The sequence below is a fragment of the Phaenicophaeus curvirostris genome, chromosome 7 (assembly GCF_032191515.1).
Source record: "Phaenicophaeus curvirostris isolate KB17595 chromosome 7, BPBGC_Pcur_1.0, whole genome shotgun sequence".
NCBI lineage: Eukaryota > Metazoa > Chordata > Aves > Cuculiformes > Cuculidae > Phaenicophaeus > Phaenicophaeus curvirostris.
This window is the reverse complement of record NC_091398.1, coordinates 16,139,752-16,211,380: the sequence shown is the minus strand read 5'-3', so window position 1 is coordinate 16,211,380 and position 71,629 is coordinate 16,139,752. Positions and strand designations below refer to the sequence as shown.

At 41.9% G+C, this 71,629-nt stretch overlaps 1 protein-coding gene across 1 annotated transcript; it reads left to right on the top strand.

The window, feature by feature from the left end:
* Window positions 1-24,999: 24,999 nt before the first annotated feature.
* ITPRID2 (ITPR interacting domain containing 2) lies at window positions 25,000-69,328 on the top strand. Its single transcript, XM_069861004.1, has 18 exons — window positions 25,000-25,206; window positions 25,289-25,337; window positions 31,148-31,197; window positions 32,044-32,100; window positions 35,196-35,232; window positions 36,528-36,626; window positions 37,147-37,355; window positions 38,288-38,982; window positions 42,589-42,661; window positions 49,028-49,119; window positions 53,726-54,955; window positions 57,401-57,481; window positions 57,863-57,990; window positions 59,014-59,164; window positions 60,286-60,351; window positions 61,043-61,456; window positions 67,593-67,711; window positions 68,091-69,328. Exons 4-17 carry the CDS (start codon window positions 32,046-32,048, stop codon window positions 67,695-67,697), a joined length of 3,435 nt encoding a protein of 1,144 aa, XP_069717105.1. The 5' UTR covers window positions 25,000-25,206; window positions 25,289-25,337; window positions 31,148-31,197; window positions 32,044-32,045; the 3' UTR covers window positions 67,698-67,711; window positions 68,091-69,328.
* The last annotated feature ends 2,301 nt before the right edge of the window (window positions 69,329-71,629 follow it).

Genomic DNA, 71,629 nt, shown 5'->3' with positions numbered 1-71,629 from the left:
TTGGTGATGGGTTTTTTCCTAGTGGAAATTCAGAGTTCCTGTGCCCAAGGTATGATATTTTTTTTTTCTTAATACCATTTACTTAATATTGTTTCCTAGGTAAGTAATGACCTTTGTGTGAATCATATCTACTTTGTCTCAAACTAATAGTGACCACTTTGTGCAGGAAGAGTTTAAAAATGTAATTAGCGCTTGTACAGACAAGCCATTAGGTAGACTGAGGACAGTAAATCCCTCTCATTGCTAGAAATCTGTGACAATTCCTTTTAGTTGGAGAACTGTTCACAAGCTCATTAGGGACATTTGCCAATTTTTGAACCTTCAAAGGGCAAAATTCCCACTGCCTTTTGGATTTAAACCTTAAATACGCAAGTGGAGAGAGCTGCTTGTGAATTATAAGGCAGGTGTCTGACAGCGAGTGTTAGCATTTCACAAGTCTGGGATGGGGGGAAAGGGGAAAGCACAAAAAGCAGAAATGGAGAATAATACTTGCTATCTTTTTTTTTTTTTTTAAAAAAAAAAAAGCACCACTGAAAATGGAACACAATGCTCTGGCCAGAATGAGCTTTGAACACAAGATTGTCAAGCAGTGTTCCTAAACCTGCCACAGCACATGACTTTTATTGAACACATAGCAAACAGGTATATTTTAATAGAACTTGTAACATGAAATTTGGCATTAATTGGAAAAAATTTCTAAGTGTTTTTTTATAACTCCACAGTAACCAATGCCATGGAAGGGAGATGAAATGAAACTATAGAATCAAGGATTTTAGAAAGGGTAAAAATAAAATGTACAGGCTATTAATTAGACTGGTTTCCAAATGAACAATCTAATTTCTTGTCTGTCTAATTTCATTATCGGCAATTTGAAAGGGCTCAAATATTTTTCCTCTAGTGTTTTAACAGCAGATGCAGACTAGACTAAGCACATTAATTGAGAGAGATTGTTTTTCCAGTTGCCAAGTAACAGACAGTTTTCTTGGAGAATGCAGTGTTGTGCTTAGAGCCTCAGTGTCCCCTTGTTCTCCTACAGGGTTTAGGAAGTCGATGTTCTGGTAACTAAGTTACCCCTGACAGCAATGGCATGAGCTCAGCTCCACTAATGGATGGAGAGTACCAGTAGGCAATAGCTGATGTTCAAACATGTTGAATATTAAGAGAAGCTTTTTTGTTCTGCCAATGACTTTATACCTTCAGGAAAGGGAAGTAGATTTTCATGATGGAAAGAGAAATGAAGATGCTTTTAAGTGAACATTGCTGCTAAAAAGGAGCTTAATACACTAATAACAAACCCACTCCAAGCTGGTTGCCAGCTACTGTGAACAATTATTTACTCATCTTGTGTGAGTTGCACTTTAAGTTTGCTCCATGATGCCAGTGATCCTGCTGTATTGTTCTTGTCCTATTATTGACATCAGAAAGTGGGCCAGGAAGTCCTGAATCTTTAACTCATATGACTAACGAGCCAAGAATTATGATTAGTGTTACAATTTAAGAATGTTTAATGGAATGGGAGATGGATATTTCATAAACTTTCTGATGTGGTGTTTTTTAATCATATTTTCTTTAGCTATAATTATTTCCCTTTATGACCGAAATTTTTGTTTCTTAAATTGTAGTCATCGTTTTTGTCAATCATTCATGCCTCCTTGTGTCCCCAGCTGCTTTTTTCCGTCCCAATCTTCCCACCTTCCCATTTGCAGTGTGCCAGCTTACTGCTTACAGTACTTCTGCTCTACAAGTCTATTCCATATTCTCTTTACCATGGACTTGGACAAACGGGAAAGTATCTTCTTGAGGTGCCTGTTTTTCAGCTTAATGTAGACACTCCCCAACAGTCTTGGTGTCAGCTGGTGTCAAGAGATGAGACACCTGCTTGTGTGTGCTAAGCAAGTAACATTTCCCTCTCTTCTCAGCCTAGACTTGCCTCATCTCCATGGAGGTGCCTGTTGCCTTGGGCTGGGGGTTGCCCTCAGGTTGACCTGCTCCTTCCCTCAGGTACAATGGGACAGGCCCTGCCAACCATGTTACCACTCTGGGGGTTGCAGATGGTCCCTGCAGAAGCTGGTGCTGGTGGCTGCATGCTTGGAGAACAGGAGAGGCTTGCCTCTGCCCGCAGGTTTGTGGTACTTCTCTGGTCTCTGTTCCTACCTGGATTTCAGCATCGATGGCAAGAGAAATTTCCATTGGAAGTATTTAGTTTGGAAAGGTGTTCAATCTGTTTTAGTTGACATAGTGGAAAACAAGCCAACCTCCACCTCTCTGTGTCCTTTCACGACTTTCAGAGAGGCTAGACTGTCTGAGTGGTACATGTGGGCTTTTTTGGTGATGTGTATACAGTCATCTGTAGCAATTATCCTTAGAACAAGAAGATATGACTTTCATCAAACTTTATCCTGAATGATCTGGAGAATCGGTACAACAGAACTCCTATTAGAGAACATCAGGCCAGATTCACAAAAGGATCTAGAGGGCTAGAGGACAAATTAAGGGAGAATGTATCCACCTACACTTGAGAGCAGCCTCTAAGAGCTCTTCCCAACCACTTGCACTCCTGGACATCCATTAGTATCCATGTTCTTGCTACATAGGCTGCTGGAGTTGCAGTCAGTATGGTCAGAAATGCTGCAATGTGGATAAGCATTTTTGCACCTTGTCCCCTCTTAAAGCAACCTGGGATTCCTCCTGCAGAGCCTGCCTGTGTGGCTGATATATGAAGTGTGATTTTAGCATGAGTAAGATGTGATGATTAAGCAGAGGTCAGTTAAATGCACAGGACTTGCAGCTCCACCATCATTGAAAAGTACAGTAGGTTGCAGGAGAGAGCAGCTGTTACAGAATAGCATGGAAGTCCTCACTGGGAGGGGAGAAACAAGCTTAGGGCCATTTGCAGCTAAAAGAAACTGGAGCTCACACTTTCCTCTGGACAGGAAACCTTAAACTCTGCAGCTCTTATGCTGAGTGGACCCCTTCACACTTCTGCATGAAGACCAGCTAGGGAGAACCAACAAGATATGCATGGGATCAGGAGAGCTTAGCACTGGGGTCTCACCATAAGAGACATTTCCTCCAGGGGGCACACGAAGATCTTGTTTCTGGCTGCTCCAGGAGAATCTGCTTCTACATTTTGTATGAAGGCTAGGAAAGTAGAGGTCCATCCCAGTGTTTGCACAAAGAAGGTCCGGAGTCCATTTCTTCTGTCCTGTGTTGCTGTCAGGGTATCAAGTCTAAGACTGTTATTTCCTGAGGAATGATGTAGACATTTTACTCCAAAGCACATTTTAGACTATAGATTAGATCTATAATTTGGTCTTTGGATGGTGCTAAAATCTGGAGAAGCTTTTCAGGCATTCTTTCATGTGAATGTTGTGAATGGCAATCACAGGCACTGAAGCCTTTCACTGCTCAAAGGATGTGCTTGCAAATTCCATTCCTGTAGCTGAGCATCACCTGTGCCATCAAATGAAAACACCATTCCTAAAAGCCTCAGCACAGGCTAACTGGGCCTGTTCTCGTAATACTCAAATAAGTGGTGAGATGAGTAAGGGCTGTGACACAATTGGCCATAGAGATGATGTTTTGCAAGAGATAATGTAGTTACTTGCTATACAGCAGAAAAAGATTCTTGGCATTTGGTGGAGGTAAACGTTGCAACTTGGCATTTCTCTGAGCAATGAATTTGTGCCTGCAAATGTCATTATGCCTCTTTTTATCAATACTTCACCATTTTGGGCTGTCTGTATCTTTTCTTTCAATTAGAAGATACTGGACAACTCAGCTGAACTTCCCTTCCCTTCTCTGTACCACCAGACCACAAATTCACCTTTCAAAAAGCAAATATTTCTCATATTCTGGGTAAACCAAAGGGTTAATTTCTCATGTTTTCTGTCCCTCAAACAGTCTGCTGGTAGTCAGAACAGGTAGAGAGAAATACAACCTTTGTATTAGTAATAGCACTTGCTAGTTTTCCATCTAACCTAACTTATTTTTAAGTAGCCCACTGCAGGTCTGGGTTCAGAGAATCCGTTCTTGAGAATCTGAAATTACTTGAATCTACAGTAGCTAAATGTAAGAAGTATAATATTCTCTGCTCTTTCATAACCCTGGGAAGAACTCCAAAGGTCTGGGTTGGAGAAAAGAGATGAGATGTCCATACATGGGGGTAAAAATAGCATGAGAGGCTGATTGGAAATAATATAATCAGTCTACAGCCATTAAAGGGAAACAGTAAGTCAAAGCAAATGCCTTTTGATACTTTGGTTATGAGACTTCTCAGTTGTGCTTGTTCTTTCTGTCACTTATTATGCTGAAGCTAAGGTTTATTCTCCGAGGCAAGGGAGCAACTTAATGCACTCCTGTCCCTCCTTGTCTTAGGGTCTCCCCACACGTGCCATGAGTACCCCAAATGTAGCTTGCTTAGCAAAGAACTGTTTATCACACCAAAGCATCTTGAAAACCGATCTTGTTTGTCAGCTACATAGTATGAAGTTGCACTTTGTCACAACAAAAACTTGCTGACATCTCTGGCTGGCTCTCGGCTCTGACAGTTTGTCACTGGCTCTCATGCATCACATCTGCAGTTGTTTCTCTGTAGCTAGAGCAAAGCCCTTCAGAGGAAGAGTTTTGCATTTTGATCTTCTGACAAAACTTTTTCATTACTGTCATCTCCTTGGCATTTCTCACTTCACCATGTATAAGACAAGTAAAATTGAATTTTCTTCTACTTTTGACATAGCCATAAACTGTGAGAGTACCAGACTATGAAACTAAAAAAGATATCCTGCTGTTTAATGCTTGGTTGTTTGGTTTTTTTAAAGCCATTGTGCTTCAATTACTACTTTTTGTGCAGTCACTCCTCCTCCAAGGTGCTCTATGCAGCCGTGGTATGTTTGTGGGAAGAATTTTCTGTGCAATCACAGCGAGTTGATTTTGGTCATAGTTCTGCAGTGGGATACAGCTGCAGAGTGCACCAGGCAAGGTAGCATGAAGGAAATTTTTCACCTGTTTCATAACAGTGCCTGATATTACAGGATCCTGATCCTTTTAAACTTTAAACAAACGACCTTGAGCTTCTTAAGAAAGAATTTTTGGCTTTGGGTTTTTATTTTTAAGTTAGTTATGTCTGAAGGGAACCACATGCTGCAATCCTGAGTCTAAATTAACAAGCTGTAAAAAAAGGTTGCACAATTGTCTGCAAATAGGCAGCTGTTAAAGCCAGGACACCAACAGAGAGCCAAATCTGATAGAAATAACACAGCAGAAACTATGTTTGTACTTACTCAAACTTCAAATGACAAGGGATTCCTCACCCCCTACCTCCTCCTTATTTCCGCCCCAGATTGAACTGATTCAGATGCTTTTTTGGAGGAGGTGGAGAGTCCTGAGAACAGCCTGGTTTATGAAGAGGTAAAAGCTCTCTGGAAAAAAAGCCAAGGTGGTGCCATTTTGTTCAAGATTTGTTTACAGTTGTCTCTTTGTGTACAAGTGTGTAAGTATGTGTGAACCTTTGAGGATTGTTGCTATTTTGCATCTTAGCTTTTCCTCAGATGGTGATTATTCAGAAAAAAAGTGTGGGAGACAGAGCCTGTCAATGATTTCACTGTATTCCACCATTCTAAGGGTAACAGCCTCACACAGGATGTGTTTGGTATACAACATGCCTTTCTTTAAGTCAATATCATCATGACATTGGATGACTATTCTGTGACATCTGTTTCGGCTGCGCTTTTCTGAAATGCCTGAAATTCTGAAAATTTCTCTGTTTTGTCCCTTTCGTGAACAAAAAGAGGCTGAAGAAACAATGAGCTCTCGTATTTGCTAGCACTATAATCGACCAAAAGGCACAGAAGCCACACTGTTCCCTGTGGCTCTTGACATATTTTCACTAGCTCAGAGCACAGTAGCAGGAGTTTGGGTCTACTGGCATCCGCCATGTACTTGTATTAACCAAAACTGCATATGTGACTACGTACCAGCACTTTCCATGCCTGTAATACCTCCTTGCTCATTTTACTGAAGTAATATGGAAGAATCAAAACCAGATGTCCTGAAGCCAGACTCCAGCCTGAAGAATCATTTCACTTGCCTTCTCCCTACTTTTGCACTCTAATCCATCTCTCTCAATATCTGAGGACACTGATCTTCAAGATTTCACACGCATTTCTGCAAACCCTGCCTTGTTTTGCTTGTGCACACTTCTCTTTGCAGAAATGTGAAATTGGTTTCTGGTATTTTAATCCTAGTGCTCTCATATAAATATGCACCATTATTTATAACATCTCTGGGGGAGGAAAAAAAATGTGTCTACAAGCACCAAATATTGTCTCTCTAGAACAAAATGTTCATCTGAAAAAAAGTGATGGAAACTTGATACTTGCTTCCATTTGTGCTGATTTTTTTTCTTCTTCCATGTGTGCAAAATATAACGGAGGTATCTATGTTGTCTTTTTAATGCTATTATTGTCGTCATCTTTTTAGGGATATCTGAGTTGGATAATAAAAGGACTGAATAGCACAGTGTTTCATGCGTTGTATCTTTCACACTCTGGTCTAAAGCACAGCCACAATCACAGCAGGAACTTTGTTGAGAAGAAATTAAAGTGGGAGTGTAACATAGCTGGAATTTCTCCTTCTAGTCTTCCATTGCTTTAAATCTTACTCCATCCAAATGCTTACTTCAAGCAACTACTGTAGATTTCACTAGAAGTTTTACTGGACACACTAACTGTACATTAATGGCTCTTGCATAGGTGATGTATTCATAGCTCTAGGGAATGGGAAAGCAAGGCAACTTTGATGCCAGTTTATGTAACACAAAATTTGTTTCTTGGAAGGCTCGAGGCCATTAAAAGTAGAAACTATATTGGAATATGTTCCATATGGCAGTTTCTCAGGTACTGTGATAGCTAACCCAAGTTAATAATTAAAATCCATTTCTATCACTCTTTCCTTCTGGATGCAAGAAAAGGCTGGAGTTTTCCTTTCAATACCACGTCATCTTTTCTGAGTATGTAACACTCATCAGTACCCCACCATATTTAATTTTTTATTGTGTAATATTTCATCTGGGTAAACAATGAAAGGGGAGGTGAGTTGTTTTGTTCTCTAAGATATTTTTGTACAAAATGAACCCAGAGAGATATTAGTGATTGATGGAGCACTAATAGCACTGGCAGCTTTAAGACTCGTTTTTCAGGGTAATACTGGAAAAATGTCCTCCACTCCCTTCCACCTAGCTGCACATTTTGATGTGCTTTGATATTGGTTTGGGCAGCCGCAGAGCATGCTGTCCTTGTGCTCAGCTGTTGCTGCACTTAGCAGGAGCTATTTTGGGATTTGTCTGTGTTGGAGGGACTTTCAGAGGCTGAAGGTATGAAAGCAGCATGATAGCAAGATAAAATTCAAAACTTCATGCTTTTAAGTTACTGAGGACATTTCACCACTTCTTCAGTTATAAATCATGAGGTTTTTAACTGCCTGGCAAGATGCCACAGCCTCATGATTATTGGATGGTACATCACTCCTATTAAGCCCATAAAGAAACCATCATCATTACAAATACAATAACTAGATATACATACTCAGAAGTCTATGCATAAAATAGAGAATATTTCAGTGTTCTTGCTCAGTATAGGGGGAGAAGCTTTGGTGTCCTATCACCAAACCAAAGGAAAAGGTTTGGGCTGAGTTACATAAAATGTGAAAGAAAATGAGTGCAGCTCTCCTGTGCTTAACAGGGCATCTCTTCAGCTTCTCTTTGTAGGGTCAGATAAAACTGTAAAGGTTTGCTCACAACAAAGCTGCAATGTAGTGACTCCTGGATGTGACCACCAGCTGATGTTTATGGAGACCCTGCAGTCTCAACCGCTTGCCTTAAGCCTCCGTGTGCCCAACTAGCTTTTTCTTTAACTGCTTTTCAAAGAGCTGTTTCAGGAGCAGTTGGAGATTTAGGAACACCTCTGTGTCTGCTTTTACACACTGTAGAGAGTGGTGTCCAACCTACTTGCTGGCATGTGGGCTGATTGACTCTTCCTGTGCCAAAGATTTTTGTGTTCTGCATTTTTTCTATCTCATGGCTGTCAGGTAGCTTTAGAGTTCATGGTGGGAGCGTTCAGATCTAGTGCAGCTGTGCCTGCTGCTTCAACAGCTACTTTTTATATCCCAGGCAGGTCATGGCACAGGACAAAAAGCAGCTGTGCTGCCAGTCCGTGAGTCAGGAAGAATCTTCCACCTGTGAAAACTATTATGCCAATAGATTACCTACCTTGCTTCTTTGAAGTTACTAGGAAGATGGTGATCAGTTCATTTCTACTTAGTATTGTAAACTGTGTGGCTAGAACTACCTCATAATGCTTTTAAAAGGGCAATACATGTGAATTAATAGCTTTTATTGCTGTATTTTCACTTTTTTACTAGTGTAAGAACAAGGAACTAAGTCAAACATCTTTGCTAATGAGCTTCCATCTGACTTCACAGCTTCAGCAGTTTATTACTGAAGCTTTACCAATGACAGCTTAATCATGAAAATAGCTAATTAGGGAAAACTGAAAGTTGATAGTTTTCTCAAATAGTACTGGATGATGACAGTATTTTGGCTTCTGTTAAAACAAAACAACTTATTGAATTCTGAACATTCTCCTTTTCTTCTGGCACAATTTTTCAGGTATCTAAAAGCAATTGCTTTCTTCTTCCAAAACCTTGAGTGTTTCTGCTCAAAAAACCCAGGTTTGTGGATACCTGCATTTCTGAGAGATGAAATGAGAGAAAAGCAATAGCAGAAATCAAGTTACCCGGTATATTTTACATCTGCTAAAACTGCCCTTAATGGGTTGCCTTACCCTCCCAGGTATGGCAGCTTGCCACTTCTAGTCAGGAACAGCTCTAAAGTTCCAGAGTAGCAGTTCACCATTTTCATGTTATTTAGACCTCTAATAAAGTTTTGCTATTTGTATTGTCTCCCAACAACAGATATATCCATTTCCCAAAGACATCACAACTCCACCAGGATTCCTACGTTTTTTTAAAGCTCCAGGTCATGGGCTAATCTGAATTACTTCAGTGGTTGATTTTTTTCTGAAGCTACCTTATCATGCTGAGATATGTGCCCGGAGCTCAGATGTCTTTTTGCCCCTTCTTGTCATAGGAACAAAGCTCACCTGTGCCTAGGGACAAGCACTTCTTGCCAAAATACTTCTGGAGCTCCAGCATGTGTAGTGTCCTTTGGAAACTAGTAGTGGCAGCCCCTGCAGCCCTCAGACCAGTGCAGAATGCTCTCTCCAGAGCTAATGCTTTGGAAATATTAAATTACTTAAAATCCATACACATAGGAAATTCATGCAGTCAAGGAAGGTAGGAGAATCAAGAATCTATCTGTAGTAAATATATTCTTGCAAAAATTATTTGATAGTATCTTATTTTTGTGCTGTTTAGCAGAAGTGCATGCTGTCATTCACCTCTCCTCTCCAATCCATTTCTTATGTGTTAGCAAAGGGTAAAAAAACACTTGGGCACTGCACTACAGCTGGCGTAGCTTTATATGAAGACAAATTCCTGAGGCTGGGATACTGTGACTGGTCTGAAAAAATGCTATGCATTCTTCTTTCTTCATTTAAATAGAAGAAGTATGGAAAGTTTGCAAAGGATGGGGGTGGAAGAAATGTTTGCTGTTTTCCAAAAGTGGGTGAGAGGCTGAAATACAATTAAAATTAGATTGTTCAGATTGTCCTTGGTGGTACAGATGAGGACTGTCTGGGTAGAGTTTTTAACTACTTCATTTCAATTGTCTTAATCATAGTTTTTGAAACCTCTTACAGTTTATCTAAGGGCAAACAGGAGCTCATCTGGAAGCCCACACTGTCAAAAGCTCAGTATTTAATTTTCCAGCAAGTGGTAGTTTCAGCTGATGGATGTGTGCACAGTGTAACGGGTATCAAGTCATTGGTTTTCAAGAACCGACATATCAGGATGCACATTAATGCACAGAAGAGTTGAAAGTGGCTGGAGTTCACAAGCTATAAAAAAATAGAATCATAGAATCATAGAATAACCAGGTTGGAAGAGACCCACCGGATCATGGAGTCCAACCATTCCTATCGAACACTAAACCATGCCCCTTAGCACCTCGTCCACCCGTGCCTTAAACACCTCCAGGGAAGGTGACTCAACCACCTCCCTGGGCAGCCTGTTCCAGTGCCCAATGACCCTTTCTGTGAAGAATTTTTTCCTAATGTCCAATCTGTATTTAGAGCAACTTATTTCCCTTTCTAATTGGCTCTGAAGTGGGAATGCTTATCAGTACTTTGCTACTGAGAACACTTGGGCCTTCTGTGAAGCAAACTCTCACCTGGCAGGAGAGGATGAGGAGGGTGGTTTAGGCTCTGGCACTGTGACTAGCACAGGTCCTCAGCACTGAGCTGACTCTGCTGCCTTTTAAGTCAGATAGAAAACAGGAGCTGATTCAAAGTGAGTTTTTGGAACCACCCACCTTTGTCAGAGAGCACCGATTCCCCTGTGTTGGAAATAAACATGAACTCCTCCACTTTGCTTTTATTATTGCTAATGTGCTTTATGAAAACCAGCAAAAGGGTGTTACCGTCTTATGGCTTTGCCAAGGCAGTAAGGTGGAGTTGCATGTGAGAATGAAGCCTTATTTAAACATGTTTTATAATTACTGTGATACAATTCTAGCTGAAGCATGTTGGGTCAAGCAGTTCCTGGTTTAATACGCTTACTGTTTAGTCTTAAGTTGCAGATTTAAGAATTTACAAAATACCTATTCAACAACCACATTTTACTATTATGCATTGACCACTAACAAATATGTGTATAGTAACTGTATGTTGTTTGTTTCTTTGTTTTTACTTAAGTAACCAGTTTTAGATGTCAAATCTCCCCTGAAGTCTATCGATTTTTTAATAGGTTTTAAAGATGACAGAAATCAGTCCTTAGCTTGGACTTGAGTAAAGGCAGGTGAGCACCACAGCAGCTGAGCTTTTCCCTCTCTTATATCATGGGTGTGGTTTAGTTTTAGAGTGTTTTCTTGCCTGGCCCATCAGACCTAGAAGAAAGGAATATCCTCCACAGTGAGGTGTAGCCTAGGAGATAGGGCTGTTTCAATGCCAAAGCACCTAAGAAGCACTTGTGAGCTCTCTGGGATAGGGATGACTGGGTAGAACACTGTGCAGCAGCCTGGAAACTTCACAGCAGTGATAACCCACCATCAGGACGCACCGCACCTACCTAGGAAATCATACAGAAGCTACAGAGAATTTGTAGCAATGAAATGTTGTTATTTATAGGCAATGTGAAAGTTTATGCTCTGTGTTTGCAACTGCAGATGAGCAAATAATTTGTAAAATTGTAGATTCATTTATCTTCTTTGTTCAATTGTTAAACCACAGAGTTTCTTCCCCAGAAGCTGTTTCTTTTGGTTTCTCGATTTAATGTCTTTAACCAAGGCATCCACGAGTTACTCCAAAAGAGTTTAAAGTGCTGATTTTTAGTTCTGTTATATTTTTCATAACTCTCTAGACAACTCCAATGTGTTTCTGGGGAAATTTTTTTTTTTTTAATTTTTCTGAAAAAGAAATATCTTATTAGGAATACTAAGAAATTAATGTTTGTAAAACATGAATTATAGCTTACAAAGTGGCTTGAACTTTTTCAGCTGAAAGCTGCTTTGGAAGCTTAACATGGGATTAATATTTGAAGTACATTTGGACCATCAAGAAGTTAATCGATGGAATGTGATTTATACCCATTTAAAAGGCACAGACATGGAAATCAGTGCATTCTCCACAAGAGGCTCTTAATGATTTCCTTTCAGAGGCTGTGCACACTATCTTAATTATACAGGAGCCTACGTAAAGGTACCATTGGATTGGATCCAATGAAAGCTAAAGCAAACATTATGACAACAAAAAGGGCACTTGCGTCATTTCACTTAGCGTTTATAATACAAACAATAACTGGCAAATAAAAAGCTTCTAGCTTATGATGTGCTCAGTAGTGCCAGCATAATTATTCCTTCACATGTAATCATTAAAACAAAGAATGCCATAACTGAAAATACCGGGACAGTCTTCCTTCCTTCATGATTTGTCTGCATAAGAGCAAGACCAGCATTCAGCAAGGAGGAACATTTCCTGTGGTGCTCTGCTGGATTTATGGGGTTAATCACCTCTACATTTCACAGATAAGACTTTGTCTGATCTTCCTCTGTGTGCATGGGTGCACACATTGTCAGAAAGGACAGGCGATAAGGCTGGCAGCGAGACTGAGGTGCTGGAGCTTTGCTCTTATTAGAGATGCTGTTGCTTTCTCTGGAGAGTTGATTTTGAGAGGCCCAGTAACAGTTATTAAAATGATCGATTTTCCTGCATGATAAGCCTGGCATTCTGACCCAATCTACCTTGTGAAACTAAAAATTCTGAATTCAAGAGACACTAAACAATTGTTCTGGAGAACTAAATTTTAACATGTCGTTTGCTGTGGCAGTGCACTGTTAACTGTTCTCGAATGGCCAAGGGGAAAGATGTTCAGATCTTTACACATTGTTTTCTAAAAGGGTATTGGTGTAGCTTGAAGTGTCAGGCCACTCTGACATTTCTCTGTGTCTTTGATTCTGTTAGATAGATTTCAGAGACAGCCTACACCACTCAAATGTTTCTCAGTATTCTCTCCTGGGTGGAAAACTGGTTGGATGGCCGGGCCCAGAGAGTGGTGGTAAATGGAGTTAACTCCAGCTGGAGGCCAGTGACAAGTGGGGTTCCCCAGGGCTCAGTGCTGGGTCCAGCCCTGTTCAATGTCTTTATCAATGACCTGGATGAAGGCATCGAGTGCACCCTTAGCAAGTTTGCAGACGACACTAAGCTGGGTGGAAGCGTGGATCTGCTGGAGGGTCGGGAGGCTCTGCAAAGGGATCTGAACAGGCTGGACCACTGGGCAGAGTCCAATGGCATGAGGGTTAACAAGGCCAAATGCCGGGTCCTGCACTTGGGGCACAACAATCCTGTGCAGTGCTACAGACTAGAAGTCTGTCTAGAAAGCTGCCTGGAGGAAAGGGACCTGGGGGTGTTGGTTGACAGCGACTGAACATGAGCCAGCAGTGTGCCCAGGTGGCCAAGAAGGCCAATGGCATCTTGGCTTGGATCAGAAATGGCGTGGCCAGCAGGTCTAGGGAGGTTATTCTCCCTCTGTACTCGGCACTGGTGAGACCGCTCCTTGAATCCTGTGTTCAGTTCTGGGCCCCTCACCACAAGAAGGATGTTGAGGCTCTGGAACGAGTCCAGAGAAGAGCAATGAAGCTGGTGAAGGGGCCGGAGACCAGGTCTTACGAGGAACGGCTGAGAGAGCTGGGGTTGTTTAGCCTGGAGAAGAGGAGGCTGAGGGGAGACCTCATTGCTCTCTACAATTACCTGAAAGGAGGTTGTGGAGAGGAGGGAGCTGGCCTCTTCTCCCAAGTGACAGGGGACAGGACAAGAGGGAATGGCCTCAAGCTCCGCCAGGGGAGGTTTAGGCTTGACATCAGAAAAAGATTTTTCATGAAAGGGTCATTGGGCACTGGCAGAGGCTGCCCAGAGAGGTGGTTGATTCACCTTCCCTGGAGGTGTTTAAAAGATGGGTGGATGAGGTGCTGAGGGACATGGCTTAGTGGCAGATAGGAATGGTTGGACTCGATGATCCTGTGGGTCTTTTCCAAACTTGTGATTCTGTAATATTGCTACTGAAAAAGTTATCACACTGTTACTTAGTACCATGTATTGTCAAACCATCTGGATGCTGTTGGAGGGCTTCAGAGAATGGTTGGCAGAGGAAAGTTTTCTCCTTCATCCCTTACCAGCTTTTCTTACCTTTTTCTGACTACTTTGGGGGAGTTCCTGTCCCTTGGAAAATTCAGCCCTTCGTGGAGGCTGTAGTGGGCTCCAGAGCCTCCTCCTTCCACTCCTAGGGAAGATGACTCCATCTCACACCCCTTTGCAGCCTCCTGCAGTTCCTTCGGGGGACAACCAGACCTACACTTGTTGCATATGTGGCATTTTGCTGTTCACCTGTATGTTTTGAGGAGAGAAGAGCACTGTTTTCTGTAGGAAGATGGGAAGATGCATGGTTGCACAGCCCTCCTCAAGCTCTGAGCAAGTCAAAAGGTTTGAAAGGGACATGCACATGGCAGGATGGGCACAGATGAGCTGCCAGCAGTGACAGTTGGCAGCATGACAGCAGTGACACTCAATTCATGCTAGAGATTAATGTATAACACCCCTGGCCCGTACATCCACCAGAGTATGGGACAGAGGAAGGGGGTCCACAAATGGCACGTTTCTAAGCACAAAGCAACTGTCTCCATTCATGCCGAACAATAGGGCTCAAAGGGTTGTAATGAATGGGGCTACATCTGACTGCTGACTGCTCACCAGTGCTGTTCCTCAGGGTCAATTCCAGCGCTAGTTCTATTCAGTACATTTATCAATGATCTAGATGCAGGAGTTGAATGCACCATTAGCAAGTTTTCTGTTGATACTAAACTGGAAGGTCCTGTTGAATTTCTTGAGGGTCAAGAGGCCTTGCAAAGGGATGTAGATAGATTAATGGAATGACATTTAACAAGTTGAAGTGCCATGTGCTGCACCTAGGATGAAATAATGCCAGGCACAAGTACAAACTGGGAGAGGAGTGACTGGAGAGCAGCCCTGCAGAATGGGATCTGTAGGTAATGGTTGACAGCAGGCTCAATGTGAGTCAGCAGTGTGCCCTGGCAGCCCAGAGGGCAAACCACATCCTGAGGTGCACCAAACACAGCATGACCAGCTGGTCAAAAGAGGTCGTTATCCCACTGTGTTCAGCATCAGTGCTGCCTCACCTTCAGTACTGTGTGCAGTTCTGGGCCCCATAATTTAAGAAGGATGTGGAGGCCCCTGAATCAGTCCAGAGGAGCATAACGAAGCTAGTGGAAGGAATGTCCTATGAGGAGTAGCTAAGGACTCTGAGCTTGTCTAGTTGGGAGAAAAGTAGGTTGAGGACTGACCTTATGACACTCTACAGCGCCCCGAGGAGGGCAAGTGAAGAAGGCAGTACTGATCTCTTCTTCATGGTATCCAGGGGTAGGATGCATGTGAATGATTCAAAGCTGTGCCAGAGAAGGTTTAGGCTAGATATTGAGAAACATTTCTTTACCAAGAGGGTGATCAAACACTAGAACAGACTTCCTAGAGCAGTGGTCAATGTCCCAAGCCTGTTTAAGAGGCATTTGGACACTGTCCTTATTAGCATGCTTTAACTTTTGGTCAGCCCTAAATTGATGAGGGAGTGGGACTAGATGACTGTTGTAGGTCCCTTCCAACTGAGATATCTGTTCTATTCTGTGGAAGGGTAAAACTAGTTTTAAACATTAATAATACATTTTTTAAAAAATGTCAGAAAAGCCTAACTGATACATGAGCACTGTTTGAAAGCTGAATTCTTGCTGTTGTCTGGAAGCTGTGATTCAAGGCACACTGACCTATCTTTTCCCACGGTGAGAACTGATGAAAAGAGGAACATGCACCAAATACACCACCACAGTCCAGTGCATCCCACACTAACGGCAATGATAGAAGCACTGATAAAAGTATGTCACATTCTTATCCTTTAGGCTGTGTGTTCGGTAGCATGTCCCCTAATTAAACTAACTCCTAACTAAACAAAAGGCAGAGTCCTATCTTTAGCAGGGCAGTTTTTTCTCCCCTTTACATATCTACTGCCCTCAATTGTCTACCTGTGATAATCAAACCATTCCCAATTAATTGGTCACGTACTTGGAGAAAAGTGCAAGCACTAGGGTAGTTATGAGAGCACTGGCTAACTGCAGGGAAATGGGAACTGCTGAAAGAGCAAACTCTGGGGGTTTAACCAGACTCAAAAGGAATATACAGACATTGCTCTTCCTGGTGTACAGCAAAGAAGGAAAGATTCCAAAAGAAGGAAAGCTAATTTTAAAGAGATGAGTTTGGTTTTGGGGAAACTGCATTTGGACTTCCAGTTAATATTTTAATCTCTTAAATGGATGGGGAAAAATCGCTGACAGAGTATAGGGCTTGGAACCATGTGAGTTTGAATTAATTAATACTCCCAAAGGCAGTATTAATTTAGCATCTAAAGGGCTCTGAGCAGATAAAGCCCTCTGATAATTTAGCACCAGAAGGCTTGAACTTCCATGTAATGGAATAATTTCCCTGGACAGCGCAGGTTCTGTTCCTATTTATTTTTGGCGTCATGTTTACTACTGCCAGTCCTTGCTACGCTCTTTAAGGAGCTAAGTTTAAAGTTAATGAGGCTGCTGTGCACAAAGGGTTGGCCAGCCAGTAGACCATAGACAGTAATGAGGTACCCAATTAGTATAAAATGTGACGCTTCTGCGACTTGGCCTTCTGCCCAGTGGGAGCTACTTCTGTTGACCACATCAAATAAATTCACATAAGTCACTGAAGAACTGCAGTCCAGGAATGGCTGTTCATTGCTACTAGATCAGACCAGCTTCTGACTAGTCAGCTAGAGAAATATCCTGTACTCCAAACACTGGAGTATCCATTTATAAACATTTAAAAATACATATGACAAGTTGGAGTTGTTAAACTGGAAAATCCTCTTTAGCATGATACCATCTGATCATTAAATGAGTATGGAAAAGGGTTGAAATAGCATAGTGACTCATCAAGGAGTTATTGAACTATGTAAATAAATCTTTCTTTAGAATTTATTGATTGGTGTAGAAAGGCTCATGAAATCAAATGTGCCTTTTTTTTCTTTAGGCAGCTTCACACAGAAAGTCTGGCCTTTACACAATTCGTTGTCTACCGCTAAGATCAGAAGTAGCTATTTTACTTACACTCGAAGAGAAAAGCATTCTTTTCTTCCTTTTATTCCAGCTTCATTTTAACAGGATTATAAACTAACTTTGTAAAAACTGATAACATTTTCTTCTGTTTCCTGCTGCAATATTCTCTAATTAACAGCCTGTTATTGGCCAAGTGTTAGCTCATAGGAGCTGTAAGCCTGGACCCTCTTCCTCTGCACAGGTTCCCACTCCCTCCCACCCACCTACCTCCTGTGCTCCCACTGACAAGGATCATGTTAACAATACCATTCTGAGCTGCGTTGTTTGAATTGATGTTTCAGCACTGAGTGAATAAGATTTATAACAAATATCATGAATACACTGAGACTGTCAAGCCCATTTTAGCAGTTGTTCTGCTTGGGAACTTCTCATAGTTTTCTGTTTAGGATTTTCTCCTGATGGTTTTTGTCTTGTTGCTAGTCATAGCTATAGGATAACTTGGTCAACATCTTAAAGTCAATAGTATTATCACTTTGGAATTTCTTGTACTTCCCAAAGAAATGAAATGCATTTATTTTAGAGCTGAGTCAAGCCCAAATGAGTTGGCACACCGGGTAAATATCTGGCAGCACATTCTTGTAACTAGCTGGTCACGCACACCAAGCTGTTCAGTTCTAGACAACAAGCAAGGAACGTGTCCTCCGGGTTTGCTTATACACAGCCTTTGTGTGGACTCTGTAATGAGAAATGATTCTCAAGCTCATATTTGGTGTTGTTTTTTTTAAAAAAAGAAAACTTTATTTCCTAGGACAGGGATCACATGTAGATTATTTTTCTCTCCTTTTACTGTCATAATCTCTGAACTAGCTCACCAATTTCAACCAAATACTAGAGAAGGAAGAGGACTTGGTTTTAAGTTTTAGTACGTTTCACAAAATTGATAGTTGGATGGGTGAGTGGAGAGGTTGCACCATGAAATTACTCATTATTGGACAGTAGGCAATCCACAGAAGAAAGACACGTTGCAAATGCTCCAACAACGAAAGACTTAGTGCAAAAACAAATATCCAACCACAAAAAGTAAATCCATACAAAACCTGACTGTTTCCATTCTCGAGCTGATGAAAGTTTTTCTCTGATTCATTGCAAAAACTGCATCCAGTGAGTTTTCTAAATGGATTTGGATGGAAATATATGGTAAGGTGGTCCGACCTGGATGTGCCAAGTTCCCCTGTTTTGTCTTCCTACACATCACTGACAGTGGAGAATGTAACAGCTACTCCATACCTCAATGCATACTAAAACACCTAATTATTCTAAATACATGCAGTTTTATCAGTAGTCCCAGTAGCAGCAGAAACAAGACTTAAAATGTTAGCAGAATGCTTTTGAATGTGAAAGCCAGCATAGAATTTTCTAACTGTAAAAACAGAGCACAGAACCCTGTGGTATGGAATACAAATGCATAAACAGACACAGTCTCAGCATCGCAGTCTGGTAAGGGTAGTATTCAGAATGGGAATGAACACAGTTGTTAGAACTAAGGAAAGACAGGACTGAATGAGAAAATTCACAGAATCAGCTTTAAAATTAAAATGAACCACAACTTTGATTTCCTGCATCTGTGGATTTATTTCCTTAGCCTGGTCTCTTGGCAAAAGTATTAACGTCTTCAAAAATTACAACTACCCGCTGACATAATTCACTGACATGAAGTTCATTTACATCTTGCAAGATTTAAAGCCACTTTTACTCTCTCCTCTTCATGGTGTTTGTTTTCATACATTTATGTATACTTGGCCTCAGTTCCCTCCATCTGATTTGGTGGTGCAGCTGTAATCCACTTCAGTACAGATATCCGGCTCTTCCTTTAGAAACTTCCCCTTGCTAGACTGTAGCTCTTGTAAAAGCCCTGACGGAAGTGGGTTTTTCCCTTCTTCCTCCTGCTGAAAGAGGTCCCAGACATACAAGTCACTTTATAAAACAGATAACATTTGGTTTGAAAAGAGCCTAAAGAGATGCAGCTTTGCATTAACTTTGATGCATTTGTTTCTTACCTTATAGAAACATCATGTATATTACTCATGTATAAACAAAATGACTGGCAAAGTCAGACAGGCTGTCCTAACATTTTAATTTATTAAAGTAAAACTGCCAGGTTATTTTCCATCCTCTCTACTCCATATATTTGAGAGAGAACATCTGTCTGGTAACAGTGATGGTTCCAAATCAGGCCCATGATTTTCTGTTTTATGGAGAACAATTCTTGAACAACATTTGCAATATTTCTCTTTAAATTTTAAAAATGAAAATATAGAAAAAATACGAAAGGCATAATGTTTCATGACATATTTTTTATTATTTACTGTGTATTTTTATTTTTTATTATCTATTTTATTATTTATTGTCTATTTATTACCTTTTTCATAGGGTACAAGGAGACATTCTGTTCTGCCTTAACAATATATTATTCCATTTACTCAGTTTGGCTCCTTCACAATATGAAACATTTGAGGTTTCCTTTAAATATGTTAAGAAAGTCTTCAGAGGTCTAAAATAGCAGATATTCTTAGCATGGTCAGTGTCAGCACTGATAGCTACAAGGCTCTCAAAAAGCCTAAACCAGTAAACAGACAATGGCCTACAAGCCCAACCCCCAACAAAAAAGAAAAAAGAAAAAAAAAAAAAAAAAGAGGCATTTCCACTGACAGAAAGAAGAAATCTACAGATGCTCTGTGGGAGAAAGGGAGGAAGAGGTGCTGGTCAGTCTTCTGCCATCACCAGAAGGACTAGGTAGGTGAGAAGCTGGGAAGATGCCAGTGCAACCTAAAGAACCAGCAGCACCCTCCCAGTCACCATCACTTTGGAGAGGCTCTCCAAAGATTGATCTCCAACCTTCTGCTTTTGTTAGCAGATGTAGGATGTATTATGAAGTCAGGAAACCAAACCACCCGTCCCTGCAGTGGGCAATCTAAACTTAAATATCACAAAAGGCAGCGGCAGGCCCTTTCCCTTTGACATGGAATAGATGCTACTCATGTCTGGTCAGGCTGTTGTTTTCATTTATAGTATAACAGAGGCCTCAGTAGACTGTTTAAAAAAAAAAAATCTTGGCTCAGAAAGAAATGGCTTAATTTCACAAAATGCTTTTACTAAAATGGAGCTCTGGAAACTTTAAAGATGTACATGACACTGGGTTGTGTGTTTCCTCACGCATTCTCCACCTCTTAAACACAGACCCTGCCAAAGCAAATAACTGCACAGTATTTATCATAGCTTTGTTACTATGTGGGACTATTTTCTGTTAAACGCTTGCTAAGGTGAGCTATTTGTTAGCTCCTCCTCTCTTCTGTCTGGAAAAATCCAACAACATGGAAATCCAGTTGTGGTCATAAAATGTCACTGACTTGGAGCTGCCTGTCCCAGGATCAGACCTATATTAGGCAGCAGCGTGCAGTTTTTCCCCTTGTCAAGAACTGGTTCTCACTGTCATGTGAAAGTCCAACAGAAGGCTTTTGTCTTATTGCACCACTTCTCTATAAATGCTACAGCCTTTAAAATCGCCTCCATTTTGTCTGTCAAACGCAGGCACTGGGCACATAGAGAGTTTTGCTTTGCTTTTTTCTTTTATTATTTTGGAGTATAAACCAATTCCTAATTACTCTGTCTAGAAGCTTCTGTATGCGTTATCCGTTTGTGCTGTCAGCGTCCTCTCCATGGTGAGATCTGTGCAATGGGGCTTTGGGAACTGGGTGACAGCATGATGTCCTGCTGCAGATGGTTGCCCTGATGGGGTGGGCTTAGCCCTCTGCTGAGCTGGAAAACAGAGGAAACAGTTTCCAAATCTAGCCAGTTCGGACCTCACCGGCACCTCTTAATCCCATTTGCTCCCATCCTCCTCTGGCACTAGATGTAGGTAGTTCCTGGGCAGGTAGCAGAGAAAGTAGCACAGGGTCTGACCATGCTACGAAGGGCCCAGCTACGTAGCCTGTGAATATTTCTTTGGTTTCTAGAGGCTTATCGCTATCCCTCCATAAATCAATTGTGTAATCCTTCCTGAACAGTGAAGGATCTCTTGACACACAAGCCTCGCAGGGAAATCGTCTCTCCAGCAGCATGGGGAAGCCTAGCCTAAGTGCAGCAGGAAAATCCTACTCACTATGCACTCAGACATGGGAACAAGTCCCCAAGGAAACTGGTGGAAACACCTCATTTATGTCTTTTTGAATTATGTACAAATGTGTATTTTTAGACAATCGTGTATCTGAAAGAATCCTCGCAGGCAAAAATTCAAATAAGTCTTCTTCAAAGATTTCTGCTCTTTTAGGAACAAAAGACAGTGACTTAGTGGCATTCTTTGGTCTAAATTGTATCTCTGTGTGTGTGTGCGTGTATTTATATGCACATTTATATAATCAAGGCCAACACCCAGACAACAAATGTGAGAGTTCTTTTATTCTTAAAATGTGTGTCTGCTTTTTACTGCAACGCCTGGTAGTACTGTTAATGGTGCTGTGGTTATAAATCTTCCTTTAGGAATTTATAATGTAGTGTAAATCACAATTTCTTCTTTATCTAATTACTGCCTATGCATTTTTTTTTATTTGAATCGTTTCAAAAATAACGTGGGGAAAAAAGCTATTGAGGTGATTTAAGCAACATGATTTGACGATATTTATTACTTTGAAGAACGACTAACAAATTATATTATGAAGCAAGAGAATGTTTTCTAACAGAACAAAACCACTTCTTGGTTACAAGTTTTAAAATAAATAATCAGATATTTTCATTAGAAAAAAAATCTACTTAATATAGGAACTGAGCATGCAATCTTGATTCATATAGAGCCAAAGGGAACCTGCTGGGAAGGTATGAAGGTGCAAGACAGAGTCCAGTGCTGTAACGTGGTAGGACTTCACTGCAGAAAGCAACTGGCTGCTGTTTACATTTCAAACATTCTCTCAATAAGTGTTGTCACAACAGACAAGAAATTATAGACAATAATGTTAGTAATTTGTGGATTAAGAACTCCTTAAAGATGTATTGGCACGGCAGACAGTAGCTGCTTTTAGCTTGCAACTGCTCACCCTTAGCTGTGCCAGTGAAAACTGTTACTTCCCAGAAGCTACTGTGCTCCCTCTGAGGCAAAAAAACAACGTTAAGGGTTAAACTTCTCCCTTCTCACAGTCTCTCCCTCCTGCCCCCCCCACCCCAGCTCTCCCTCAGACAGCTTAACCTCCAAGAATAATTTTTAACAGATACATCTGTTTACGCGTATGCACAAAATACAAATATTGCCCACTATGTGAAAGCAATGTTGTGTGAGTCTCTTGCAAACAAATCCAGAAAAATCAGGTTCTAAGATTAAAGTAGCATAAATACACCCACGAGGAACTTCAGCAGAAGGCCAAGCTGCAGCTCGCTGTGGTGGAGGGTGCAGGACACCAGGATGGTTATTCTCTGACTCACCCCTCGGATACCCTTGGCTCAGAACTTGTCGCTCAGGACACGTTCAGTATTAGCTTATGCAAAACCATGTAGTGTGTGAAACATACCATGTTGAGAAAACATTGATAATTTCGAGGATCAACAAGATTTAAGTGCAGTTTGCTCATTTCTTCAAAACTACCAACATCTTAAAATACAACCCTGAAACAAGAATGGCAATGAATGCTTTCAGGGATAAATTAAGTACAAATGCACAGTTTTTGTGCTACTGTTCTTCTGTTTTAATTTCAATACAATGCATTCAGAACATTAGTGTATGTTTAGGAAAATGGCTCATGTGATGAGGAGAAATTAATCATAGGAAAGCTATATATGTGTAAAGTAGCAGATGGGTTGGAGAGGTTAGGGAAAACAAATGTGTTGCCCTCATTAAATCAATTTTTTTTTTTGTACGGGAAAAAGGTTACAGAAATTCCTTGATAGGTTTGAACTATAAAAATGGAAAATGAACAGGTATTTACTGAGCACCATTAACCTTGTACTTCCAGATGCAGATTTGTCTTTAAACAAAACTTATCTCATGTGCCTGCCTGTCAACACCAGCTAAACCGCCAGAGGACTCTGGACCCTTTTTGTTGTTTGTGCTAAGTAATTCACCATCTTTTCCTTAAGATACCATAAAAGCCTGTCAGCCTGGAGAAGAGAAGGCTCCGAGGAGACCTTATAGCGACCATCCAGTACCTGAAGGGGCCACAAGAAAGCTGGAGAGGGACTTTTTACAAAGGCTTTTAGTGATAGGAGTACAGGCAATGGGTATAAACTGGAGAGGGGCAGATTTAGACTAGACATAAGGAAGATTTTCTTCACAATGAGGGTGATAAGGCACTGGCACAGGTTGCCCAGGGAAGCTGTGGCTGCCCCGTCCCTGGAGGTGTTCAGGGCCAGGTTGGATGGGGCATTGGGCAGCCTGGAACAGGTGGAAGGTGTCCCTGCCCATGGCAGGGGGTTGGAGCTGGATGATCATTGAAGTCCCTTCCAACTCAAACAATTCTATGGTTTTATGATTCTAAAAGCCCTTTTTAAGAAGCTTATTTCTGCCTGGTGCTATGGCTGGAGGTAAGCTCGCCAGGTGTGCAGAGCTCAGTTGAGGTGGTAGCATGACCCCGTGCAGGCAGGTGGTGGGGTCCTGCTCCCCAGGGTGGGTGCAGACTGTCCTGTTACCCTCCAGGGGCTGTCCCAGCCACAGCCACCACCAGCTCAGGTGCTGCCAGGGCAGGGGACCTGCTGAGGGCTCTCCTGCAGAGGCCATAGTCGGCATCTCAATGAGCAAGGAGGAAACGGCTGTTGAGAAACAGTTCCTCATCCCTGGCAGTGAAAGCAGCCTTTTGTGTGACTCCTTCCCAGACACAGGGACTCTCTTTTTTGGTTTTCAGTTGATTCTGGTTGCTTGAGTACACCCTGAAACAGATGATAGAGGCTTCGAGTGCATCTAACACATGAACTGGCTGCGTTTGGTACAGCCAATGTCCCTGCAGCCTGTGCCTGAGTGAAGACTCATTTGATTTCACACCCCTTAAAACCAGACAAAGTTGTGCGTGCCCACCAAAGCTACTTCTCTTCTTGTGCCTCCCCTCTTCCCAGCACTGCAGATCCCTGAACGAAAAACACCACAAACACTCATCATATGCTACACACTAGGGGAAGAGTGGCTAAACAGCTGCCTGGAGGAGAAGGACCTGGGGGTGTTGGTTGACAACTGACTGAATATGAGCCAGCAGTGTGCCCAGGTGGCCAAGAAGGCCAATGGCATCTTGGCTTGTATCAGAAACGGCGTGACCAGCAGGTCCAGGGAGGTTCTTCTACCTCTGTACTCGGCACTGGTGAGACCGCTCCTCGAATCCTGTGTTCAGTTCTGGGCCCCTCACCACAAGTATGTTGAGGCTCTGGAACGAGTCCAGAGAAGAGCAACAAAGCTGGTGAAGGGGCTGGAGAACAGGCCTTATGAGGAGCGGCTGAGAGAGCTGGGGTTGTTTAGCCTGGAGGAGGCTGAGGGGAGACCTCATTGCTCTCTACAACTACCTGAAAGGAGGTTGTGGAGAGGAGGGTGCTGGCTTCTTCTCCCAAGTGGCAGGGGACAGGACAAGAGGGAATGGCCTCAGGCTCCGCCAGGGGAGGTTCAGATGAGTATCAGAAAAAAAAAATTACAGAAAGGGTCATTGGGCACTGGGACAGGCTGCCCAGGGAGGTGGTTGAGTCCCCTTCCCTGGAGGGGTTTAGAAGACGGGGTGCTAAGAGGCATGGTTTAGTAGCAGATAGGAATGGTTGGACTCGACGACCCAAGAGGTCTTTCCCAACCTGGCAATTCTATGATTCTACACGCAATCAGAACCACAGACTGCCCCGAGTTGGAAAGGACCACGAGGACCATGTGCCCCGTCCCTCCAGAGCACGACCCCCCGCCCGCCCCGCTCGCTCCCGCTCGGTTTGGGTTCGGCGCCCCCTCCCTCCCCCGGCTCCGCCGCCGTCACGTGGCCGCGGGGTTTTCTCCGCGGCGGAACGAGGAAGTCGGAGCCGCCGCCGCGCGCGATGGGAGCGCGGGGCTGAGGCCGCTGCCCTCCCGCTGCGGGCGCCGAGGAGCGGGCGCGGGGAGCCCAGCCCTCCCGCTCCGGCCGGCGGCGAGCAGCCCGGCTCCCGGTGCCGCCCCGCAGGCGGGCGGTCCCGGCGCGAAGCCCCGATGGAGCAGCCCCCGGCGGCGGCGGAGGAGCGGCAGGCGGCCACCCAGAGGAGGAGGGCCTGGGCCAGGAGCAGGGACTCCTGGCAGGCGTCGGAAGCCGAGGAGTTCGCGGCGCCGCTGGCCCGCGGCGAGGAGGAGGAGGAAGAGGAGGAGGAGGACGAGGAGGACCCGGACCCCGCCGGCGCGGAGCTGCCGCTGCCCGCAGGAGCAGGTCGGTGCCCGGGTGGCCGCGGGGAGCGCCCCTGCCGGGCTGCCGCTCACTGTCCGCTTCTCTCTCCCGCTCTCTCCCTAAGGCCACGGCGTTCCCGACGAGAAGATCGCGATATGGCTGAAGGACTGCAGGTGGGTGCTCCTGGTGGGGGCTGCGGGGGCGGAGCCGTGTGTCCCCCTGCTCTCTGACCCCTTCTCCTCCTCCGGGTCTCTGCCCCTCTTCGTGTCCCTTTCCCTCTCCCCCTCCAGGGACTCTGCCCCTCGTCGTGTCCCCCGTCTCTTCCTCCAGGGTCTCTGCCCCGCGTCGTGTCCCCTTCCCTCTCCGCCTCCAGGGTCTCTGCCCCTCGTCGTGTCCCCCCCCTCCCTCTCCAGGGTCTCTGCCCCTCGTCGTGTCCCCCCCCCCCCCCCCCCCCCAGGGTCTCTGCCCACCCGTCGTGTCCCCCCCCCCCCTCACCCTCTAGGGTCTCTGCCCCCCGTCGTGTCCCCCCTCTCACTCCAGGGTCTCTGTCCCACGTCACTCCTCACCCCGTCTCTGCCCCGTGTCCCCCTGCCACCCCACAGCTCCCCCGTAGCAGAGGCGCTCCCGGCGTTCTCTCCTGCGGGCTGGCAGGGGCACCTGTGCGCTCTGCAGCGGCGTTTGCCATCGCTGCTGCCACGGGCTTCCCTGCCCCCCAGTGCTGCTCGGGTTGTGCCTTCAGGTGGGGCCACACGGGGAGCGGTGGAGTGTGTAGGTATGGCTAGAGGAGAGCTGGCTTTTAGCACCTTTCTTCTCCTTGGGTGTCTCGCATAGTGAGGCTGAAGACTTGCAGCTGCTGCAGAGGAGCTCTGTTTACGCTAAGGAAAGCAGCGTTATTTTCAAAGCTGCTCCTTTTCTCACCTAGGGGCTGCAGCTTGAAGCCTCCTATTGCTGTGCTTGGTTTTTGCTGCAGTTCGAAAGAAATAGAGCTTACATGGCAATGGCCTCTGTGCTTAGGGATCTTAAAGAGCGATGGCACAATTTAGACTAACTGGATTTCTTCTAGTCTGCCATATGGACTCATATCCTTATTTTGTGACGTGGTATGTATATTCTGTGTTTCTGTAACTATTGCAAAATACTTCCTCAGTGATTTAAATGAGCTGATGGCATTACTTTGTCTTCATCCTCATTGCCGTAAAAGTGTAAATGCCACATCCAGTAGCAGCTGCTTTGGACCTGTCTTTTTCTCCTTTCAGTCTTAGCAACCCTTGGAGGCAGAGTTGTTGGGGGAAAGCTAACAGTTAGCTTTCCAGTAGTTAACAATGACATTGCAAGACCTCCCCTACTTGATATTTCTGGTTTCCTTCTCTCTACGTTTAGATGAAAATTTACCTCTGAGATTAGTTTTGCCTTTGTGATCTTTTGATCCAGTAAGTGGCTGAGATTACTCCCATAACTGAAGCGTGGGTCGCTTTATAGCGACAGGGTCCTCGGTGTAGTTTACTTTGGTTATCTACAGGCTGTGCCCTGGACAGGGTGTTGGAAGCCAGAGGCTTGAAATCGTATTGTAATCTCTAAAACACAATGTTCAGACCTAATAGGCCATCAGAATGCCAGAATGGGAGAAGATTTTTCTGACTTTACCTGAAATCTGGTGTCCTGTTAGTCTAGCAAAGTATATCCTTAAAAACAAGTGGTATGAATTCAGTGCTTTATTAGAAGTACTTTTTGAGTACAGGGAGGGCAAAAAAAAATGGTGAAGTGGCAGGGGAATAGGCCCCTGAGGTAGAAAGTCTTCCTAATCCTGCAGTACTGCTTCTCTTCGTATATGCAGGATTTCTGTCTGGAGCTTTGTGTGATCCTTACTGTTACCATACAGAATTTAAGGAATAGCACAAAACTGCAAACCATCGGCATGAACATCTGATAGACAGTCATGAATCTTGAGTAGTAACACAAAGCTTGCAGTTTTATTCCTATGCTCTGGTAACTATCTGTTGTTAAAACTGGCACCAAACACTTCTTTGGAATGTGTTTGCATCTCTGGCAGCTGATTCCCAAAATATGGGAATCTTATTTTACACTCTATTTCCATATTTTACACATAAGGAAATAAAGCACAGGTTTACCCTTTTGTTAACACGGAGATGCAAATTTAGTTAATGCGTGTTTGTGAAACGTGTTGTGGCCTTTCCACAGAAGTCTTTTGAAGTGTAGCTATTTACTGCTGTAAATCTTTTTTCAAAAGAATCTTATGTTCTTCTCAGAAAAATAAGAATTGCATTTTTTAAAGTATTACTAACACCAAGCTATTCAGACCTGGAGTTAGCCTCTGTAACATGTAGAGTGCATGCATATATAGTTCATGTCCCAGCTGCCTGGAGCAGTGCACAGTCCCTTTTCTTTTAAAACCACAGAGTGGTTTCATTTTTTTGTATCTAGTATGCATGCAAGCAGTAGCTAGTATGTGCAGTAAAATGGTTATTCAACTTGCACTGTTATAAAGTGTGTGAAATTCTATGCTGTGCATATAGGAACCCCAAAAGGATTGTCTCTTGATAACTATGTAGGAAAAGAGGACAGTGTAACAGACAGAATAGCCTTACAGATGTTGTAGTGTATTGTTCAAAAAAAGAACACTTAAAACCAACAGTTGTGAAATTTACGATTGTTGTTGTCCCTGAAATTTCTTAATTGTTTAAATAACACTGTTTTTGCTATGGAGCTTTGATTACTACAAAGTATGGGCAACATACGCAGACCGAGCATCTGAGCATCGCGTAACCTCATTCTTACAAGTTAGCTCTGTTGCAAAAATATAACCATTACTACAAGTGAGCATTCAGTTACTAAAATAAAGTATTTTCTCTGTTATGTGTTTTCTAAAAGCAGTCTTTCCCATTTTGTCTGAGTTTCTATAAGCTTGTGTAAGAGGTACATCGGAAGAAAACTGGCACTTTTAAAATCTTATTTTCTGGTTTGGGTTGGCAGCAGCACAAAAAACTTACTTTCAGCCCACTGCATAAATAGATCTGCTTATAAGATTTGTTCCTTTGTTTGTTTCCAAAATTATTGACAGTGTTATAATATGGATAACAAGAATTACTGGCTGTCCCTTGATATTCATGTTAGTGGTTTGGGGCTCATCTCTGTTTCCCATCTGCTTTGGAAAGGAGGGAAGGGTTCCTAATACTGCATGCTATTTAACTTGGTAGACATATGTTTTGGTTTTTGGTTTTTTTTTGTTGTTGTTGTGTTTTGTTTTTTTTCTTTTTTTAAAAAAAACCAACAGCTTAAGAAATGCCAGATGTTACCCAGAGTTTCTGGTTTATTCATGTTTTGGGTATCTCATGTCTTTGGCAAAGGTGTCCTTTGCTCTTTCCTTGGTACTTTGAAAAGGCTTCTTGAAGTAACAAAGTTAACAATGGTTTCAGTTTTAACTCTTGTGAAGCTATGACAGGAAACGCAAGCGTTTGTATTATACTGATAGAAGAGAAGAAATTTTTTGTCAACTCTGTGGTGGCACATAGTATTTTGGTTCAGTATATTTAAACTCTGCTAGTAATACAGGGGATGCAGGAGGTATTTAGGAGCCGTGTCCTGTAGATATGCAGGAAGTGAGTTCTTGAAATGCCTCAGAGAGAAGAGATTTTTTTACTTCAAGTTTAAAATAAACATGGCCCCTGCCCAATTAAGGCTTTAAAAGTTGAGGTTTAAATGCTTCTACAGTACAGTGCAAAATCTTTGTTCTGTTCACGAAGACCACCCAACCACAACTCACAGCTGATCAAACCAGCCTCTGGAATGAGGAAGACTTGAGGATGCACATGGTCCTCTTACCTGCTCAGTACCCATGTCCCATGGCGATGTGGGCACAGAGAGTTCATTCAGTTCTTTTATAGACCAATATTGAGGTAAATTATTGCCATATACATTAAAATACAGTAAAAAATGTGTAAACACAAATGGAAAACCACAGGGTTCCTTGATCTAAGCACAATCCACCTTACTTGCCCTTTGCTCAGGCTGCCTTCTTCCCTGGCACCACTTCTCCCTGGCCACCACGTGAAGGCTGTTGGGCTGTGCTGGGGACCTGCTGTGATGCACCTCTGGTGAGGAGACCTTGTCCTAAGGGCCCAGCAAGTGGAATGGTCCCCCAGCCATAACCTGTGTGTGAAACTGCTCTGAGACAGTGCTGGTTAAGCTGGCTAGTAGGCCATGCGGTGAAAAATCAGCCTGGAACAGAAAGGCAGAGCTGTCCATGCTATGGTCCAAGAGGATTTTGGTGTGGGTACTTGTCCCTTGTTTAAACTGGTGTTGTTTCTAATTCTTAAATGCAAGTTTTTTGGAGATAGAGGGTATAAGGCAGCTGTGAATGTGTGCTGCAGTGCAAGCAGGGCAGCAGGTGGATGTTCGGCAGGGCTGCTTTGAGAGGTTTGCTTTTCTGATACCTGCTAACATGCTGTAGAGGTGATGGTCCTAATTTCTGAAAGAAAATGCCAGCTTCGGTAGTTGCTTTTACCATTCTCAGCCAGTGCATGCGGCACTGACCTTGGCTGTGCAAGTCACTGCAGCAAGTTTCTGCATCAAAAAGATAGCAGTGTGGAAGTGGCTACTGGGAAGGGAGAGGGACAAGGATGGTAGCACACCAGTCAAAGCCAGAGAGTAAACAGCTGGCATAGTTATTACCTCAGAACATAAGGCTTGTTGTAGCGTGACAGGTTTAGACAATACAACCCGTGTGGGGTGGTTTTGTTTGGTTTTTTTTTTTTTTTTCCAAACCCTGACAGGACAGACCTGCAGAAACGCAGGAGATCTGAACTTCAACAGAGTCTGTCCTCTCACCCGAAACATACTCGTACACCTGAATGCTCAGGCTGTTTGCCTCGGCATCTCACTGCAGCAAAGCTTTGCTTTGCTTTGGAAAAGACACATCAAAATGAGCTTGCTCCCTTTCAGCAGGCCATGTGTGGAAAGAGTGAAACCTTTACGGGGGGTGGAAATAAGGCTGTGAGGTTTAGGGTCTGTTAGAAAGCAGATGCAAACTTTCCTTGCTTGACTTGGCTGTAGCACCAGAACAAATAATATTTAAGAGCACTGTTTACTTTCTGGTCCTTGGGCATGTTTATGTGTTTGTCTAATTAAAAAAAACAAATGAAACATACATATAGGCACATAAATCATCTGCTTTCCCCTTCTTTATGGGTGTTATATTTCTGAATTTGTTTTGAGCTTTGAGAGTTAGTGCTGCACTAGTTAATAGTGACAGGACTTTGGTTAAACATCTCTCAGAGACACGATGTGGAAACAACCAGGTAGTGTCACCAACTGTAGCATGAACGCAGAGTGAGACTGAACCTGTCACTTGTGCAGTTGCTACTGCTCCTTTGGGGCAGTGTGAGATTCAGCAGATCCATTGCCCTTCAAAGAGTGGCAGTAGCAGAGCTCGTCCAAATAAGAGTCCACATGAAGTCTGTACAGGATGGGCAAGTGACAGCTAACATAGCTGTTAAAGGTTTTTCTTTCTTGTTCCTGACAACCAAATGCAGCTTTTCACCCCTCTCTACAGGAGATTTTAAATATTAAGAAAATGTCAGCCAGTTTTGTCATTTAAATGAGATTTAATTAGTCTATTCAAAATCCCATGATCATTTTTTTCTGTGTGTTCTACTGAGAAACCCATGGTTTTCCTTGAGAGAGAGATTGAGAGAGAGAGTGGGAGAGCTGCTGACCCCAAAGCTTTACCACCGACTGATGTCTGAACATTGCAGTTATTATTAACCTGTTGTGTTGTTTTTCCTTACAAGATGTGTTTGTTCAGAGGGCTGGGGATTGTTTGGGAAGTTATTGCCAGTCCTCAGATGTTTGTGCTTTCTGGGGGTGGAGGGAGGGACAACTGCTATCACAAGATTGTTACAGACTATAAGGAAGGACATGAAACAGCAAGTTTTTAAAGTAGTATTCATTTCTTTTGTGGTTTCAGAACGCCTCTGGGAGCCTCCCTGGATGAGCAAAGCAATCCTCTGTTGAAGGGTAAGGAAAGGCTTTACCTACTGAAATCTCTTTTGCTGGGAACTGTGCTTTCATGGATGCTCACTAGAGCTCTCAGCTCTTTAGCAGCAGCACAAACCACAGCCTAGTTGATGTTGCTGAATTATCCTCACTGTGAAGCAGTAGTGCTCGACAAACTGGAGAAGGAGGAAAAGATCCTGAGTAAGGCTTTCTTGAGGCTGTAGTAACCCCTAAAAAAACCAACCCAAAATGTGCAGAATGAGGAGTAGTTTCCTCTCCGAGATGGTGAGCATTAGGTAGTCTCTACCTCTAATAGCTCTGGTTGCCACGCCTGAAAATTTTACTATCTGAGCAGGTCCGAGGACAGAAGTTCAAAGTACAGCAAGAACGTGCAGGTAGTGACAGGGTGCAGAAGAATTACTTGCTGTGCCTGAAGTTTTTCCTTCAACTCTTAATCTGGTACAGGGAGAGAGAGGGGAATGCGTAAACTGGACTCAGGCTCTGGATCCCCCTGGTAAGATGTCTGGAGGAAAGATAACGTTAGCAGTTGAAGGCACAGATGTGTTGGGTAGTACCTCCAGGTTCCCACTAGCAATTTACCTGCAAGTTGACTTTGGGATGTTTCTGAGCACAAAACTAAAGTAGTGTTGTAGTTGTTCCCTTTTAAAATAACGTTTCTGTGATCTCAAATGCAACTTCTTATTTCTTACTGTTTTTTTAGTGTATGAAAAATACAGGGATTGTAAATATAATCTAGTTATAACCCGTTGTATCAACTGAAGTGTCTTGCTAATATCTTTCATTAAGTTCTTGGAAAGAAAACACTGCAGTATTCTAGTAGTTGAACTGCTAACTGTACGCTTTCAGGCATGCTGGTGAGAAATGGAGGAAGTTTTGAAGATGACTTATCCCTGGGAGCCGAAGGTGGGTGCGACAGGATTATGACTCTTTTTCAGGCAAAAAAAAATAAGGAATTCATGTTCAGTCTTCTGAGTTTTATTTTGAAAGACAGCTTTTATCTTCTGGTCAAAGGCAGTTGATAATGCTGTCTAGAGAACCAGTATGAAGCATATGGGAAAATTTGCTTTTTGAGGTTATTCGACTATTGCTGGTGTTAAGCATTCTGGTCTAACTTGAAGGTCAGAGGCAGCCTGAATTAGCTTCTGCTTTCTTATTTCAATACCCACAGTGGCAGCACAGCCTGGAGCACTCACTGAGGCTGTGAGAAAGTGGTTTCTCCTACTTGCTCTTCTTGTCCATGGGTTACTCTTGGCAGCCCTGCTGAGTCCCTTGGGAGTGGCATGTGTGGGCTTTTGGAAAGAGGAATGAAATTCTGTTGGCCAAGAGGCAAACCCATTAAGGGATAAGTGCTTTTAAAAATTAAAAGCACCGAAGCTGAGTAAGTATTTTGGACCAGCCATGATACACACATCGCTGTTGCAAGCCACTTGCCTATTCTTCCCCTTTACTTTTTTAAGGGGAAGGAGATACGGCTGTTCAAGGTGGACTTCTTTGTTACAAAAAGACTTTTAGCCTCTCTGTTCATCATGGGTTAGAGGTTTCTGTAAACAAACAAACAGAAGCACTGTGGATCCTGTTCTAACAGCAGCATCCTGAAATAAAATAGCAAAAACCGGTCTCTCAAACTGGATCCTGGTTTTACCTGCAGGATGGGGGATATAAGAAAATATCTGATTTCAGTGTTCAAAAAAAATGTGGGTTTGCCTTTTCTTTTAACTACAGCTTCTGCAAAGTGTCAGAACTTGTATAGTAGAAAGTCATTTTTTTTCCATGGCAGTCTTGCCAGTGGTGTCAAGGTAGTGGGACGGGACCTCAAAGAAGGAATTATCTTTAATTTTTAAAGATTCAAGACTTTTAAGGAAAATAGTTGATCTGATAATGGTGGAGAAGTAGTAAATGAGTTCCTTACTGCAACAGATTAAATAGGATTGCGTTTTCTTTCTGACAATCTTTTCCACTTTTAGATTGCTTGCAGTACAAAGATTTCATAGGAAACATTTCTTTGTAACGATAATCCAAGGTCTGAGCATATGACCAGGCATACAAGAGTCAGTAGATTTTTTTTTTTTTCCTTTTCAGTTTTTTTTCCTCTTATTCCTGAGGATTTCTGGTTTTTATGAGCCTTTAGCACAGTTTAGATAGAAGGTCTTTTCCCTGCCTTTTTAGACAATTAAGGTCTGAATACTAGAATCACTAGTTCCTTTCCTGAGTAAGGATGCCGGGTTTTCTGCAAGGCTTTGCTTCCCATCTGAGAACAATGGGACAACAGAGCTGCTTGGAGCAGCACTGTGTGCCCTGCTGGACAGACAGCCCCTTTGAGGCTGATATGAATGGCCTGCCCTTGTGCATCCATGGCTGCCTGAATCCAGATGCAAGCCAAAGCCCTGTTTGAATGGTATGCAGGGCATTGGGCTGGGTCCTGTAATCCCAGACCCTTACTGAGCTGTTAAAACCCATGGTTTAGCTGTTCAAACTAGTCACCAGCTAATCCATATACATAGGTTTAGGCAAGAATATTACAAAAAAAAAAGGAATTATGGCACCTATGTTTTAAATACATTAAATTTTCTTCATGATGCCTCTTAAAAGGAGAGGTTGTGAGGCTTCCATGTTTTGCTCTCAGTTGCTGGCTGTACCCTGCTGGCACAGTAAGCTGATGTGCAGGGTTTTCCTGGCAGCACGTTTGGCATCACTTTGCTCTTTTCATAGCTGATTCTGAGAGTTTTTGTAATGTATGCATGCATGATCCTTGCCTGTCTCTTGAAGCAAGTTTGTTAATGTTGAGTCATCTCTTTGGGGAACGCAGAGTTTAAGGCTGGGGCTTAAATCTATGGCTTGACAGAGTGTCAGTTTTTCTGCAAGAAGAATGATGGGGTGCTCGTGTCTGGAGCGGGGCTGATCTGGCTGCAGAAAGCACTGAATTCTCCATTGGAGGCTGGTGACCAGGTGCTGGTTATCTGGTGGCTGACCTCCCTGTGGAGCCCTCTTGACTCCAGATGTGACGAGCAGCACCAGGGGCATCACTTAGCTGTTCATAGAATCATAGAATAACCAGGTTGGAAGAGACCCACCGGATCATCGAGTCCAACCATTCCTATCAAACACTAAACCATGCCCCTTAGCACCTTGTCCACCCATGCCTTAAACACCTCCAGGGAAGGTGAATCAACCACCTCCCTGGGCAGCCTGTTCCAGTGCCCAATGACCCTTTCTGTGAAAAACTTTTTCCTAATGTCCAGCCTAAACCTCCCCTGGTGGAGCTTGAGGCCATTCCCTCTTGTCCTGTCCCCTGTCACTTGGGAGAAGAGGCCAGCACCCTCCTCTCTACAACCTCCTTTCAGGTAGTTGTAGAGAGCAATGAGGTCTTCCCTCAGCCTCCTCCAGGCTAAACAACCCCAGCTCTCTCAGCCGTTCCTCATAAGGCCTGTTCTCCAGCCCCTTCACCAGCTTTGTTGCTCTTCTCTGGACTCGCTGTGGATTGCAGAGCTCTGGCAGCTGGGGCCCTGCCGCACTTTGAGAATGCTCTGTACTGATGAAAAGACTAACAAATACAGTCTCAGTACCTGCTTGTGGGGCCAGCTGTCTCAAGTTCTTTACTTTTTCTACCAGAGCAGTCTTCACATGCCTGCTCATCCTCCTCCCCTTCCTGCTCGGGAACAGCCCTGCAGCTGGTAATCGAGTCTTCCAGTTGTAAAGCAATAAGTGGTTTATATAACAATTACTAGCTTACTGCATCTTAAATATCAAGTTAATATGACTAATGACAGTGTGTAAATGTGTGCCCATATGAGATTTTATTTTAAACAAAGCCTGAATAAACCAGGTCATCTTTATGTCAGCCATATGCTGGAAACCCTTGACAATTACCTTTATGTAGGAAGAGAAAAATCTGGCTTATGCAGGAGTATTGGTAAACATGCTGCCTGCTTCTTCATACTGGTTGCAGGAAGTGTAATTCTGAACAGGTCTGTACATAACTACTTTTTGTTTCTCTGCAGCTAATCATCTACGGAGTGATGCACAAATGGAAACATGGTAAAGATCTTTTTTTTTTTTTTGTTTACTTCATAGAAATATGTATACTGGAGGGTGGGAAGGAGAGGAGCAGTGTAAATCATAGAGGTTACCTCGGAGCTAAAGCGTTTCTGGTCGTGTCTGCTCACATGAGAGGGAAGAAGATCCAGATAACACAGGAAGAGTCATTAGGAGATACAGAAAAAATGTGCAGACTTTTATTCTTCCAGCAGACCTGATGTAGATTTTGGGAGTGCAGGAGGAAAACACAGAAATGGCAAATCTAAGTAACTTGGTGTGATTTACCTACTTTGCCTCAATGATTCCTCAGCAGTCCAGAAATTTCAAGGGAAAATTAGTTTTGCCTTTTGGAACGTATGCCCTTTGGGAAGGGGCGGTGGCAGGGGGGGTGGGGAGGAAAGGCTTTGAGAGAGCCGAGGTTCCTGCTTTACAGGGAGAGTGTCTAAGTAAAATGTGCTGAAACTAAAACTCTTTTGAGACTTAAGCAAATACTGGCACAGCCCATGTGGGTAGCATCCTCACTACTCCTAAGCCAGGTCCATAAATGTGCTTTTAAGTGAATCCTATGTCATCTTTGGTTTCTCGATGGCTCTCTTGCTCTATGTGTGTTAGGATTTATATGATAAAATTCAACCTGGGAAGGTTTGTCTCCAGAGAGACTGGTAGTAATAGTACATTTGAGCTCCAGGGCACCACCTAATGCTAAAGCAGGTTCTCGAGTTGCAAGGAGCAAATGGTTTGGGACTGGGAAAGAAACTGCCAGCAGTCTCAGTTGGAGCTTGTCTTGCTCCATTTCCTCCAGCCTGGAACCTCTTCAGCTTCCTTGGCCACTGCCTGGGCAGCTTGCAGCCTTGTGCTGCTTGGTGAGTGGCAGCTGGGGGGAAGGGGAAATGGTTGCTGAAGCATGGAGAGGTGGTCCTGGCGCAGAGAGGTGGTCGTGCTAGAGGAGGCAGTGGCACAGGAAAGGCAGGGCAGGGTGGCTCATCTGAGGCTGGGTTTCCGTGCTGGAGGAGGGTGGGATCAGGGAGGGTGGGGCAGCAAGTGGAGATCAAGGATTTGTTTTCTCAGCTTGCATTTGCCTTCAAACTCTTACCGTCTATGTACATTTTTACTGAGGTGTCCCAGGGTTTGCTTTTGTTATTTTATTTCAATAAGTGACATGGCTAATATAAACCAGATAACACTTGAGAGAGAAATTCAGCAGCGCTGGAGGCTTAGCGCTCCTCTGAGGTATGGAATTGAGTTCCTGAATGAAAGAGGTTTATCACAGGGGTCTTCTCTGTTTGTGTTGACAGCAATGGTGTTCTGGCAAAGGAGAGGAGGCTGCAGTTCCACCAGAGGGGGAGAAGTATGAACTCCACGGGGTCTGGAAAAAGCAGTGCAACTGTGTCAAGGTAAAGTATACTATACTTTGAAGGTCGTGGCACAGTTCAGTGGAATTTGGCTGTATTTTGCTGGCGAAACTTGCTACCTCTGTTCCTCAGTTAAATGGACTTGGCTTGATTTATGTGCATTGTTGCATTTAGTAGCCGAGAACGGAATTTTTATTCGGTTGCTTGAAAAATTGCTATTTGTTTTCAGTTGTGGTTTGCAGTAAATACTAACAAATGCGTCTAAGCATTAGAAATGTCTGAAATCTTAATGACATTTTAAAGTTGGAGCTTTGCAGAGTAGGGGCTTACTTTACAAATTACAGGATAGGATCTGAGATGTGCCTTAGCCAGTGTGTCTGGTGATGGGAACCAAAGCTTCAGATGCAGAGATCTCCGTGATTATTTCCTAAAGTACACTGAGCTGTAGGAGTCAAAAGTTCAATAGACCTACCTGATTACTGGGCTGAATTATCATTTGGACATAAGGGACTAGGTCTTAAAAACAGACAAGTAGATATTAAACATCTTTTCATATGTTTAGTGTTTCTGAACTGCTGGAGCTTTATGAGGAAGATCCTGAAGAAGTGCTCTATAACCTTGGGTTTGGAAGAGATGAGCCAGATATTGCTTCAAAAATTCCAGCAAGATTTTTTAATTCATCCTCATTTGCCAGAGGGATAGATATCAAAGTATTTTTGAATGCTCAAATACAGCGCATGGAAGTGGAAAACCCAAATTTTGCTTTAACAAGTAAGTATGTTTTTGAAGCAAAGTTTATTTTTAAGTTTTTGGACTGTGTAAAAAAAACCTCAGAAGAAAGATGTATATCTAATATTCTGGCAAATGCACTTAACAGCCCAAAGGCCAAATTCCATTCGAATCCATCATGGAACTCTTGCCTGGCCCTGAATATGGCGAGAGTTGGCCATCAGTGTTAAACAATTTGGAGTGAGGGGAAGGAGTTTGTAGAGGGACAGGACAATGAAAGGCATCCAGTAACCTATGTTGCCTTCTGGTTTGTATCATTCTTGTCTTTTGCTCATAAGTTTGTTTCTGTTGAAGGTTTAGAGCACTGAGGCAAATAGAAATATCCATCTTGTTTTGTGTGTTCTTCAATATTTCGGTGGGATTTTTGAAAGCTATCAGCAGCAACCTACTTCTTTAGTTATTGCAATCTGGGCCAGTATTTCTATTGGCTTGGAGAGGACCTTTGTTAGGTCAGTAAGGAGAGTTTCTGAATTGAAGGTGTAACTGAAATGCTCTTGTGCTCATAGATGGATTGTGCAATGTGAGTAACCCTTATCTTCCTAGCACTTTGTAAATTAAATTGCACTTGCCTACCTGTGTCCCTTTTTTATTTTGTGAAAGCTTTGCTTGCTGTTCTCCTCATGCGGTTACCAAGCATTCTTGCAAAAGTTTTTTCCATTTTTTCCATACTGTGTGGTATCATCTTTATAGTTCAGGACTAGGCAGTGTTCAGTCAGCCTTTGAGACTGTGATATAAGTAGGAGGAGATTTGCGGTGAGGGTTGGGCAGAAGTTACGATGAAAATTCCTTCTTTATATCTAAGAAAGAGCTGTCTCTGAGAACTCCAAACCGTTGTGTAGAGATGGATCAATAGTTCTGGGGTGTGATGACAGCAAACATCCTCATAAACTGCCTTATGTTTCATTCTTGTGCAGGTCGTTTTCGACAGATTGAAGTGCTTACTACTGTGGCAAATGCTTTCTCCTCTTTGTATTCTCAAGTCTCCGGGACTCCTTTGCAGAAAATTGGTAGTATGAGTTCAGTGTCTTCCAGCAAAGAGGCATCCAGCCCTCCCCCTTTAAATCGCAGCAATACAGCCAGTCGGTTAATGAAGACCTTGTCAAAGCTCAATCTGTGTGGCACGCAGCAAGCCGATGGCGGCAACTGCTCAACTCCTTCACCTGTTGAAAAAGGGAAAAGTCCAGCTGAACTAGGGAGTGAGGAAAGTGATGTTAAAAGTGAAATGAAATTGCCAAAATACTCTAAAAAGAAAGACTCTCCCTCTTTTTTGGCTACTGTAAAGGAGGAGACAGCCAGTAGTCAGACAAATACTGCGAACACACATAAACCTACAAGTTTTCCTGCTGGGACTGATGATAAACAACAGGGTACTATGCCTCCAGTGCATGAGCAGAACAGCAGATTCACAAGTGCCCAGGATAGAACCTGTGAAGAATCTGGTCTTTTGGACTCGCCAAGCCTCAGCAGCAGTTCCAGTACGTCGAACAGCAGCACCCCAACACAAAAGCTGCCCGTGGCATCACCAGTCAGAGACCCCTGCACTCCCCTTGCAAACCCGTCCTTAATGAATCTAATGCTACAGCAGAAAGACTCATTTGAAATGGAAGAGGTAGGTGGAGATAGATGACTTTGGTTTTGCATACAGTTTACATAGCTTGCTGACTGCCAGCAGAGGAGTGTTCCCTTCTGTGTAGCTGATAGTGTTTTCTCCAGGAATACTTTAAATTCTCTGAGTAATAGGACAGTTGTCCTGCTCTCTCAGTAGCAGCTCTAATTGATCTTTCTGAAATCACTTGCTCCTGGTGCTGCTGTTCCTGGGAGTCAGCAGGGAAGTTCTTGTTCGATTTTTTTTTTTTTTTTTTTTTTTGCTTTTGGTCTAGATTAGACTTTGTATATATAAAAGCCTTTGGTTTTAAATTCCTACTGTGCTTAAATTGCTAACTGGAATTATTCTGTTGCCTAAAAATAAGTTCAGATTATCAGTTGATATTGATTAAGGATAAATTTGTGGGTGGAACAAGAACGTTGTTACATGAAAGGGAAAAAGGGATTATTATGTAAGGTGAGGTGCTAATCTTGTGTAGCTTCTGGTTTTGATGACAATCTACTGTGTGTCAATTTGTTTATTCTCTGGAAATTAGCTCACTGAAAGTTGCTGTTTGACATCTCCTTAGCAATGCCTTAGTTGCAAATGCTGTACTAGCTGACTTTTAATGTTTTCATAATTCCATGTATCCATTTTTTGATTCATAAATATCCCAAGGGGATTTTAATTCCCAGGTTCCTGTAAGTTCATAGAATCATAGTTTGGTTTGGGTTGGAAGGGACCTTAGAGGTCGTATCGTTCCAACACCCCTGTCATGCACTGGGAGTTTTTTGTATATTAGGCTAGTAAGTGTGTAGCTTGCAAATACAATTATCTACACAAAAAATTGCACTCTGAAAGATTTGTCTTGAATTAAACTAGTAGATGTGTTTGTGGACACCTTTCAAAGTGGTTAACTTTTTGGTCTATGTGGAATAGATGCCTAAAGTGAAGGATTGTGATTTCATTGGTGAAGTAGGTGAAGAAAGCAAGTCAATAGGAACCCCCTGAAGTTTTATAGTGAATGAAGTGATGATTTAGCAGATACTGTGTCTAGTGTTATATTGTCATTACAGGCTTTTCTAGATCAACTAATGTTGTAGCTGAAGGCACTCTAAGTAGGAAAAGGAAAGTCAGTTTCTTGTGGTTCCTACACCTTGTTCGTGCCTGTGTGTTATCATGCACATGTTGTGTGGCTGTCTACAGAACTGAAACAAAGGACTGATCCAGTTGAGAGGGGGGGAAGAAGAAACCCAGTATATTTTGATTTATTTATTTTTCCTGGTGTAGTTTTCAGCCAGATAGTTTTCTTGATCCAGTTCGTTGTGTAGCTGCACGGATGTTTGTGTTGGCGCAATGGGAAGGGTCTGGAATGGCGATGTATTTTGCGACATTCATAGTAGTAGGGCTGGTTTCACATATCCCAGAGGAATAATCTGGGTTGTTGTGGTAATCTTGGGCAAAGCTGAAGCAACTAATAAAAAAAAGAAGAAAAGAAAAAGAACCCAAACAAAAGAATGGAATTTTCTTTCACAGTAAGTTGTACTGTGAAGGGTTATGACATGAAGAAGACTTGCCGAATTCCGCACAAGCCAAATGCGATGCGTTTGCAAAGTTATGGTTGACACACTTTGCAGTTATGTCAGTACGTAAACACAGGTGTTTTGGCAAGACAACATGCAGTGTGGGATGGGATTGTGGTGAATTTTTGTTTATGCAATATTGCACACACGTATCGTTCTCCTTCTGATCCATGGGAAGGAGGGATTTGGTTTTGTTGAAAAAACTTTAGAACAATACCTGGCAGCATGATTTTATTTTTGTGAGTCTCTAAGCAGGGCATAATGAACAATAGACTGTATTAGGAACTGTGAAAATAACTCCTCTCTCTGTTTTTACAGCTTGGCTTGGAATGTATTCATATGCATAAGATGATAGAATATATATCAAGGAAGCTCTTCCCATGCTTACGAATGCCTTGCAGGTTTGAGCGCCCTTCGGAAGTCTGTGGCTGTGAAGATAGCTAGTGTAGGAGTGAGTCAGGGCAGGATTTCCCTCAACCAACCACTCCTGAGGTGGCCAGTTACAGTCCCGAAGGTCATTTATCAGCAATCAGTACTGGCTGAAGGGCTGGGAAAGGAGAGGGGAGTGCTTCTGCGTGCTCATAGAGCTGCGCTGCTCCATGCTGCAGACATGGCCAGGGTGCGGTCTCTCCCAGCAAGGACAGAGAGTGAGGGTATGTAGGTGAGGAGAGGCTTAGCTATAGGGAGGTTGAAAATTTAGCCATTGGAAACTGGGAGAATTGAGACATTTCCTGGGAGGACAGTCTGATCAAAAGGCCTGTAAAATTACTTACTGTTCTTTAGTTTTCAATAATTGTTTTAAAAGGTAGTTTTTCTAAATTTAAATGGTGAGTCCTACGCTCGCTTGCATTTGGACAAAATAAGCATTTCCCCTTTAGGTACAGCCTTCATCTCCTAAGGCAGCCTCTTGATTTATTGTGCAAGAGTAACGCTGTTCACTTAGGAATGGTGAAAAACTCAGGCCAAGTACTTCTGAAAATGGTTGTAATGAAGAAAATGTACCCTTGTGTCTGATACACACGCAATATCAATCAGAATATAGCTTATTCTTTAGCCAAATGCTAATTTGGGCTTAAAACCATCAATATCCTTATTTTGCATTTTTAAGATGGTAAAAAATAGCGATTAAAATTTCATTGCCTGTTAATTTTGAAATTAACAGCCTGTTAAGGCAGCCTGTTGGAAGGGTTTGGTTGGATTGGGCTTTTGTGCGTGTAGACTTGTGTGTGAACCATTAGGACATTTTCTGTAGCACACAAAAGAGAAAACATTTTTTAGCTTTTGAACTAAAGAAAAGCTTCATTGTTGAGATTTTAGGCATATTCTTTTCACTGTTCAAATGGTTGTCCGAGCACTTCTGTCTTAATAAGGCTGTGTTTCACAAAGTGATTAAGTCATAGGATTCATCTTCATGTAGTTTTAAGTTTCCCAGTTGAAACCTTCGTGACTCTGAATACTTTATCTTCCTTTTTTATGCTTGAAGACACAAGAAGCATTTATGTGAGTAGTGGTGTGGTGAAGTCTGGAGTAGATTCTGGTAGGGTCTTCGTCCTTCTGAAGGATTGATGCCTTGTGAAAAATACTTTGTAGGGCAACAGATGACAATCCTTATGTCTTGACCTCTTGATATATTTTTCTGAATGTATTTTGCTTGAAAAGACAGTATTAGTATAAAGGTGGTCAAAGGTATTTTTATGCAATTATTTCAGTCTTCCTTCAAAGAGGAACTGAGAGCTCTGAGTGCTGTCACAGGATATGATCTCCTGGTCTTTCTGCATGATGAATGTAACTGGTGGAGAGCCCTGTGCTGTAAGTGGGCGGTGCTGTTATCAGTATCACTAATGTCCTAGAGGGGAATTGCTGAGTACCTGATGAAATAATACTTTGGTTCAAGAAAATACGATTTACTCCCTCATTGTTGGCTGTTGGACTGGAGGAAAAAAACCCAATGCATCCCTCACCCACCACGTGTGCAGCTTGGGCATTCTTAAGCACAGGAACGTATTCCAGTTGTCCTGACAAAGTATCAATCTCCTCTTCCTGATAGATCCAGAGTACAGAGGGGGATCTACCACATGTTCCGGCTTCTCACCAGCTGGCAGTGACCAAATCAAGGAAAGGTGAGTAAACTTCAACTCCCAGGAGACAGCAGTCTGCGGAGTGTCCTTCTTCTCTGAAATGCTGATTCAGATATTTAAAACTTCTGAAGTTTCTTTTCTCTTTAGAAATAAAATTGTGGGATTATTTTTCAGCTAAATCAGAGAACATTACTGCAAAATGGCAACAATATTACAGGCAAGAAAACAGCCCTGTAACCTCACTGGCTGTTTTCGCTTTTGTACAGTTGATGGTAGCTCAGAGGAACTGAAATGTTAATTCAGATTGTATGGGATTTTATTTCCCCTGGCAGATCCTGTAATTTGAGATACCCGTTTAAACTGAAATTATGTTGCTTTAAAGCTAAATTGCATGATACATCCAGCTTTTCCTATGTGCTACTGCTTCGTCTGCAAGCTGGCTGTGCAGTGTCTCTGTACCCACACAGATACAGTGGCTCTTCACATGGCAAACTCTGCACTGGCTCTTGTGACTTGCTTAGTTTGTGCTTTTATCTCAAATTCTTATTTATGTATTTTATGGTTTGGGAGAGGGACAAAGCTGATACTTAAGTTAATTTTGTGATTCTTGTTTTGCTCAATGCTGGCAAGTGAAGCCCATTCTTTAGCTGTTATGTGTAATTAAAGAAGAAATAGAGCTTGTTGTGTTTAGTGAGATGCTTAGCTGCGATGCAGTTTCTTGGTGAAACATTACTACATCTCTAGATACTAAAGAGGGGCAGAAAAAGCTGTTTTAAGAAACAGATCATCTTATTTGCCTTTTCACAAATGAACTGACGGTCTTGTGAACTGTCAGCTGAACTGCATTAACATTGTTGAGAGTGCTCTGGACTAAATGCTGAAGGTTAATGCCTGGTTACTAGGGATAGCTTGTGCTACTAGTTCAGCAGTATTTTGCACAACACAGTGTTGCACTTGCTAGTCTTTCTGTGTTACAAATGTAGGCCACCAAAAAGTGCCACCAGAAACTGCATCTGTAACTCTTCCCAGCATTTCTCCCTTGACTTTGTTTTAAAGTTCATGATTACGTTTTTTGTGTGATCACATGTAAAGAGATCTGTTCTTTACAGGGCAGACCTCATTTGCCTAGTCTTGGCAGTTTTGGAAAGAGATTTTCAGAGGTGGGCAACTTAAGGCACCAGGAGCTTCAATCAAGGAAGGCAAAAATATATTTCTTCATCTTCTGAAATACTAATTTTGCATTTTGTTTTTACTCCCAGCAGCAATCTTACCCTCTTCTTCCTCTGTGCAAGGAGGGAAAAAAAAATAATTCAGATATGTACCTGCTGAAAGGTAGTACCAGTTCTAGCAGTGGGTCTTCAGTATGCCAAAAACAGGGCATGCTGGCTTATGTTTCCTAGCTAGGAATATCTCGCCCATTTCTGAATACACTTGGCATAGATTAGCTATGGCGCTTTATCATGCTAGTATTGCTGGAGTTTTCTGTGACTTCTCTAACAAGGGTGCCAACACTGATGCTCAGCCTGCACATTTCCTAAAGGTTAGTCTGTGACCAACGTGTTATTTCACCTGGAATATGTGAAAAGCTTAGGACTTGGTTCTAGATGGGTTTCAGTAAAAAATCCAAAAGGGATAGTATTTGCTAGAGCTAACTTATCCAAAACATTTTAAAAAACAGCAGTAAAGTTTTTTTGCAAGTTGTCCAATGTGAGGCAATGTAGAGGTTTGTTTTCTCAGAGGGCGGGTGCTCTCCAAGTTTGAAGGCATCCAAATGGTCACTTATTAAAAATGCTGTCTGTTGTGTCTGAATATGAACTGCTGCTCTCACTAGCTGTCTCTTGAGGTGAAATCAGCATGAAATTCAAGCACCAGTCTTTTGTTACAATGTGATTTCAGTTGATGATCCACGCACTGACCTATCTCTTTCAAAGGTGTTGGCTCTACTGCACATAAGCACCTATAAATAAAGAAGATTGTTCCAGATGAATGCTTCCCCTGAAGGAATACATTTGTACTACTCTTTTTTTTTTTTTTTTTTTCCGTCTCCATGTAGGGGTACTTCTGTGTCAATTAGCAGAGTTAGTGCTGTTCAATACAGACTGTTATAAACCTTGCAGCGTCACTTAATATCTGCATAGAGGACTGGATGCTTTCCCTGACGTTTGCAACAGTTTGTAAAGCATTTTAATAGGGTATGAAATACTACTGAAATAGCCTGGACACTTAAGGTATGCATGAACAACACTGAGTCTACTGCTGCTTACACTCTCCATTAGAGCATGTTTCTCATTTCAGATTAGCTTTGTTTATAAGTGGTAAAATTAGATTTTCAAAGTGGCTTGCAAATGATTGCTTTGCTGTAGTAATGTCTTTGTTAATGCTTTGTTTCCCCTAAAAAGTGTTAATGTATCATATTGGCTAGCTTAATGTGCTCTTTAGGTTAAGTCTTCTAAATGACACTGAGCTGAACCGGTCTATCCGTTATGACCAAAACTGGTGTTCTGTTCTTTGTTGTTGCAAACCTCAAGAGGTTTTTTTTTTTTAGGAACGCAGCAGAGAAGAATGAAAAGCTTCAGTTGCTTTGCACTGTAAACATACAGTGCTGCTAAATGTCCACTATAAAAAAAAAAAGTATTGCGAAGTTATCTGGAGGGAAGGTTTTTTAGCTGGAAAACAATTCTTCTTGACATATTTATACAACAGCACCTTCCATTCCAAAAATGCCCACAAACAAGATAAATATAGGTACAATGTGTAAAGAACATAGTATTCTTGAGGCATTGTAATTTTTAAGTGTCTGGTTGCTGACATCAGTGTCTCTTTGAAATTTTGAATAGCCACAAATCTGTTTCTAGTCAGAAGTTATTAACTTTGAAAATTTACTTCTTGAAAGTGAAGAAAAGCACATCATTAGCACTTCCTGTCCTTAATCTTTTATTGTATTTATAGCTGTCCGTGGGTGCAGCTCCACAGGAGATCGAGGATGAGGGAGTGAGAGGAAAACATTTGGAACAGATTTAATATTAGTGGGAGTCGGTGTTTATCTGTCCAGAAGCTAGGAAATCCCCAGAGACTCAAGAGTTTCTGCAGCAGGGTTCCCTACTGGGCTAGTTTTGGCAGTGCTGGGGCACAGGGTGTGATCGATATGGGGGGGAAAAGGGTCAATAGTTATTTAATCCTGTAATGGAATACTTTATAGCTAAGTTAGGCATGTCAAATTATTAATAATCGTATGAAATACAAGATGTTTCAGAGCTTTGCCAATAGTGCAGGTACAAGAAACATAGCTGTTACTAAAGCTTCAGGAGCAGTTTCCTTTTATTTCTTCTCTTTCGTGTGTGCAGCCAAGTGGCATGGAAAGTTTAAGACAGGTACCTGATGGGACTATTTGGATTATTGAGACTCACGTTCTGTTGGTAGCTGAATATTATTTTACATTAGATAAATTATTCCTTTATTTGATAATGATTCTCTGCTAAATCTGTGCTCACATGTTTTGTAAACTGCAGGCTTGTTTCTTCATAAGCTGACAAAGTTCTGAAAAAGAACAGATAATTTGGTGTATTTATGAATACCCATATTTCTGTGGCATGTATTCAGTGCCTAAAAATATTTCTATTTTTTTTATACAGCTTAAAACAATAACCCAAAAGGCATTTTCGTTTGTGCTCTGTTTAACTGGGACATGAATTTGATTGTTCCTTCTGGTTTTGTTCTTGGCTGGTTCCTTTTCCCACACTTTCCTCATTATACTGCCTCTGACCTTCTCCCACTAGTTCAGAAGATTTCCTCTTCATAGTGTTGATAATAGTTTTGGGCTGCACGGTCAGCATCGTGCAGTGACCTTTTTGCAGAAGATGCACTTGCCTTAGTTTGGGGTAGACAGAGGAAGAGATGATTCCGCGTTAGCCCCTACAACACAGTCTCTGGTGTTGAGTTTTCTTTATTCTGGGTGAGGAAAAGGGGAGCCATATCTCATCACAACCTCCTTCTCTTAAGGCTCTGCATTGCCAGGAGATGTTTTAATCAAGATCTGGATGTAACATCAGTTTTGTCTTTTAAATGTTTTCATGCTTTCCCCGTGTCTGCATGACTCTGAGAGACATCTCATCGCCAAAAAGCAGGTCATACCTCTGGATCAGTAGTTGACAACGAGGGTAGATACCCTTATGTATCAGTGTATTCCGAGGTTGGTATTTCCAGTCTTTACAGGGTCAAGCCTTGTCATTTCACTACTGAAGTAGTAGAGATTCCTGTTCTTTAAAAGGTTTTACTGCATTTACGTGATAGTGGTATAGTGGAGCTCTGAGAACTTGCAAGAAACTAGGCTGAGGTATGGTCAAGACGACTACTCATACACAAAAAATGTCTTCTGTGATTCGCTTTAAAACATTAAAGAAAAACTTAGCAGCTCTCCAACACAGAAAGCAAGGGATGGCTTTGTTAAGGGGATGTCTCCTTAAGTGGAAACAAGGTGGTTTGAATCTGTTCTTGCTGTGGATAAGGATGATGAGGCAGGGATGAGTGCCTCTGCACTAGACTGACCAGTTGACTGGCAGTATCTGTCAAGTAAGGCTGTCAAAGCATGTGCATAAAAAGCAAATTCTATAAAAAATTATCTAAATCACTGATTTTTACTTTAATAGTGTGCCTGAAAGAAGGCCAAGAATTTATTTGAGGGACTTACATTTTGAGGGACTATATATATATATATTTTTTTTTTTTAATAGCTGAAAAGGAAATATTGACTGAGAAGGAAATAGAAGGGCAGGTCAGTGTTTTTCTTGAGTAATAATAAATTTCATGCTCGTGAAACCAGATGCCAGCAAATACGCTGGTGAGTTGCTTTATCTGAACTAGTTGGAATCTTTCTTCTGGCTGAGGTTTTCACCAGTAGCGCTTTTTCCTTTTAAATTAGAGCTCATCAAATGGGAAAGAGACAGAGTGGAGGCCAAGGTAGGTGAAGCAGTAGCAGTTAATAAGAGCTAGTCCAGTTCTCAGGGAAGTACTTTCCATTGTCTTTACTGGGAGCTGGGTGGGGATGTCTGTGTTGAGGTAGAAAAGTTGTTTATCATCTCAGGATATTGTGGCTACCATGATAACAGAACAGCAGCACAATTTAAAAGGCACTCCCTAAAAGCTGTGTGAAATTGTTGATACAGAAGTTTAACAGGGAGTTTGCTTCTCCTGTTGTTCACAAGTTTCTTGGCCTGTACAGGCTTTTAGTTCTTTGTTAGTGAAATGTTCATCAAAATTAATACAGAAAAAAATTAGTTCTGAATATCTAGCAGTTTCAAAACAGTTTTCATAATGCATTCCAATGCACTGAGCTGTGAACTGGGATTAATTATATGATGACAGTTAAGTGGTTGAAGGAATGTGAGGCAGAATTCTGTGTCGAGCCTCTGTGGAGACGGCAGTGAGCTTTTGCCCCAGGGTGAGGAGGAAGAAGCAGGGGGCTGGAGGTTAGAGACTGCTGTGGTCTCATCCTGTCTCCAAGCTTTTACAGTTCTGCTGAGAACTAAAGGTAAATATGGTTGTTCTGCAGGCTGCCATCTAGCTAAGCAAAATATTTATGGTGCTGTAAGGTACCTGGTGAGTGCCTCCTGTGTCTAGTAGGGAACAGTACAGATGTAATACTCTACTGCAGAACTACTGAGATATCCCTGACAAGCAGCTTTGTGGCTATACTGTTTGCACCAGAAGAAACCACTTCTGGGTAACACTGAGGATTTTGGGCTATTTTAACACTTTCCTAATGTAAGTAGAAAGTAACAAGCAGGAGGATCGTATCTTTCACTGGGAACGTGCTTTGACAGATTGCCCATTGATGTGTCAGAGGTGCTTTCTATTTGTCTGCTAAACCAGCAGAGGATTGTCTCTAGGAGTTCTCCCAAGTTATGTGCATCGCCCTATCTGCTCATGTGACGCTGTTCCTGTGGGTGTATGGGGTGGTGTAAGCCGGCAGGAGATGAGTAATCTGCTTTTATCTCTATGATGAGGAGGGATGGCAAAGCTGTATTCATCAATACAAAAGCAACTGTTCCACTGCCTGCATGTGAATTAACCAGTGATTCAGTTTCGTGGAAGGAAAATGCCATCAGTGGCAACATATGCTGAGTGGGTTTTTTTTCCACAGTACAGGAAAGAAAAATGTGAAAGATGGTTCCTCTTACACTGCTGCTTCAAGTTTCACAAGTAGAGCTTTGCATGAGAAGAGGCTTTTTTTTTCTTTTTGAAACAAACAAGCTGTTTCTCTGTATTGTTCAAAGTGGACCTTGGAAAGCAATTGTGTTATTCATTTAACGTTACTTTGATGTACAAGGGAAGCGTGTATTGAGTTTGATTGGGATTGAAAGGCTGTGATTCGTAAAGTAATTACGGTTGGGTTTTGCCTGTTTTAAACAGATCAACTGTTACGGACTGCAAGTCAGCACTCTGACAGCAGTGGCTTTGCTGAGGACTCCTACACAGACTGTTCACCATTTAATCAGCTTCAGGTAAGGTTCCTGTACTGTGTCTGAAATATTACCAATTATTGTGGGACAATAGGGACCTGGGAGGGGTAGGAGGGACATTCATGTATGACTGCTATTGTGACAATCAGTCTAGATCATGTAAAGCTTCTCTTTTTCAGAGCTGGACCTGCTGAATCACTTGCAGAACTATGTTAAAACTTGAAAGCCTTTCTGGCAGGGTAGTCTGGGTATGCTTGAGCCTGGAATAAACTCTAAATTCAATATGTCCTGTTCGCTGTTTCTGATGTATTTCTCACTAACTGAAGCTTCAGAATCATAGTCCATTCCTCTCATGACGGCAGTGGGTGAAGATTAAGGTTATGCGATATTACAGCTTTTTTTCCTAGTAGTTTCATTTCTTATATTGCTTTTGCCTTTCTGCTCTTTTTACCATATTTTTATCTTTTATTTTGTTCGTTAGCAGGTAACAGAAACTGAAAAAAAAAAAAATCATAGTAACTTTACTGTGAAGGTATACTAATGTTTGGTTGATCTCAAGTTCCCACAGTCTTTCTTGGCCCTGCTGTCACAGATTTTGTTGTGATACTGACCAGAGACTACATGCCTTAGGGAGTCTTTTACTCCAGCATGGTGTTTGGGTGTCTACTGAATACACGCGTTTGCTCATCGTGTTCTCTTTCATCTCCTAAAACATTTGCACAGTAATAGCCATGATTTGTTTGGCCTGTCAATCAGCCAGAGAAAACTCTTGAGCTGGATCCTGGCCTTAGGGCCATTGATTAGCTGTCTGGGACTTAAACCACAGTCCCGAGGAATACAAAGATGAGATTCTGGGTATCACCAATAATTTCATTTCTGTGGCTTGCAGCTGCTGAAATTTTTTTTATGCTACTATATGGGTTTTTCTTTTCCTTGTGGCACACCAAACATTTTAGAAGATGTTTGGCACTTGCTAGAATGAGAATCCCCACACCCCTGCCTCATCAACAACATTGCTTTTCCGTTTTGGTACTGGTGTTCTGTGGTTTCTAGTTTAATAGTTTTTCAACTAAGTACCAAAATGAAAGCCAAGGCAGTGTTAGTCTTTCTGTCTCCCTTAAACGTTAGCTTACACTTAAAGAGAAAGAGAACTAATAAAGGAAACCATGAGCCTGAGTCTCTATAGTGAGCATAATAGTCCAAGGTACTGGTTCTGCTCTCTACGAAACAGGGACTGCACTGAAGTTGACAGGCATGTTAGAAGGTGACTCAGATTAGAGTTGTTTACTCCTGATCTTTATATCGGTTGCAACCTGATTGAGACTCCATTACAAGCACGTTGCAACCAAGTACCCCTTCACTGGAAGACTGGTGGAGTTTGTGTTGGCTGTAAAGGGATGAGATTTTTCTGCTTTTTATTACTCTGTTTTGAAAAGATGAACTGAGGCTGCACAAAGTTTGTACTTTGGAGTTCCTAGGCTCTCTTCTGCAACCTTATTCAGACCAAGTACTGAGCTGAACTCAGAAAATATGGGTGAACGATAAGACTAGGGGAAAAGAGAAGTTGGCAGCTAGTAAAGAAAACCTGTGAAAAGATGAAGGGGATGTAGAGGGCTGTATATATTTTCTTAAAAGTATGGTAAATTAGTGCCATCTACTGTTAAGTAATTGACTCTAGCAGTCATAGCGTTCCTATGAAACTGCGGAGAAAACTCAGAAGCTGGAACTGTATTACCTCTCGTCCCTGACATCCAGGATAAAGATTTCTAAGGGAGATTTTTGACATTGAGGTGGGATATTTTGCAGGGGAGTTTCATGTTACTAAAGAAGGTGCAAGAATTCTCCATCCAAGTTCTTGAAGTTTTGCATGCCTGACTTGTAAGTAGACAATGTGATGGAGGATTAGAGAGACAGATGCGCACATATGTAGCACACTTGATTCCACCTCTGCACTGCAGTCTTTGTTTTGTTAGTACATTTGACTTGAACAGTATCTGAACCACACTTCCATGCTAATTTGTGGCTGCGGCAGTGAGTGTGATTTTAAGTACACGCTTCTCACAAAGATAACCTTCACGACAGAAGTGATCTAGATGGTGGGAGTAGGAACTATTGTCTGACATAGACCATAAGTAATCTCTATAAGGATCTAATAGTTAGTACCCTAACGGCAGTCATAGCTGCAGAAATCAGATATGGAAAAAGCTTCTCTAAATTTCTAGTTCATGCCTCAGCTAGGGTAAACTTCCAAGACTGTACTTCATACCACTTATGCTTATGTAAATGTCTGTTTGTAAGTATACCAGTCAGTCAGGCCAGGCTAAGTAATACGCTTTGCAATCCATTGATCTTTTTTTCCTTTCTCCTAGAGGCTTTTCCTGTCATTTGTTACTTATTGAATTAGTAGCTAACTCATACACGTGCTCTGCTTTAGACTGTGATTTAGAATGAAATGGGGAAGAAGTATCGTGGGAAAGGAAAAAATGATGGGGGTAGTAGCACTGGATGCAGTCTTCAATAGAAGTTAGCCACTTGATATGAGATTTTCAGTCTCAGTTGTGTGACTCACACAGGCTGAGTGTAAAGGCAGACCAAATTTTTTGCATTCTTAGAGTTGTCCTGTGACACTAGTTTCACTATGGTTTGCAGTTCTCATTTCTTTGTATGCATTGCATAACACCACCCTTTATTTCAGCACTGACTGTGAACCTTTATATATGGGAGGTGCCATATACCTCCACCCTGGTATCCCTTTGTCATGACTACCTAGAATACTAGCTTTTTTACTCTTTATTGCCAAAGCAGCAACAGAGTAGAATAGTTTGTCAAATCAAAGAAATGCATGAATAGTTTGCTTTTTTTTTTGGTTGATTTTTTTTTTTTAAACATCCCGTTTTGGTGCCATACTTATGTTTCTAACCTGTCTGATACTGTGGTTTCTTTGTTCTCCTTCACTGTTTTTATTGCACACTAACTGCAGTATTCTTCCTGCTCACCACCACAATGCCCAGTGAATATGGACTTAGTGGACTTGGTCTCTTAGCCTGAGTCCTGAGAAGGCAGTAGTTGAGTCTCTGTTATATCATAGAATTATAGAATGATTTGGGTTGGAAAGGACCTTAAAGATCATCTAATTCCAACCCCCCTTCCGTGAGCAGGGGCATCTCCCATGCTGCCCAAGGCCCCATCCAACCTGGCCTTGAACACTTTCAGGGATGGGACAGCCACAGCTTCCCTGGGCGACCTGTGCCAGTGCCTCCCCACCTTCGTGAAGAAATTCCTCCATTTGTCTAGTCTAAATCTGTCCCTCTGCAATTTATAGTCATTCCACCTAGTCCTATCACCACAAGCCTTTGTTTAAAGTCCTCAGCTTTCTTGTAGCCCCCTTCAGGTACTGGAAGATCACTATAAGGCTTCCCCAGAGCCTGCTCTTCTCCACGCTGACCAACCCCAACTCTCACAGCTTCTGCTCATATGGGAGGTGCTCCAGCCCTCTGATCATCCTTGTAGACCTCCTCTGGACCTGTTCCAACAGCTCCATATATTTCTTATGTTGGGGATTCCAGAATTGGACACAGTACTCCAGATGAGGTCTCAAGAGAGGAATAGAAGGGCAGAATCACCAACCTTGACCTGCTGGACATGCTTCTTTTGATGCAGCCCAGGATGCTGTTGACCTTCTGGGCTGCAAGTGCACATTGCCAGCTTGTGTCAAGCTTCTTGTCAATCAGCGCTCCCAAGTCCTTTTCTGCAGGGCTGCTCTCAAACATATCATCCCCCATTCTGTATTGAAATCGGGGATTGCCCTGACTCAAGTGTAGGACCTTGCACTTTGGCCTTATACAATCTCATGAGGTTCACACAGGCTCAATTCAATTCTCCAGCTGTCCTTCCGGTGTGGCAACTTGTACCCCTCACCTTAGTGTCAGGTGCAAACTTGCTGAGGGTGCACTCAATCTGGCTGTCTATATCATTGATGAAGATACTAAAGAGCACTGATCCCAGTATGGACCTCTGAGGGACACCACTTGTCATGGATCTCCATCTGGACATTGAGCCGTTGACCACTACTCTCTGAATAGGTCCATCCAGCCAATTTCTTATCTACCAAACAGTCCACCCATCAAATCCATATCTCTCCCAATTTAGAGAGAAGGATGTTGTGGGGGACCATGTCAAAGGCTTTACAAAAGTCCAGATAGATCACATGGGTTGATCTTCTCATGTCTACTGCTGTGGTTACCCCGTCACAGAAAGCCACTAGATTGGTCAGACAGGACTCACCCCGGTGAAGCCATGCTGACGGCCACTAATTGCCTCCATGCCCTCCATGTGCTTTAGCATGGCTTCTAGGAGGATCTCTTCCATGATCTTCCCAGGCACAGAGTTGAGGCTGACGGGTCAGTAGTTCCCAGGGTCATCTTTTTTACCCTTTTTAAAAATAGGGACAACAGTACCGTTCTTTTAGTCACCAAGAACTTCTGATTGCCATGACTTTTCAAATGTTACGGAGAGTGGCTTGGCAGCCTCGTAAGACATTTCCCTCAGGACTTTGGGATGCATCTCATCAGGTCCCATAGTCTTATATACGTTCAGGTTCCTTAAGTTGTTAAATATTCACCCCTTTGCTGGCTTGTATCTTACCTAGGTTCAGGAGTCTTTGCAAGGCATGGGAAGCAGTGCTGACAGCTGTGACAGTGAGACAACAGTAACGTCGCATAGTGAGGAACAGAAGTCACCAATAGCCAAGGAACTGCCCTATTTCAATAAGTTTGAGGAGGAAGATGATGATGATGAGGAGGAGGAGGAGGATGAAGACGATGATGAAGAGGACATCATCTCTCAAGTAGAGAGACGTAAGGTAGGGGCACCTTCTGAGAACAGAAGGAACGAAGACAGGAAAAGTACTGACTATGAAACTGAAAAATATCAAGGAGGAGAAAGCAAGTTATCTCACGTATCAGAGACAGTTCAAGGAGAGCTCAGCTCTAAAGAGGAAGACATTTCCAGTGAACAAAAAGAATTGGAGCAGCTGGAGGAAGGCAGTGTGTTGGAGTTTCCTCAGTATCACACACATCATATCCTCAAGTCAGTGGAGTCTCTGGAAGGTGGTGGCTCCTCCCCATCATCTGTGGACAAGGTTCAGGTTGCCTTGCAAAGAGCCGAGATGAGGATTGTCAGCACATCTGATTCCAGGGCTGGGCGCACTCTGCTTAAGACAAAAGATCTCCTGAGGAAGCAGAGACTCTGGTTTGCTGAATCAGGCTATCCTCTAAGGCGTTCTCAGTCTCTCCCAACTGCACTGCTGAATCCAGTGAAAGTGGTATCCTCTGTGAACGTTCAGTTAACGCCAGGAAAAGAAACTCTGTGCAGTCCTCCTTCTTTCACCTACAAATACACACATGTGGAGAAAGACAAGAAAGAGGCATCAGAGGATGACAAAAGTGAGGGTGAGGCAGCTGCCAGCCAGCCGGTATGCAAATCCACACTGTTCATTGCGCCTTCATCCTCCAAAAAAGAAGTGCCCCAGACTGGGTCCAACAGGCTGTCTGGGGAGCCCAGTCCCACCAGGATACACAGCTGCCCACTACACACACAGGCCCACATGTCTCAGTCAACATGCTCCCTCCATTCCCTTCCTGCTGAGTGGCAGGATAGACCCCTCTGTGAGCACATGAGGACACTGAGCACACACAGCGTCCCAAGCATCTCTGGGTCTTCCTGCAGTGCCTTGCTTTCTCCCTTCATCTGTCCCTTCTCTCCAAGGCATGCTGGATTTCCACATCGACCTCATCCCATAAATGCCCCCTCCACCATGGAAATGCAGCTGCGCAGAGTCCTACATGACATCAGAAACTCTCTGCAGAACCTCTCACAGGTAAGAGGAAGACTTCCCCCTGGACGAGGGGGTTTCTTATTTCATCCTTATGAAAAAAAAAACATTAATCTGAACATACCTTTGTATAGTGCAGCAGATCAGGAAAAAACGACATTTTGCACAAGTTTGATTTGCTATTCTTTTTAGGAGCTTCTGTTTAAATGATCATGTTTCCATGCTCCACTATTCTTGCATTTAATTTTTTCTTGTTGCAGTTGACCCGGATTGAATTTGTTTTTTTTGGTTTGATTTGTTTTGGTTTTTTGAATTTTTTTTTTACTTTTATGGCTATCCTTGAGTGGGAAGGAGGAACAGTTTACACTTTATCAGCTGTTATTTTAAGGTGATAGCCATTAGCTTTAGATTTGAAAATACTTATTGACTCTGCTTTACCCTCTCTGTTGTGTTTAACATACTTCCCATCCAACTGGTAGAAATAACATTTTTTCATTGCTAGTCCTATGGCTTCACTACACATAATCAGCAATGATACCTGTTCCATATACATTTCTGTGCTCTTTCATGCCAACCTTTTGCATGTTCAGCTCTGGAGCTAGTCAACGTGATCCTGAAGTCATCCATCTTTTATTAAGAACCACTTCACAATGTGTGAAATGCTGTCCATCTCATCGCTTAGAGAAGAAATGCTTTAAAATGGAAGTTTTTTTTTTTTTAAACTAGTTTCTGCCGCTCCTCTCACTCTTCTCCTCCTGATTGGCAGCTGTCCATCCCTTGCCATCCCTGTATGGCTATTTTCTTAGGTGGTGATCCAGCTTGAGAGCCTGCAAACTGCTTCAGGAGGCTGCATGGGCAGAGCAGACCCTACTTGTTTCTGTGTGAATACATGAATGATATTCAGTTGTAGAGCTTCAACAATTTCTATGGGGTTTAGCCAAGAACAAACATGTGCCTTCCTGCACCATGTTGCAGATTGTAGGCTGTGGTGGGCTTTTCAGACTGCTGTTGTTTTGTTTTATTTTGCCACTTCTCAAAAGTTGGAGGCTAGTCCAGCCTGATTTTGGATATATTTAAGATGGCCTTGCTTCTGAGAGTGAGCTTAGGTACTGGGACACAGCTCTGCAGTGGAAAGCTGTGATCAACTATGTTTTAGGTTCACCACTGCTCAAGGCAACGGACGTTATGTCTGGGAGTAAGTGTTTGCAGTATTTAACCTTCTTTGTAAAATTTCCTTTTGGGAACCAATTGCAGCGTGTATATAGAGAAGGTTACAGTGTGCTACAGCACATTTATCCCCTATATTATGCTTACTAAGCCTGCTGAAGACGTCATCTCTGTATTACATCTACAACTCATATTCACGCTGCTGGTTCAATAGAAAAACCCTGAAATTGGTATCAGAGGGGATAATCATATCTTCTAACCCACTTGTTCTACTTCCAGTGTCATTCGTCTAGATTAGTTACATTTTGGGGGCTTAGTCCTTCCCATTACAGTGGTTTGTATGAAAACACGTTGGGTTTCAGTACGCAGTTCCCTGCTGGTACTTTTTCCTACAGCCAGGATCAAGTTTGGCACACAGCATTCTCAGCTGGTAAAGAGGAAGTCTAGATGTTTCAAATATATGATTCTGGTTTTAGGAAGAAATAAAGAGGAGTAGATAAATTTCTAATAGAACACATAAAACTGGGAGAAGAAAAAAAATATATCCTTGATACAGTCATGCTTGAGCAAAACTCCTCTGGATGACTGGACGTGCTTCAGATGTTTTATGGTGTGTCAACAGTCATTTGAATTCTTTCAAAATTATACTGGACAGGCTGGTTTTTTATGTTTGAAAGGTGAATATTTTTGCTGTTTCCACTGTTCTTTGTTGTGCCATGTCTCTGCATGTAAGAGCCCCTGAATTTTATCTGGTTGCTCCATGCGTTGATGCAACTTGCAAATAGAAATTTTTCAGTGCTCCTTTCTGTTAGCCAGCAGGAGTCTTTGGATGGGGACAATATAGTGAGATTTAAAACTGAAATTGACAAAAAAGCCCCCAAGCTAAGAACAGAGCAAAAGCCAACAACTGTGACTTTAATTGTTATTTGAAAATGGGACACTAATTTGCATAGTTCTTATTTCCAAGTTGTTCCTTTTAATATTAGCTAGGACAATTGAGATTAGTGAGTTTTAAGGCATAAAATGCTTGGTGGCTGAAACTTAGCTTTTATTCCTGCTTACTGTGTCAGACAGCATTAATTTGTTTTTTCACCTGCAGCACATTTGCATTATGGAGCTTCGGTGCACGTGCTTCGGTTTTAAGAGCTGGCGTTGCCATTTTCTAAGGTTTTCTTTTCCTCGTACAATGTTTACATAGATAGCAGAAATTGCAATGCCAGCGAGGTTGTGTTTTAACAGCAGCTGCTTTTGTGCAGTTTAGAAGATGAGTTCAGTAAGGGAATTGCTGACATTCACATTGCAATTTCTTTGTTTCTTCCCTAGAACCCGGTGATGAGAGGTCAGGATCTTTCAGCTGCCACCGGTTATACTACTCAGAGATCATCCATTCTACCTCTCTATGAGGTAAGTGACATTGTTCACACAGTAGTTCTTAGTCAGAATACAAAGAAACTTCCTAAATACGTCAGATTGTGCTAACTGTGGACAGTTCCCCATCTTTGCTCTCAAGAGATAACAAATTACTCCATCCTGTAAATAGTATTAAAAAGGAATACAATACTTTGCTTGTATGATAAATCTGAAAATGTGTTCTTGAATTATTATGAGTTCACCACATGCAGCCTCTAAGTGTAATGAAGTTGCTGAGGTTCTGCTTGGCTGAAAGGTCACATCTGAGCAGATGTGGTTATAGGATCCAGACTTACTTTAATTTTATTTATTTTATTTTTTCCATGTAATGCGTTATCTGCTATATATATGTATATATATATTATTTTTTTAAAGAATACTTTCCAGGAGCTACAAGTAGTAAGGCGAAATCTAAACTTATTCAGAACCCAGATGATGGATTTGGAATTGACTATGTTACGTCAACAGACGACAGTTTATCAGCACATGACAGAAGAGGAAAGGTAAAAAAAATCTTTTCTAAAAGAAAAAAAGAGAGAGAAAAAATATTCTGGAAATAGTTCAGGAAATGCATTACTGCCCCTGAAATCAGAGAAAAAAAAAAATCTATTTGTTTCAACTTGAACAGGGATGGAGCTGAGTTTTTGTCTGCTCTCTTCTTTACGCTTCTTCATTGTGGATTTTTTTTTTTTCCTCTTTGTTTCTTCTAATCTCCATTTCTTATTAATTAGTGATATTTTTCTTCATCCTTCTCCAAAGTGATTTTACAGCTGTGGATTTTAAGAACTCTTTTTATTATATCAAGTAGAAGATAGGATATTGGGGGAAAAAAAATCTTAATGATTTTCTGCTTTGATTCCCCACTTCCTAGCTTACAGTGGCTACTCAAGTAGGCTACAAATGGCATTCATGTTTTGGTTCTGTGTTGGTGCTCCCTGTAAGATGCAGCTGCAGCCAATCTGGAACAATTGTCAAAATCACTTATATAATTACTTTAGTTGAATCAGCTCTTGACTAATCATTTTAAAAGTGAACATGTTTGAAATCAGGTAGCCTTCTTAGACAGTGTCATCCTGGCCAAAAATGTAGCTGTGACTGCTTAGGAATCTGGAACCATGCAGGAGAAGTAATATGTGATTTTTGCAGTGCTCTGTGATTTTTTTGTTGTTGTTGTTGTTACTGGTTTTAAATTGTATTTGATCAGCGTTTATACATTTATCTGATTTCTTCTACTTGCATATATTTAAGCACTTAAAGCTAAAAATTTTGGAGAACGTTCTGTGATACACCATGCTGATTAGTTTTTACCCATTAAATGGTCAATACTTTCTATAAATGGGGAAAGACTTCTTTTCCATCTAGGAGTTCGGTTATTTTTTCCATGAAAGAGGAATTTTTTGTATTCCACTCAGAATTCCTTTCCATGGAGCCCTTTACTAATGGGACTGACCTCCTCAGTCCCCCTTTGTGACATGCAGCTGAGTGCAGTGAATGCTATTGTTCTTTTTGTGATGGACCTGGTATAGATATGAAGCTGATCAGCTACAGAGTTTGAGAAAGTCAGTCCGTATGGAGCTACAGGAGTTAGAGATGCAGTTAGAAGAACGTCTGCTTGCTTTGGAAGACCAGCTGAGAAGTCTGCATATGTCTTCACCTTACAGACCTCAGACACATGTAGTAAGTATTACTTCTGCAACGTTGTTTCCTTGGGGTAATGCTAATAGCTCATAACAGTTAAAAGATTTTCAATGGAATGATATCTGGGGCATTTAATGGTGCTGTGTGTATTATCAGTGGTCATATTTTATTTCTTCAGTCAGTGTTTCATTTTGGGGAAAAAGGGTGTGAATGGAGGAGCTTTCGTGGTGTTAATACGTACCAACACGTAGCTTCTGGGGTTTTAGATCTGAGATTTCAGACCACATCTGTCAGTGCTTCTTTTTCCTCTTCATGACCCTGAAATCTCACGGGTTTGGTAGGCAGTGCTTATTTCTGAAACGCTTGGCAATGGGGATGTTCTTTCTGGAATTTCCCTATACTGTTTTTTTGTCTTGTGAAGCAAGGGCAGGGAGATGAAAAAGGCACAGTGTCTCTCTCCCAAGAAATGGGGTGTCTTCTCCTCCAGGTCTACCAATCCGTGGAACAAACAACCAGGCAAATCAAGTTATCTTCAGTTTTCTTCTCCATTGCCTTTTGTAGTTCCCTCAGTTGTGGCTCCACACCTAACAGTGGGAGATCTGCTCCCCCAGGCACTCCTCAGAAGTGCAAGAGGGGAGATAAAGACACTTGCGTATGTTTATTGGTGACGTGGCAATATACTTTCTCTTCTTTTTCACTGACCAGGCAGCTGTTCCTCTTTTTTTCTGCTGCAGCTCTGTCATCAGTGGAACAAAAGAAGCACAGCTGAAAAGTATCATATGTTCTTCCTGTGTTTCATTCCTCTTTCTTAGCCAGTGCTCTTCTTTAGAATCATCACAGGCACAGGCCACATCTTCCTCTTCAGTATTTTGTCACTGGGAAAAAAATTGAAACCCAAGAACAGGAAAATATGGTATTACTGTGATCCCAAGCCAAACTGCATTCTTTAAGCCATATAAATATCTTTTTATTTGTAAATCTTTTTATAGAAGAGGGCCAGCTTTAAAAATGACTGAAATAAACTTTCTTCAGCCAGCTTTGCTTCCTGTTTCCAAGTTTCTGCTTTTACAGAAAGTTGTCCGAGACATAGCATGTTTATATATTAGCTTCTGACAGTGCTAAAAAAATGCTAGATGCATGAACTTGACTTAATTTTTCAGGGTATGTATGGAAGCAGAAGTGCTGACAATCTATCCTGCCCTTCTCCCTTGAATGTCATTGAACCAGTAAGTAATTGTTGTGTGCTGTGTGTTTTACTAAGTAAAAGAAACAGGAAGGAACTTCTTAAAAAAGGTTGCAGGCCATTCATTTGACACATAATCTTGGAAATACTTCACTCACTTGAGTAGTTCTGTTGAGATCAACTGCTTTGTCCTTTAAGCTAATTTGATCGTAGATGTAAGCTGCTGTGAAGCTTTGTTCTTAAGAAGACTATGTAGAAGTGGGGCATTGTTTGCATTTAGTTGATATAATGACTGTGTGCTGAATTTTGTAGGGAAAATTATTTGTTATTTTTCCTGTGTGTTTTATGCTAGGAGTCTTGTGTAAGCTCCTGAACTACTGAAGAGAAGTGGTTCAAAGACTGCAAAAATAAAAGAACAAACTAAATTGTTTCAGCAAAGAAAACCAAAATCAAGCCTTTATATGTGCCTCTGTCAATGGCTCTGGCAGGGTGCATCTGTATTGCAAAAGTCAGTGGCTTGGGGAACTGCCACAATTCATGTTTATGTTGGCTTTCAAAAAAGCCCATTCCTTTTTACGATCCTCTTTGTTGCTATCATAAAGGCAAAGCATATATTTATTTTATAGCTGTGGAGGGAATGAGTAAGTGATTGAATAAATAACAAGAAAGCATAGTTGTTTCTGTATGTGGCTTTTATATGCTTATTCGGTAATGTTTCTTTTCTGAATCCTTAGGTCTCTGAACTTATTCGAGAGCAGTCATTTCTGAAGTCTGAACTGGGTTTAGGACTGGGAGACCTTGGACTGGAAACTCTCCTACCAGAGGGTACAGAGTCTGTATTCTCCCATGGAAACTCGGATTCCTCTTCAGTATGCTCTGGTCATGCAGGTAGAAAAGCTGGCGTTGGAACCTCTGAACTAACAGGAAAATCTAAGGGTCAAGGCAGGAAGTTATACCGAGCCTCTGTTGCCTTAACACCAGCTCCCCCAGTGAGAGCAGGTGGTGGACAGCAGGTGGAAATCTCTGAGGAGCTTGTGGACTCCAAACCAGAGGTGGAGCACAAACCTGAAAAAGTCTCTCTACTGCCATCAGTTGATGAAATCCACAAAACTGTGGAGCAGGAGGAGCTGCAGCAAGTCATACGGGAGGTGAGAATGGAGGGTCTGAGATCTAAAATGTTTGAACAGTGTCTGCTGAAACCTAAAGACAGGGCATCTATAACTCTTGGCCACTTGGAGTTTCTTTTCCCTCTCAAGCCAAGGCTTCATATTGTTATTATCTTATTTCTAAAGACTTGGAGGTTGTCACTAGATGTTTAAGCCACAGTTGTATTCTTGTACAGACCAGTAGACATTTTTTCAGTGGTAGTGGTTAGCACGTAAATTAATAGCTAGTTGCTACTATAAGTCTGGGTGAGAGAGAATTTGCCACGTCTGCTGCCTGGTTAAGCAGCAGTATTTCAAATAATCAAGTGAAATTTCTGTCATATTTGCTTGCTAAAATGCCAAGTTGGAGTTAATTTAATTGGTGAAATACTGTTTCTGAAGCACCTCTGTAGTAAATGTTAAAAATGCTTACCTAGTCCCTCTATCCCAAGCCACTAAGGACTGTAGGAGTGTTAAGTGAAGCAAGCTGAGGTCAGATGAGAAGTTACTGCAGACTTTAAGGCTGATGTTGTTGGACAAGTTTTATTGGCAATCAGTGAAAGTGAAGGCTGCTTGGTTATTTTTCCTGTGGGCTAGCTTAAAAAAATGCAACTAAAGCTGTGTATTTTGTTAGTGGCATGACAGAAAGCCTTATGGCACGTACTATAAACGGGAAAAGGAAACAAAACAAACCTTGTTGTTCTCAAAAGCAGTGACCACGAGAAAGTGGAATGAGCTCTCTGCTCTGAGTACACGACAGAGGTGGATTGAGAACGCGTGGGTTTTATTCCTGCTTCTTCACAGGAGAATGACAACTTAGCTGAGGATCACTGTCCCTTAACCCTTAGCTTATCCCTTGAATCTTTGATATGGCTCTGCCATAAATCCCTCAAAAAGCCAGGAGAGGCATCATGCTCAGGAATGTACAACAGGCTGGGCTATAACACTGTGGTACCATCCAGGTCTGCTTGCTTTGAGGCTGTGAATAGCTGGAACCAGTTTTGCCTTAGCTTTGCTTTTAAAGCAGATGAGAGGCAGGACACTCATCTGATGATAACGTATGAGCTGTAATTGCAGAGAGATCTTCTGCCACGCCTTCACTTCTCTTCTTTCAGTGCAAAAAGAGGCAGAGCATACTGGACCATAAGGTATCTTTTACTCATTGTATAACCACAAGACACTGCTGTATCTATCTCTGCAAAGCAGAGGTGTTTTCTTGACCAACTCACTTGGGGCTTTGATGTGCATAGTCATTTTACACTTGCACTGTGAGATCTGTGAAGCAATAGAGCACTGCTACAAACTTTTGATAGAAGATGATGAAGCATATGAAGATGTTTACTTCATTTAGCTTTGGGTAACTATAATTAAACAGAGCCAAAAGTGCACGGAATAATGCAGGGCCATAAGCATTAACAGTGAATCAGCTTCTGGTGTTTTAAATAAGGGTGCAGTTTGGTAGTGAAGTGAAATGGAGATCTGCTTTCAATAAGTAGCCCAACAATGCTTTGACCTATCAAATAGCCCCAGTAGTCAGTGGGATGGGTTATAGGAAGTGGCATTATTCTGTGTAAAGAAGGGTGCCACAGTCAGCTCTTGGTAAAGTACAGCGAGACCAACAACCCCATCGTTACTGTGCTCATCATTAGGAATCAAACACCTTTGGGTCATCACTCGTTCATACATTGGAGCTTTACGTGTCTACTTTGCAAGCAAAGAGATTAATGAGGCCAGGTGGCAAGCATTCAATTTTTAAATGTCTTCCCTCCCCTGCCACCCTCCTGCTGCGATATTCTCTAAAGTAAGTAGCTGGAGTAAAGTTGGAAGGTGACTTGGGAAAGGCCTTGTTTTGGAGATGTCAGAAAATACTCCCAGACCTTGCAAATTCTCTCTTTCTGGTCCGTGTTTTTCCCCTTTCATCCCTTTTAAAGGTGTTCCTTGTCTAATCTTCAGAGAAGACTTGCACGTGAGATGTTTATCAGACCTTGCACTTCGCTGCCAATTCTGAAGTGAAGCCAAGATATTGCATTTGTATCATGCCCAGCCCTTCTGTAAAAATTCACACGTCAGAGGATTGGTGTTGTGGTAGATGATTGCTAAAGGAGAAACAAAGAGGAAGGCAAGAGCTGTAATTCAAATGTACTGTAAAAGCAGCAGAAACAACAAAGGGAGCTGGAGTCAAAGTACAGAATTATTTCAGTCAATATTTTCTCTGAGGTTAGCCTGTGTGTAAGTTCCTCTTTAACTTCATTAATTAATAGCAAATAAAGATGTGTACTCTGCGTAGAGATGTTCTTTGGGTTGTACTGAGGACATTGTAATGCTGGAAGAATCTGCACTGAACTGAGAGGCTACTATTCAAAGATGAGCAGTCAGCAAATAACAGTGCTTGACTCACTCTGTAAATGTTTGAGCACACAGAGAGATTGTCCCTCAGTTCAACTTCATTGGCAGCCTCTTTCTAATCAGCCCATGTTCACAGCATGAGTTTTGCAGGTCAGAATGAACATGTGTTGGCTCAAAGCACCTGGTAGTTTTTGCAGAGCCAGGGTATGCTAATAAGTATGGGTCAGGAAAATCTTATGTATTCCATAAGAGTTAAAACAGAGCATAAATTGAAACATGTTTTCTTTAAGTAGCCCTGTTGTTAATGAAGGACTTGCAGTTTCGTTGTCATAAGAAGGAAATCTAGTAGGATGCATTCCTGACATATGCGCTCAACAAATGTTGAATCCTTGCTTATTCTTCCTGTTCTCTGTAGCATTGTGACCTCATGTTGAAGAGAAAAAAGTCACAGTGTTTCAGAATATGCCTGGGTGGGTTGTAATGGATGTGAACTTTGACCTGTAACTATTTGCTGGCATTAAAAAAACTCCCATGGTGTTAACTTTTATCGTTAATGCGATAACTCCCACAGAAAAGCGTTCAACAATGTGAAATGTTAAAACTCCAAACAGTGGCCCTCTTGTTTTGATGAAAATACGGCCTGACCTCCACTGTAGTATCACGTAGAAGCACTTATTGCTTGACTCGTAGGTCACAGTGTCACAAGGAGTGGCACTGGGCCTCCTCTGCTCTTCTGCAGTTTAAAAGATGGGGTAGTTTAAAAAGTTTTCTGCTCAAGCAGAATCAGATTTGGTTTGCAAACAGTTCTCTGTTGTAAATGACATTTAAGGAAGTTATACTCTAAAGAAATGTATGATTTTCCTGTTAACATTTGTTTTAAGAGGCTGTAATGGGTCTTTATGGGATACAAAAATGGATTGATAGAGAATATTCCCTTTTCCATTTTTGATTAAAGTCCATGTTAGGTCAGGATCAATGAAAACTGTCTGTTGGTTGTTCATACTTCTTTTGTGCAGATGTTGGGTTCTTTTTCTTACTATCTTGAGCATAAAAACTCACCAGCTGCTGCCATGAAGACTGGCACAAGAAGAAAATAAAGTAGAAAATAATTAAAATAGAGTAGAAAATAATGCTTTTAATTTTAGAAAGTGTGCTTCATATCCGAAGTATGAGGACTGTGAAAAGTCTCATTCCTATTTCCCATCATTTGGTGAAGAAGACCTATCTCCAGAACTGCCACTGTGGCACATTTGACTCTCAATCAGGCCATTATTTAGCAACAGCATAATATTACAGTAGTGGTAATTCTTTCACAGGGAGAAAAACCACTGGTTTAGTGTAGTAAAGCTGTCTATGAATGCAGTACTGTGTTATTAATACAATATTGAATATTAGTGTTCTATCAATGTAGTAAATGTACCATAAATGAGTGGATTCTGTCCCCTTTCAAATGATCAGTTTTTCATGCAGTTGCTAAAAATACTGGTGGAGCATTCATTGACTACTTCTGTCTCCTATGTGGAGGAAGCCTTGGCAGCAGGCTGTCCCCTTTGCTGAGTAAATGGAAGGTGCACCTTGCCCTAAATAATTTGTAACTAAGAAGGCAAACACTGACAGTCGTCATGACACATGCATGGGACTGAGTCACTGCAGGAATTGATGCACACTTGCCATGGAATGACCTTGATGAGTCTGGAAAGGAGGGAGGAAGCAGTGACAGCAAAAAGGAACAGTGGAAGGTGGCTCTGTTGTCATCTGGGTGGGAAGGTGAGAGGCAGAGGGCTCAAATGATCCACCAACGTCAAGGCAGAAGTTGTTGGAAGAGCTGAGAATAGAACAAGACCTGCTTCCCTTCCAGTCTCCACCTCACTGCATGACTGTCTGTCATACTTGACCATTTGCTTGCTAATTTGGGAAGCTTTTATCAGTTTGGAAAGTGATGTTTATTTTTGCCCATCCGGCAAGAGAAGGGCACAGAATGACTGTTTTGTAGCATACTCGCAGGCCCGCCCTGCGTGATCCTGGAGAAGAAAAGCTGAGAGAGCAGCGTGGGTCTCTCTTATGACAGTGTCCTGCCAGAGAGCCAGGGTGCTGATTCACTGTGCCGGCATTTCTAAATCTTCAAGCCCTTACCTCACTGACTGCAGTCCTAAAGCTTTGTATGTCTGTGCATGCCTTGGCATACACATCCTCAGGACTCACAGCCCTTAGTAAGCTAAGTTGTGTTACACACTGGCTTTTCTTTTGTTAATAAGCAAACAACCCAGCTCAAAACCTGTTTCCCAATAATATTAGAAGCTCTGAATTTCTGCTTGATGCAAAGTAGTAATGAAACTAGGAACTTTGCCACTAATGATATAGGATTGAGTTGCATGATAGTGAGAATAAGAGGTAAATAGCTTGTTGCTAATGCTGCTTCAGCCCTTCTGATATTGTTGCTTTATCCTATTGACACACCAGGAAAAGGGTAGACTTACAAGAATAATTGCAAGATGTTCATTGAGATGATGAGAGGCCTACACAAACATGGCAAGGCTGTTGGGAAGGACGGGTTTGTGTAAATGTTATTCCTGTGGTATCAGTGGGCCATCAGAACATGAAGGGATTTGTTACTGGCAAACCTGGGATTCAAAACTTGTGCTTTTTTTTTTCTGGCACAGAATCCTGCATTCATGTGCTTAAAAGCTACTTTGAAATGACACTGTGAATGGTATTCTCTTTAGTCTGAGACTAGTTATTCATGCCGGGAAATTATTTGCCCTTTTCATAAGAAAAAGAAAGCTGTATTGCCCAACTGGGCTGATGAGTGCTTCTGTGAGTGACCTCAGCAGCCAGGCTGTGGCTTTTGAACCCTGTACTCTAACCATCGTCAACCTCCCCTGTCCTCGGAACTGCTTCTGAGTTGTTAGACTTTCCCAAAGACCATCCAAAAAATTAGCTGGGGCCAAAGATTTCTCAGACTTGCAAGCAGCCCATGTTAAGCCATGCTTCTTTCCAGCATAATATGCTCTTGTAGAACTGGTTTGCCTCCTTTTATCCTTTGTTTCCTTCGCTGTAGCCATCAGTGCTCTGCTTTTACTTTGTTTTGGCCTGAGCCATGCTCGGGCGCCTGCTAGTAGTGTAACTCCTATTTGTTTTACATAAAACTTAATGGGTAAACAGTTTGTCCCAATCCCGTGAAGAATAATCTTTGCTAGCATAAATCATATCCCAGTGGCCAACTGATGATATAAGCAACTGTTGAAGTTTTCTGTTTGTCTTTGCTACTGAAACTATATAACTGGGATTGATCTACTTTTGATTTTGATGAAAATAGCAGATCACGTTCATAGACTTGGACCTTTTCTACTGTGCAATCCATTTGTGAGGCAGATCAGTCCTGCCTTCCTTTTCAAGAGGTGGTGACTAATGTGAAAAAGCAATACATAGTTTGGTAGTTTTGGTGTGTATATCTTGAAATGCTATTTTTAGAACTTTGCATAGTTGAAATGTACTTTTTCTTAATGTAAACCCAGTTATCCTAAGTGTAAACTATGGATCTATTTACCATCTGGAAAAATGATACTATTTTGGTTTGCATTTAGGTGATGTACAAGAACCTTAAAATTACTTGATGGTTATTTTTCCAAAAGAAACCCTCCTATGTTTTTGTATTTGTAGGTTTTGAAAGTTGATGGTTTTGGTGGTATACGTTTTCATAGGTTGATAATGTCAAACATATCTGCAATACCATTTAGTTTAGCCATTTGTTATGTAACTTACTGACCTTAAAACTTCGGCTCATCCCTTTCAGATCAAGGAGTCTATTGTTGGTGAAATAAGACGAGAAATAGTAAGTGGACTGTTAGCAGCTGTATCACCCCAAAGCAGATCTGCAAAACAAGATACACAGCCATGAAACTGGTACTACAGGTAATCTTTGGCAAACTGCCACAACCTCTTTTTATTATTTTGTCAAATGAAGTATCATTGTTAACATAAGCCTTGCTTTGTTTATATTTTCCCCTTAAAACATAAGTGATCAAAATTGAAGTTGATAAAATACAGAGGATACTGATAATCGCGGATAGCTTCAGAAAATCAGCTGGTTTATAGTTTGGCTTATTCTACTGCCAGCTTTCATGCAGTGTTAATTGAACTGTAATGACTGCGTGTGAATGCATCATGTGAGAAGATTTCTGTAGTTTGCCTGCCTTAGATAAGAATATTATCAAAACGCATACTTAAGCATAACAAGTAGACTTCTGAAAATCTAATTTAGATATTTGTCTTGCTTTTTCTTTTCTGTAAGGTTGGACGTAGTCCGAAATGCTATGAGATTCTGCTTTGGGCAGCATACACTGGCGAAAGTATCAAGTTATTTTTGCTTCAGGAGATATTAAAGCTGCTGAGATAGGCTACTGTACTCGACGCTTGGTTCTATGATGTGTACCTTTCCTGGAGTTCATCTGTAAAGACTTAGACACTTTAACTAGTTCATTACTTTCCTTAAAGCATCAACAAAACTGTGGCTCTCTGAAAGGTTTTGTATTTATTTGTATGTCCCTGTTGTAAATTTTATGTAGCTAGTTTCTTTGTCTTATGATGCAACATGAAACTTGAAGATTTCCAGACTTAAACAATTTATAAATAACACATATGCATTCAGACTAACTTTTAAAAAAAAAAAAAAAACAACCCCAAAAATGCCCCCAAAACACTGACCTCTATGAGGTATTTATTGTGCAATAACTGATCCACTTTAAGAGCTTGAAACAACCAATAATGGTTTCCACTGCTGTTACTTAGATCCACTTCAAAAGAAGGAAATGATCCTCTTGTAAAAATTGCTGTTAATTCTTGGGGCGGTTACTATTAGCAGAGTGGTAGAATGGCATAAGGTGACTTAAAACTACTTAAAGTTCTGACACTGAAAGCCTTGTCTTTGTGTAGAAGACCATTTTTAACTGATTTTATTTGCTTCCTTACTGTTTGCTCATCACTCTATAGAGAAGTGCCTTATTTTAAGCACTGTTTTCTGTCTTGTGTTGACTGCTCTCAGTCATACCAAGAGAAGTTCTCTTCTGTTTCATATTAACCAAAACGCAATAAAAGTACTGATCTTCTGAAAGCAATTAGGATGTGCAACTTGGAATGGATGAATGACCTTGCTTGTGTTATGGAGAGAGATGGAAAAAATCTCTTTTCCTTCTCCATCCCTCACTAAGTAGTTTTTCAGTTAGCCTGGTAAACATGTGTTTGTTCCAGTGGAGCAAATTGGAAGTCATTGGAGGTTTTATGTGGTCAAATAGACTTTTTGTGGGTATTTAATATCCCATGTTCTTGTGCTTGGAATCTCTTTGCTCCTTTGCTGTTTCCATCTACTAAAACTCTTTACACTATGTCAAGGTGGTCTTTAATCAAAAATAGTTGCAAATATAACAATATTATATGAAAAAGTTTATAAGATTTTAAATTTTGTTAGGAGGAAACACAAGGGCTGATTTCTTAAAAGTGTATATTAAACCAATAAAATATTTATTTTGCCTATACTCTGTGTCAGTGTTTTTTCATTTGCATGATTTACTCTTTAGCAAAATAAGTTACATAGATTTGAGCAAATAGTATACAGACTGGAGAAAGCAGAAAAGTTCAGGGCCTGGGTTTCCAAAAGCTTTCAGATGTTCAGGGGACTGTATATGCTTAGGAAATGTGAGAGAGAAATTTGAGAGAAATGTTGGCACTTAAAACCAAACTCTTAAAGTTATTGGCTGCTGTTGTGACTCCAGGAATTTGGGTGGTTGTGACCCCTTCTCAGAGTTCATCCTGGTGACTAGAGCCAGAGCTTTGTTGAAAACTTCATCATACATGTTTAAAAGTCAAAACAAACTTTGACATCACTTATGCATGATAATCTGTGTAAGCTGGTAAACTGCCCTAGGTTTCTTCTTCCATTTGCAATTGTATGAGTATGTAGTTCTGTTCCAACATGCCACCAGAGAGTAACCAGCCAGCCCCAAAACATGCTGAGATAATTGCAAGAGCAGGTGCTTCCCCTAATCCTCTAGCCAGATTAATCAGCACACTTGACCATTAACAGCTCGTATGCCTATCTACTACTCAATGTGGCATTTCAAGCAAGGCAGCAACTGTTGCTTTCACGGAGCAATGGAAGAAGGCAGTTCATGAGCCAGCAGCCACTGAGCAGTGGCTGCCAGCTGTGTCCTTTGCGGGTGAAACAGCCTGGCTCCTTGACGCTCCAGCGAGAAAAGTCACTTGTAGGTAATATCATGGAGTGTCTGAGGCACTTCCACTCATAACTTGTAAGAACCTTTGATCTCAGCAACACACAGTCTAATGTTTAATATATCCTGAGAAATTAAAAACAATCTTTGATCCAACTGATGGAAGGCAGATAGGTGAGGTTCTAGCAGAGTTTAAAATAAAGACATTTCAAAATGACATTTCTAAAAACTGTATTAAAACTAATGAATATACAAGCACCAATTTTTCCATAATCCTCATTATGGGCTAATATTTTTTGAGTGACATTTATGTAGACATAGGAATGTCTATAAACTCCCGTTGAAAAAAAAAAAAAAATCGTAGTGCACTGCTGTCATACAAATTGAGTTGAACTGGTGTCAGCCTCTACTGACAATCCTGCATGTGCCCTAGGAACAGCTGTCATTATTATTGGATACACGCCTCACCTGGATGGCTTGTTCTTTAGCAATGTCAATTCAGCTGTAATGATTTTTTGAGTTTAGACAATTTTTCTTTTGTTTAATGACTCAACCTACTACTTTCCTTACAAATTAGTGGGGTTGTTTTCTGCTAGCCTGCAATTTGGTGTGAATTTTTTGCAAATTAAAACAGCTTTATTAGTGGCTGATAAATATTGGTCAGTCAAATTTGCTGTGAATAAAGCCCACAGTAGTGCCAGAGATATTTTGGATGCTTTTCTGAACTGCACTGTGATAGTGGTCTTCCTGGCTGCCAGTTAGCTGCAGGAATATAAAGCCAAGGGCTGTATTTTGGAAACCCTAAGAGCTGGCTGTTTACTGTAGGTACGGGACAGCTACATCCCTGTTAGTAGCAAAGTACTTACAGACTTGTCTTTAGCCTGGTGTGGAGCAACATGTGCTTATGGCACAGCCCATAGCAGGCAGAGGTTTGGGGAACAGGGACTTGGAGATTTATCTTTTAAGGTGAGTAGAAGCATTGTTATAGCAATAAGCTACAAAAATGACCTCTGCTGAAATGTGGAGACGTCTGAACGCTTGGCAGCTGGAGGCAGTAGCTGCAAAGGTGGGAGCAGCCCCTTGCACCACTTGGGTTTGTGCTGTGATGCCTGTGAGATGCTGCTGCCGCTCGCCTGTGGCACCGTGTTCTTTGAGATGATCGGCTATGTGGCTGGGGGTGAGTACGCAGGAGGAAAGGCTCCTCTTGCTGGAAGTTTCTGCAACACTTTGGAGCAAGGACTCAAAGTGGCAGTGGCCCTGCTTGTGCTGAAGGAACAGTCAGGCTCTTGAAGCTCTTTCAGGCACTTTTGCTGACTGTGACCTTCATACAGGGAAGGCTGCCGTGTTTCTTCTGCTTTCTCCAAAACTCTGTGGTGTGCAAGCCCTTGGCAGCCTGCTTTCAGAAGACAAGTGATGCCCAAGATTGTGCATTTTCTAAGGACTGGTTTGCTCTGATTGCCATCTCTTGTAAGGTAAGAATTTAAAGCCTTGATGATACTGTCCAACCACTGATGCTCACCAGTCTTGCTTTGCTGAATCCTGGGGGGCAGCATTTGAACTGCCTTTGGATTTTGTGTACTGCTGAGCAAACAGCTTATACTTGAAA

Excerpts from the sequence above, each read along its gene's own strand:
- ITPRID2 (XM_069861004.1), top strand. The coding sequence starts at position 32,046 with ATGCTGGTGAGAAATGGAGGAAGTTTTGAAGATGACTTATCCCTGGGA. Across the intron at positions 36,627-37,146 it reads AGCAGTGCAACTGTGTCAAG|TGTTTCTGAACTGCTGGAGC; the intron begins GTAAAGTATACT and ends TCATATGTTTAG. Across the intron at positions 49,120-53,725 it reads CACCATTTAATCAGCTTCAG|GTTCAGGAGTCTTTGCAAGG; the intron begins GTAAGGTTCCTG and ends TATCTTACCTAG.